Raw genomic sequence first — 69,628 nt, forward strand, 5'->3', positions numbered from 1 at the left:
CCTAAAACAACACCCCCAAAGCCGAAGCACTGCAGAGCTGGGAAGTGGGGTTTGACAGTTTGGAGGGTAAAAGCTCAAGCGAAGTGTTACCACTGCTGACTGATAGCGAGCGACTTCTTGTAATCCCAAGATCAACTTCCTCTGGCTCCGCGTTCACCGCATCTGAGCTGGAGGTGGGGAGAGCCCGCCGGCGGCTTTCTTCACCCTCCGGCACCCAGCACCCAACACCCACTCCACACCAACAGACCCGGAGCAACAGGATCTGCCTGACTACTAAAGTTTAATTTGGCTGACAATATCTGGCTTTTCACAAGGTTGCTTTGATGTTTGTTTCCTTGCCATCCCCAGCACACGTTCCACACCAGCCTGTGGGTGGATGGAAATGCAGAGGACTCCACAGCCGTTCGATCCCTCCCAGACCTGCCAGGAGCAGTCGGCCCTGGAAACACCCCGCAGAGGGATGGGCCCAGCCTTCCCCGTGGTGCTGTTGGCTGGCTGGTCCTGGCTGACGTGGCTCAGCGAGCCTTTGGGCGAGACCTTCGGAGTTAGTCTCAGCTGGAGACAAATGGGCGGTCCTCGCAGTAGCCACGCCACGGTGTGGCCACCGGTACCCGGCACACTCGCAGCATCCTTCATCCCGCCCCACAGTAAAGGGATGTCTCCGTCACGTCAAGTGGTTTGATTTTATTTAAAACCGCATTAAAAAAAATATAAGATTTCTGAATTCCCCTGTACAATATGAACTATTAAGAAAAAACCTGCCGGCTAAAACATATAAAGACTTGACAGCGCAGACAGCCCGGACCAGCCCCCCCCTCCCCAGCCCCAAACAAGACACCTGCGGGGAAAAACAAAACACATGGCAAGGAAACAACAGCAACCAGAACTATGTACAGAGAGAGCTGGAGAGCAGGCAGCCGCTCCGCACCCCCGCCAGACAGAAACACTCCGGGTGGGGATGGACACGGGGTTCAGCAGCTGTGGAAGCAAGGCGTGGGTTGGAAACCCACACGAATTATAAATAAATAAAGAAGTTATCCTACCGGCCAGAACTCTCTCTTTAAAAAACAAATCCATGAAAATAAATTAAAAACAAAAACTGGAAAAAAGAAAAAAAGGTAAAACATTATCTCTATTAACAACTGCACATCAAACTTCGCTCCCATATAACTCTGAACATATTTACAGCTCTGTTGGTTTGCATTGTTTGTGCATTCGTGAGGGCACAGGGAAGCAAAGTGTTATAAATGCAGACGCAGAGCCAAAAATAACTTTTATAAATTTATTGCAATAAGAACAAGTAAAACAAAAAGCTCGGTATGCCAGGGAGCTGGGGGGGGGTTCTGGTCCACACCCACAGACACCAAGGTGGAGCTGTGCCACCCCCCTTATAGTCTACCCTCATGCATATTCACAAAATGGGCGTAATTCTCCCCAAAAAGTTTCCCCCTCCTGGCTGCGCAACCGCAATAGAGTTTTTCGAACCTTCCCCATCCGCACATGCGCAGTAGTATCTCTCGAACTTTCCCAGGTCTCTCTGGTGTTGCTGGGGGCTTCTGACAGGGGTCCCTCCAGTACTTTTCCACTTGCACAACAACAGTCCATAGGAGTCTGTGTTTACAGAAAAAGAACTCTGAACCATTTTAACAACAAAACCACCGTAAATCCCCTTTAACTTATATACATTGCAAAGTACCTGCAGCATACCTGCTCTTCACATTAAAGTCACTATATTTTACAATGAATCACCACCATATTCTTTACACAAAGAAACCCAGAAAATCCACGCGACGTGGAGGCACAGGAGATGAGGGATCGCCTGCTTGTCTCCCAGGTGTCTTCTGACCTGTTTTCTTTTTGAAAGTGGAAAAGGAAGTATATACCCAGGCAAGTCTTGGAAAAGCAGCAGTGTAGGAAAATTCAAGTATTTCCTCCAGCACAGCCCAGATCTCAGCTGAAAGCACTCAAGCATGGTGACAGCGGAGGAGGCAGCCATTTGGCCACAGTACCTGCCCTCCTCCCCAAGTTTTTCCCCCATTGAAGCTTCTCTTGCAATAAGGTCTCCGATCCTCTCGCCATCCTGAATTCAAGTGGTCAGGAAGATGTTTGGGAGCCACCAAAACCAGATGGTTTGCAATAAAGTCTCCTCTCTCCACCAATAACAGAACCAAAACAAACAAACAAAAAATAAGAATTACTGGCAAGCAAGACCAGCAAACGAGACAGGGTCATTCAGATGGAGCCCAGGACAGCTGGGTTGGATGGTGGCCACCAGCACTTGGCAGACCAGGTCTCCAGCCCAGCTTCGGGACAGGATGTGCGTGTTCCCATCTGATGATCCCTGCTCAGTGCTACGGTGGTGAGGAAGCCTGGTTTTCTTTGCTTCTTATGGCCAGGAGATGCCTGGAGCTGTTCTTTGCCAGGGTGCCGGGCCAAACCGAGCAGGTGGGGTCTCTGCCATCTCCGAGAGCAGGTGAATGCCTCGCAGCCAAGAGTGGTTGAAAATGTCCTCCAGAGATGGTCTGTCTGAAGGGTGCGAGGACAAACACCACCTGATCAGATGTTGGCATTCTGGGCAGAGAAACCACAAAACACTGGTCAGAGGAGGCTCCTGTCCACCTTCCACCACTGCCTGCAGTGCCCAGGCCATGCTGGGTGTGCTCAGGGCTACGTCCAAACCTCCCGATCCAGGAGCTGTATTGGAGGAAAGCAGGATGGCAGGACACATGCCACCTCCCCCAGCTAACCATGGGAGATCAACATCCTCACGTGTCTCCTCCCCCAGCTAACCACGGGAGATCAACCTCCTCACGTCCTGCCTCCCCCAGCTAACCACAGGAGATCAACCTCCTCATGTGCCACCTCCTCCAGCTAACCACGGGAGATCAACCTCCTCATGTGCCACCTCCCCCAGCTAACCACAGGAGATCAACCTCCTCATGTGCCACCTCCCCCAGCTAACCACGGGAGATCAACCTCCCCATGTGCCTCCTCCTCCAGCTAACCACATAGTCTTCTACGCCCATCTCCGTGTCTAACAACAGATCGGAAGGTAGTTGTCAGAACAGCAGCTACAAAAGAATGGCTCTGTGAGGTCCCCACACAAGCCACAGCTACCGATTGTGGCCGAATCGCACTGTCCCTTCCCACCCCACTGAATTTCTGGCGCCATTTGCCCTCCCGGTTCCCCGCACACTGGCGGGACGGGCCCCAGGCTAACTCACACCACGTGGGGACAAGCCACAGAGAGCAGAGCGTGGCTCCCGCAGGCTGCGGCCACCGCCAGCCGGGCAGTGCCCGAGGCCCCGTGCCCGCCGCCCCACGCCCCTTCTCTGGTCTGGGCGTTGGTGATCTGCAGGTCGCAGTTGGCTGCCTTCAGGTTCTGGTGGCCCCTGATTTGGCGCTTGAGGTCACAGAGGGAGATGTGGAGGCCGCTGAAGGTGACCATGTCATAGCGCAGCTGGGAGGAGAACTTGTAATGCACACACAGCATGGCTGGGCCTGGCGATGCCTGCTCCTGACAGCGTCTGCCGCGGCAGGTGGTATCTGCCAGCCCCTGGTCCTGGCCCCCGCCCCTGCAACGCCTCCAGCCCGGGGCCCTCAGCGATCGAGCTGGGCTGCGGTGGCAGCGCCCACCCAGCTCCTCCTTGCAACCCCGGGCCAGCAGATGTGTGATGGGGAGAGGCCCCACGGCCCCGGCTCAGCCTCTGCTCCCTCTCTCACAGGCAACGCTCCCAGGCCCCACCGCTCACTGTGGCGACTCGGGTGCTGGTGCCTCAGCACTCCACCGAGGGGCTTCCTGGCCACCAGCAGCACAGACTGCGACTGCCACCACCACTGCCACTGCAGCGTGTCACCGCAGACTGCCACGGCACTGCTGCGCCCACCCCACGTTCATTATGACCCGGCGCATGGTGACAAAAGGTCTATCTCCTGTCACCCCCCAGGGCTGGCCCTGCCCGGTGTTCCTCCTACCACCCCCTGGGCCTGTGGTGTCCCTCCTGACACTGTCCGGGCCTTCACCACACAGCAACATCTCCTGCCAGCCCCTGAGCCATGCTGGCTCTCCCAACAGCCCTGAGCCCATCACCGCCTGAAGTCCTGTCACCCCCCAGGCCTGCCACCGCCTGGCGTCCCTCCTGTCCCTCCCAGGCTGTCACCACCCGGTGTCCCCTCCTGCCAGCAGCCAGCCAGGGCAAGGCAGCCTGGGGGAGAGGCAGCGGGCTTTGCCATGCAACACACCTAATTAAAGACACACCAAGCCAGGTTTCTTTCTATCGATGTTGTTTATTGTTTGAAATCATGTCTTAATATTTTTATTAAATGTAAAAAAAAAGTGACGTATTACTAAAAATAAAGTCAGTATAAACTCAATTGAGTTAGAACTCAACAGCACTATCAAAGTACTAATTAGAGAAAATCCCTGAGTCACAACTAACAAGTAGTGTTGGACTACAACCAAACCACTACATTAATACATAATCAGCGCTTATGAATTCCCAAGTAAGAAATCTAGAGAGAAAGCTGCCCATTTAATGACACATTCCCATCAAGATTCTGGTCTCAGCACAGTAAGCTTATCTGAACACCTCATGTTAGCCCAGCTGAGTTACTTGGAAGTCACTTTTGCAGTCATTGGTGCTTCTACTTAACGGGACTGTTATGGGACAGATCTCTTCTTGTGATTTCTCTTGCTCTCCTCACAAAAAATAAGTTTTACAGCATAACGTTCCTCTGGAAAGGTCAGCGGCTATAGCTAAACACTGAGAAAAGCAAATTGATACCGTACGCTTTTTTCCAAAATAAAGACCATGCAGAGTTCAAAAATGTTTCACAAGAGATAATATGAAGATGAATTAAGAACAAAAACGGATTACTTTTTCCATTCCATTCGAGCAGATTGTCACGATTGGTGACCACCTTCTCTTGGGAAGCTTTAGCTGGTGTTATTATATTGTCTTTCTTAGGAGGAACAGCTGTGGGAGTGTCAGCTCTGTGCAGCTGTGGGAGATTCAATTGTTACTGGTAAATGATTAAGAGGCAAGTCGGCATTGGCCTGTCAGCCCTGCACAGCTGTGGGAGATTTAATACTTAAAAGCCAAATCGATAGTGGTGGGTCAGCTTAGCCAGAGAGCTCTGCTTGGGGAGCTCAGTGAAGGTCTCTGCTCAGAAGAACTCTGCTCGGTGAGCCAGGCAGGAGCTCTACTCTGTGCTGGCTTAGAGAAGCAGCAAGGTTTGGAGGAGAAACAGGTCTTCAAAGAGAGATACCAGTCTGTGCTAGTGTGGTGAAGAAAATGGCAGCACTGAGACTGTCTGTGTGGTATGGAACTGTTTGTGGGGTAAGAGGGTTGATGACTGTTTAGCTGCTGACTTGCTTATTGTGAAGTAATAGCTAAGGTAGCGAGAGCATAAGTATGTACCATTTTAATAATAAAGGATTTTCCTTCTGCACTTCAATGGAGAGTCTGTGCCTCAGTTGCCACAAACAGCCACTTCTATTTTCTGCTTTGTTACTCCAATTTTTGTTTCTGGCTGATCCTTCTCTTTTTTCTCCTTTTCAGGCACCAGTTTGAAAGCAATAAAATCTGTTTCCACAGGCTCACCTCTCACAGGGGTGGTGTCACCTCTGCTGCAGAGCATGAACAGAGAGTCCATTTTAATATCTGCTGCTGTAACTGGCTCTCTTGGTTTGTCTCACACCTAGCAACTCAGGATTGGGAAATCCTTCATTCTCATCCCCTTTTCTTCTCTTGTGGAGTTTTTATGTTTATTTCCTTTACCATCTCCCTGTGGCTTTTCCACCTCCTTCTCTTTGGATTTTGTAGGATCTTTGATGCCATGGCTCTTCTTCCAGAATGTTTTTCAGGGTAGTTTCCAGCTCTATTACAATTTTGGTAGCTCTGCCCACCTGGATAATCCTCCCTACATCCCTGAGCATATGGCAAATCCTCTTGTCTGGTCCCAGATGGACCAAACCTATCTAGAGGGAAGTTCTCTCTGTTTACCAGAGGTCGAGGCTGAGTGCCAGCAGCACAGCCCTTTTCATACCATTCTCTCTAGTTCCTTTCCCATTCTCTCTCTCTCTCATTTTCAAATGCATCACAAAAGCCAAGAGACTTGCCGCAGTAAGCTTTCGTATCCTATGGTGGCACTTCTGTGTATCTTAAGATACTGCCCTTCTCCTTCCCTGTTTAGTGGGCGGCTGGCTGTTAAGTACTGGAGACCCTGACCGTCAATGGTTTAGTGGTGGACTTGGCAGTGTTGGGTTAACAGTTGGACTCAATGATCTTAAAGGTTTTTTTTCCAACCTCAGTGACCCTACCATTCTCTAAAGGAGGTGCTTCTGTCATTGGGATGGCATGTGAATGAGCCATTGGAACTGCTGCTGGTCCTCAAGCTGATGACGTGTCTGCAGGAGCTGGGGGATATCCTGGAGGAGGGAGAGTGTACCTAGCACATGGAGGCTGCCCAGGTGGAAATTGAGGAGGAAACGGTTGTGGAGGTACCCCCGGGGGAAGAGGATGTGCGGGGGGTGGTGGAGGATATAAGTGAGGTGGAGGCACAGGCATAGAGAGTGGTATTGATGCGGGTAGTGTTGGGGCCTGAGTCCTCTGGGTATGTTCACTGTGCGGGCGTCCTCGAGTTTGAGCTTCTAAAGAAACCCCAAAACACAATGTATTTTTACGAGTTACATTTTGCAATGCATATTCGGCATGTAAACAAGTAAAATAAAATACAGTTTGGGCTGCTGTTAGCCACACTTGTCGTACAATTCCAGGCGGTCAGCTCAGACTACTGACCGTCAATGGTATCTTCTGTATGAGGGTGACCTTGACCTTGACTGGTGATAACCTTGACCCAGTATGGCAGTTATCCTCCCTTTGCCTGTTCTTGGGTATGGCAGTGATTGTGAGTAGGAAAGAGAATGGGAATGGCTGAATGATCAAGAGCAGGAGCAGGGGCGGGAAGAACGTGATCTTACTTCGCAGTAGGTATATGAACTTCTAGATGAAGGGAAACTCCCAGATCCTCACCTGAGCATCCCTGGGGACACAGGGGCTGCGCTGCTGGTAGGGGGGACGATGCATGATGTGACCCACTACCCCCTTGCCAACATAGGACTCTTGTTTACAAACTTTGGGTTCTGAAAAAAAAAAGGAGGGCAGCAGGGCCTGGGGAAGGCCCAACTGTTATGTGCAAAAAAAAAAAAAAAAAAAGCAACCCCATGGGTGGGGGAAAACCATGCCTTTCCCCCCTGTGCTGCTGCCCCCCCCCGCCCGCCCCCCCCCCGCCCCGGCTTTAGACAAAAAAAAAAAATATTTAAAAAAAGCCAAGGCAAACAAGGGGAGAGGAGCAGCCCAAGCCCTTCCACACCTGCTGTACTACGTCTGGCTGAGCCGGAATTGGTTTTCCCCTGTAGCAGCCCTCATGGTGCTGTGTTTTATGTTGGGAGCTGGCAGGGTGTTGATAGCACACTGGTGTTGTGGCTACTGCTGAGTGGTGCTTACACAGCACCAAGGCTCTTTCTGACATTTTCCCCCCCCACAGTGGGACGGGGTGGGCAAGATCTTGGGAGGGGACACAACCAGGACAGCTGACCTGAACTGACCAAAGGGATATTCCAGACCATATGACGTCTGCTCAGTATAAAGCTGGGAGAAAGGAGGAAGGGGGTGGGGTCACCCTTGGTCCTCCGAGGCAACCACTACAGGTATGGGAGCCCTGCTTCCTGAGAAGGGCCAACATCGCCTGTTCATGGGAAGTAGAGAATAAATCTGTTTTCTTTTTTTTGCTTCCACACGTGGACCTTTGCTTTGCTTATATTAAAACTGCTTTTGTTTTACCCACAAGGGTTGGTTGTTTCTTTTTCTATGTTATTTTCTTTCCCCTCTTTCCCCTGTTGAGAAAAAAAAAGGGGAAGGGGGGGAAGTGATAGAGCGACTTGGTGGGTACCTGGCATTTAGCCGAGATCAAACCACCACAGTCTTTTTTGGCGCCCAACGTGGGGCAAGACAACGGCAGTTTTATATTAATTGTGCTATAGCAGTTATTAAGCGACAAGCTCTTGTGCTGGTCATGGGTTTGTTTATTGCTCTGCTTATCTTTATTTTGCTAAGCTCGGGAACATGCTGGAAGAAATTGGGAACACCATGAGTGGTTTTATTCTGCAGGCTCCCTAAGTACTTATTAATCCTTATGTTAGCTCTTTGATACTGTTCATTAATGCTATTCACCTCTTGTGGGCTGTGTGGAGCTCGGTAGGTTTTTGGTGTAAGAGAAGGCAGATTTTGGGTGGCAGAATACCAAAATGTGCCCTGAGACAGCCTGTCCCTGGGTGGCAGGGGGAGTGGAAGGATTTGGGCAGATTCCTAGGACGGTTATCACCTCCTGTAGCCTGGGATCTTACCCCTGAACAGGCAAGCAACCCCACAAAACTGACACAACACCTGATAGAAGGGTGCCTTGTCTATCCCAATGAAAATCAGCAACTCCTAGCGCTGTACTGGGGCCTGGCCTATGCTTATCGAGCTGCAGTTCAGTGCTCTCAAAGGACTGTGGTGGAAACGGGAACTCAAACAAAAACACAACAGCAGAGATTGCCCCAGTAGTAAAAAAGAAACATTGGACAAGGAGAACAACAGGTCCATACCCTCGATTAATAAAGGAGGAGAAAGAAGAGGAAGAAGTGGGTCCTTCAGCAAAGGGGTCAGAAGAGGGAATAACAGAACTCAAACAGGAGGCAGAAACTACCTGGTCCCTGACATCATCAGAACTGCGAGATCTGCGGAAAGACTATAGCTGCCAGCCAGGTGAGCGGATTGCTGCCTGGCTGCTTCGATGCTGGGATAATGAGGCTGATGCTCAACAGCTGGAAGGTAAGGAAGCCCAACAGCTGGATTCCCTTGCTAGAGATCGAGGAATTGAAAGGGGAATTGGAAAAGAAACAGGAATTTGCAGTCTGTGGAGATGGCTCCTTTCAAGTGTTAAAGCAAGATATCCTTTCAAGGAAGATCTTACGGACAACTCCCCAGGGAAGTGGACTTCTGCAGATGAAGGTGTCCAGTACCTGAGAGAATTAGCAGTGCTGGAAGTCATCTATGGTGATCCGGATAATGATGAAGCCCCTAAAAATCCAGAGGATGTCCTGTGCACACAGGCCATGTGGAGGAAGGTGATTAAAGGTGCACCATCCTCATATTCTGCGGGCTTGGCTGCGATGTACTATCCAGAAATGGATGTGGGAGAAGGACTAAGATGTGCACCAACTGTGGAGGCAGTCTCTTCCTGGCTTCAGAACTTTGAAGAGAGTCTTGGTACCTCCTCATCTCTATGGGCGAGTGCCTTAGATGTCAGGAGCACCCCAAGAAATCGGTTCTCTTCCACCCCAGTCAGAGGGAAAGGGAAACCTATGCGCATGACACGTGACGAACTTTGGTTCTTCCTGCGTGACCAGGGGGAGGATATGAGGAAGTGGGATGGTCAACCCACCTTCAAATTGGAAGCTCGTGTACATGAATTGCGAGGAAAGATCTCTGCCAAGAAGAAGACATCCAAGAAGGTTGTTAATGTAGCTGGTGTGAAACCGCAAGAAAGTAATCAGCGATCTCCCAGATACAGGAAGACTGAGATCACCTCCCTTGGCCCTGATGAAGGAGTTTCCGGCCTGGCATGGCAAGGGTCAGACAGTGAATACTCTGACCAAGAAGAGGAATAGAGGGCCCCTGCCTCCAGCCAGGAGGAGGAAAGGGATGATCGGGTGTATTGGACAGTGTGGATTCGATGGCCTGGCACATCAAATCCACAGAAGTACCAGACTTTAATCGACACCAGGGCACAGTGTACATTAATGCCATCAGGTTATAGAGGGGCAGAACTTATCTGAATCTCAGGAGTGACAGGCAGATGTCAAGAACGTCAGTACTGGAGGCCGAGGTTAGCTTGACCGGGACAAGTGGGAAAAACATCCCATTGTAACTGGCCCAGAAGCCCCTTGTATCTTGGGCATTGACTACCTCAAGAGGGGGTATTTCAAAGACCCAAAAGGATACCGATGGGCTTTTGGTGTGGCCAGTGTGAACATAGAGAATGTCAAACAGTTGTCTAATCTGCCTGGCCTCTCGGAAGATCCTTTTGTTGTAGGACTGTTGTGAGTTAAAGAACAACAGGTGCCAATTGCTATGAGGACCGTGCACTGACGGCAGTATCGCACGAACCGAGACTCTCTGGCTCCCATCCAAGAACTGATCCATCAGCTGGAGACCCAAGGTGTCATCAGTAAGACACATTCGCCTTTTAATAGCCCAATATGGCCAGTGCGAAAGTCTGACGGAGGGTGGAGGTTGACAGTAGACTATTGTGACCTGAACGAAGTGACGCCACCACTGAGTGCTGCTGTACCAGATATGTTAGAGCTCCAATATGAACTGGAGTCAAACGCAGCCAAGTGGTACACCACAATCGACATTGACAATGCATTCTTTTCAATTCCTTTGGCAGAAGAGTGCAGGCCACAGTTTGCTTTCACGTGGAGGGGTGTCCAATATACCTGGAATCGACTGCCCCAGGAGTGGAAGCACAGCCCCACTATTTGTCATGGACTAATTCAAACTGCAGTGGAAAAGGGTGATGCCCCTGAACATCTACAGTACATCGATGACATAATTGTGTGGGGCAACAAGGCAGAAGTAGTGTTCAAGAAAGGACAAAAAGTAATTGACATTCTTCTGAAAGCTGGGTTTACCATAAAGAAAAGCAAGGTCAAGGGACCAGCACAGGAGATTCAGTTCTTGGGAATAAAATGGCAAGATGGACGCTGTCATGTGCCTATGGATGTTGTCAACAAGATAGCAACTATGTCTCCACCGACCAACAAGAAGGAAACACAAGCTTTCTTAGGACTTGTGGGATTTTGGAGGATGCATATTCCAGGTTACAGTCAGCTGGTGAGCCCTCTCTATCAAGTAACCCAAAAGAAGAACAATTTTGAGTGGGGTCTTGAGCAACAACAAGCCTTCGAGTACATCAAACAGGAGATAGCTCGGGTGGTAGCTCGTGGGCCTGTTCAGACAGGACCAGCTGTGCAAAATGTACTTTACACGTCAACTGGGGAGCATGGCCTCACATGGAGCCTCTGGCAGAAGATACCAGGTGAAACTCGGGGTCGACCATTAGGATTTTGGAGCCGGGGATATCGAGGATCAGAAGCCCATGACACTCCAACTGAAAAGGAGATACTAGCAGCATATGAGGGGATTCGAGCTGCTTCAGAAGTTGTTGGTACAGAAGCACAGCTCCTCTTGGCACCGCGATTGCCTGTATTACATGATGTTCAAAGGAAACATCCCTTCTATGCACCATGCAACCAGTGCTACCTGGAGTAAATGGGTAGCGTTAATGATGCAACGAGCTTGACTGGGAAAACCCAACCATCCAGGGATTCTGGAACAGATCACAGACTGGCCAGAAGGTAGAGATTTTGGAGCACTGCCTGAGGAGGTGGCTCGTGCCCAAGAGGCACCACCATATAATGAGTTACCAGAAGATGAAAGGCGTTATGCTCTGTTTACTGATGGATCCTGTCGTGTGGTAGGAAACCATCGAAAGTAGAAAGCTGCTGTGTGGAGTCCCACAAGACAAGTCACTGAGGCCACTGAAGGAGAGGGCGAGTCAAGTCAGTTTGCAGAAGTAAAAGCGATCCAACTAGCCCTAAAGATTGCTGAATGAGAAAAGTGGCCAGTACTGTATCTCTACACTGACTCCTGGATGGTGGCTAACGCCCTGTGGGGGTGGCTACAGGAGTGGAAGAAGACCAATTGGCAGCGCAGAGGTAAACCCATCTGGGCTGCTGCATTGTGGCAGGACATCGCTGCCTGAGTGGAAAATGTGGCTCTAAATGTACGTCATGTAGATGCTCACATGCCCAAAAGCCGTGCCGCCGAAGAACATCAAAACAATGAGCAGGTAGACAAGGCTGCCAAAATTGAAGTAGCTTGGCTGGACCTGGACTGGGAGCGCAAGGGTGAGCTATTTGTAGCTCGATGGGCCCATGAAACATCTGGGCATCTCGGAAGAGATGCAATGTACAGATGGGCTCGTGATCGAGGGGTGGACCTGACCATGGAGGCCATCTCACAGGTCGCTCATGAATGTGAAACATGTGCTGCAATCAAGTGAGCCACACAAGTAAAGTCTCCCTGGAACAGAGGGCACGGCTGAGTTTTTGATATGGTGAGGCCTGGCAAATTGACTATATTGGACCATTGCCACGAACACGCCAAGGCAAGTGCTACATACTCACCATGGTGGAAGCAACTACAGGTTGGCTTGAAACATACCCTGTAAATCATGCCACTGCCCAAAATACCATCTTAAGTCTTGAAAGGCAAATTTTATGGTGACATGGTACTCCTGAAAGAATCGAATCAGACAATGGGACCCATTTTCAAAATAATATTATAAACTCCTGGGCAAAGAAACATGGCATTGAGTGGGTGTATCACATCCCTTATTACCCACAAGCGTCTGGAAATATTGAAAGATACAATGGACTGTTGAAGACTATGTTGAGAGCATTGGACAATGGGGGATGGAAACACTGGGATATAAATTTAGCAGAAGCCACTTGGCTAATTAACACCAGAGGATCTGTTAACCGTCCTGGTCCTGCCCAAACAAAACCCCTTCATACTGTGGGAGGAGATAAGGTCCCTGTAGTACACACAGGGCAATGGCTGGGGAAGGCAGTATGGATTGCTCCTCCCTTGGGAAAAGGCAAGCCCACTCGTGGGATTGTTTTTGCTCAGGGACCTGGATGTACTTGGTGGGTAATGCGGGAGAATGGGGCTACTCAGTGTGTGCCTCAAGGAGATTTAACCTTGGGGGGAAAATAATCTGTGGGCTGAGTTGTATGTTGCAGGAAGTGATGGAGGAAGTAAGAACGATGCGATGATTACCCAAACCTAGCCAGTACTGGAGTCCAACAGTCAAACATACTGCTCCTGTCCTGAACACAGATGGGAGCCAAGTCACTGAACATCTGGAGGAGTGAAGAAAGTTTACGGAATGAATAAATGAGTGTTATGTGGGACCTGGGCATGACGTAAATGGTATGGAATAAGGGGTGGAGACTGTACTGGGTCTGGCTGAGCCGGAATTGGTTTTCCCCTGTAGCAGCCCTCATGGTGCTGTGTTTTATGTTGGGAGCTGGCAGGGTGTTGATAGCACACTGGTGTTGTGGCTACTGCTGAGTGGTGCTTACACAGCACCAAGGCTCTTTCTGATATTTTCCCCCCCCCACAGTGGGACGGGGTGGGCAAGATCTTGGGAGGGGACACAACCAGGACAGCTGACCCGAACTGACCAAAGGGATATTCCATACCATATGACGTCTGCTCAGTATAAAGCTGGGAGAAAGGAGGAAGGGGGTGGGGTCACCCTTGGTCCTCCAAGGCAACCACTACAGGTATGGGAGCCCTGCTTCCTGAGAAGGCCCGACATCGCCTGTTCATGGGAAGTAGAGAATAAATCTGTTTTCTTTTTTTTGCTTCCGCGCGTGGACCTTTGCTTCACTTTGCTTATATTAAAACTGCTTTTGTTTTACCCACAAGGGTTGGTTGGTTTTTTTTTCTATGTTATTTTCTTTCCACTCTTTGCCCTGTTGAGAAAAAAGGGGAAGGGGGGGAAGTGATAGAGCGACTTGGTGGGTACCTGGCATTTAGCCAAGGTCAAACCACCACACCTGCAAACCAAACTGGCCAGCATATGGGTTTTTCACACCACACACACACCCCCCTGCCTCTGCTACCCCCATGGGTGTTTGTTTTTGTCAGGCTGGCTCCCCCCACCCCAGCCCCAGGCAGAGTGGGTGGCAACAGCTGGGAGCCAGCTCCCATTTCACAACATCTGCCCTGTGTCAAAAAGCAACTTGGCAGCTGCCTGAATAATTAATTCCCCCCCTCCAAAGGGGGAACTGGTGCCTGCTCAGGCTGGGCCGTGCAATGCCAGGAGCATCCCCCCGGGTGTGGGCTCACCGGCAAATTTGGTGTAGACCGTATCCTGGAGGAATGTGCCACAGCCAAAGTCGATGAGCTTGAGCTCACCGGTGACGAGGTCGATGATGATGTTTTCCTCCTTGATGTCACGGTGCAGGACACCGCAGGTGTTGCAGTGCCGCACGGCCTCCAGCACCTGCCAGAACAGCCCCCACACTACCTCCTCTGACAAGGATCCCCTCTTGACGGTGAAATCAAAGAGGTCCTGCGTGAGCTCCAGATGCTCCAGCACGAAGCTGTCTGGCAGCTCGAACCAGTCAAGGAGGTGGATGATGCCGTGGAAGCCGGAGGAGCCCACCACGTTTGCAACATGATCTCCATTGGCGCTTGAGTGCCGCTGGGCTGCAGGGGGACCATGATGCTATCAGAGGGACGGGGCAGGGGTCTGGTAGCCTCCACCTGGAATGCTCCAGTGGCCCCCTGCCTGATCCCACAGGTGCCCGGGCATCCCCCCTGCCAAGGGAATGCTCCAGTGCCCCCCCCCCAGTGCTAGGGAACCGCTGCCAAGGGGATGCTCTGGTGCCCCCATACTCAGCCCCAACAGTTCTGTGCACATCCCCCCCCCAGTCCGGGATGCTCCGCTGCCCCCTTGTTCGGCCCCACTGGTGCCCGGGGATCCCCCTGCCAAGGGGATGCTCCGGTGCCCGCCTGCCCCACCCCCCCAGTACTGGGCAGTCCCTCACCCAGGATGCTTCGTGTCCCCCAGTGACTCCATGCCCACCCCCCCCCGCGGTGTCCTGGATTCCACCATCTCAGGCCTCGCCTTATCCCCCACCCTGTGACACCCCAGTTTCTCCCGGTAGCCCTAGTCACTCACCAGCTCACCCCACGCTGCGATGCGTTCCCAGTGTGATGGTTTAGCCCCTGCCGGGGTCTGAGACCACGCGGCCGCTGCCCCTCCCCCACAAAGGGAGTGAAATACAAAGCCCCAAGACTGAAATAAGGAAAGGTTTAATACAACAATGCAATAGCAACACAACCAACAATAACAATAACAGTAATAGTGATGGCAATTAACAGAGCAAAATAGCTACCAAATACAGCAGTTTGAAGCACGATGTACAAAACCACGAGTGCACCGCGCTCCCGCCAGGAAAAATGTGACCTGCCAGGATGTGACATCCGCATGGTATCTGAATAACCCGGCTAGAGCTCCCCCCCACTGCTGGGGAAACTTAACCCTATCCTGGCTAAACCAGGACACCCAGGCCACGTGTTTGATGGCCACCTGCAAGCCAAGGGTAGCGGCGGGCTAAGCCTCCTCCTCCTCCCCTCCGCCCCGTCGCCATCCCCGCCACTTACCGGGGTGCTATCGGAGAGGTGGATGCCCGAGTACACCGAGCCGTAGCAGCCGCTGCCCAGTAGCTGCCCCTCCTGGTACAGCTCCTCCAGTGGCCCCTTCTCCTTCCCTGTGGGCCAGACCGGGCTGTCACCGCTCCACCCTGGCCGCCCAACCGCCCCCCGCCAAACCAGGCTGAGCCAAACTGGCCCGTCCTGCTCTTACCCAGCGGTGGTTTGACTGTGGCATCTTCATCACTGGCTGAAATATAGATCAGATTTGGCTACTACAGCATCTGATAAAAAAGAAGTACAAGGACATGACTAAAACAACAACAAAACAACAACAGAAAGTTTCATGGTCCAGGAAGCTGTCATAACCGACAATTGGTTTCGGCTGTACGGCTGAAGAACTTGGCATCAGTATTTATGTTGAGCCATGCACAACTGTAAAGGTTTCAGATCTGTATGTATTTCGTACAGTCTTGATTTGATTTCCGGCTGCCCTCACAACCTCGCAAACCTTGCAGAAATGCTCGTCCCAGAACGAGGTGACGTGGACCTCGTACTTCTTCCTCCAGGCAAAATACCTCCTGTAGCTGGGTTTGTTTTTATCGAGGAATTTCAGGTAGGTGGCCAGCAGCCGGGGGCTGGGGAAGTCGTCGACGTGAATGAAGGAGTCGGGGGGGATGAAGCGCTCGTAGTTGGCCCTGCGGGGTCCGAGGACGACGGGCACGGCGCTGGCGGCGAAGGCGTTTCTCCAGAGTTTCTCAGTGATGTAGTCGGTGTGCTGGGAGTTCTCGAAGGCCAGGTAGAACTTGTAGGCCGACACGGTCTCCACCACGCCGCCCTCGGCCAGCGCCAGCCCCCGCGCCCCGTACACGTCGATGGCCAGGTGCTCCTTCAGCTGGCGGTAGTAGCGCACCCGGGCGTGCTCCTCGTTCCAGTTGCTGATGACCCAGGCCACCAGCCGCGTCTTGCGGGGCAGGACGAAGGGCCGGGGCGCCGGCGGGGCGTAGAGGTACCCGTAGGGCACGAAGACGTCCGAGTCCCGCCGGTAGGACATGGTCCAGTTGAAGAGGCCAGCCAGCCCCTGCAGGCCGGGCGAGTGCGAGGGCGACTCGAAGTTCATCCACACCCAGAGCTGCCGCGGGGGCCGCGGCGGGGGCCCCCGGGGCAGCCCCCTGGCGCCGTGCAGCGCCAGGTCGCGGTGGTGGAAGAGCACCGCCTGCGCCTCGGCGTAGCGGCTCCGGTCGGCGCTGAGGCGGCAGCCCGTGATGTTGTAGCGGCGGCGGCAGTCGGCCATGCGCTGCGGGCGGCCGAAGGGCTCCCACCACAGCAGCACGTTCACCTCACTGCTCCGCCGGCCTCCCCCCGCGGCCTGCAGCCCAGGGGGTTGCTGAGGTGGCCACAGGCAGATGCAGGTAATGGCAGCCTTTGCTCCCCAGCCCACACAGTTGCTCATCCCCAACTCAGGGCTCCAGAGGGAATTTGTGTCTCTGCACTCAGGAAGGGCGTCCCTGGCCACAGCCCAGACCCCAGCAGGCACAGGAGGGGTTGTGGGGACGGCTCCCAGGGGGCTTCGTGGCACCCGCACCCTGTGAGCACAGGTAGGAGCGTGGGGCAGAGGACCATGGGCAGAGGGCATCCCTGCCAGGCACACCACACAGGCCGACACAGTCTCCCTGCCCTCTTGCCCAGGAGACAGCAGGACTGCTCCGCTGCTTCCCACGCGCTGCCTTGCTTCTTGTTTCTTCCCGCCCATGCCTGAACTGGAGTCAGAGGTTTTAAACTCCAGCAAAACGGTGTCTTCACACCAGCTGCGCTATGGGTCCCATGCTGTATTCCGTGGCCTTGCAGGGAAGTACCCTGGGGGATTTTATTTTAAAACAGTTGCAATTTAGAGAGTGAAGTTGAGAGTGAATAAATCGCTTATTTAGCAAAAAAAAAAAAGACTGACAACAGCTACGGTAGCTTTGAACTCCTCTCAAATTCAAACAGTTTCAAGCACCTCTAAAAGAATTAACAATTTGGAAAACTAAAACAAAAGAAACTAAAGAGGAGGAAATTTTTTGTCCTTTTATAACTTTCTTGGAACTACGTATGTTTACATTAACATTTTTCAATCTCATATATTTAAAAACAACAGTCATAGAATCATAGAATGGTTTGGGTTGGAAGGGACCTTTAAAGATCATCCAGTTCCAACCCCCCTGCCATGGGCAGGGACACCTTCCACTAGACCAGGTTGCTCAAAGCCCCATCCAACCTGGCCTTGAACACTTCCAGGGTAAAAAAACCTTATGGTTACCAGAAAATTACTTTTTCCAGCTCTGTTTCACAGAGCTGGTATGAAAAAGTGTACATCAGATAGGCTCAAATCTCTTTTCCCCCAAGTCATTTGCTTCAGTGAATTAAGAGATCATTGATTCACGCAGTTCAGGGACTGTTCAGAACTGGAGAGTCTCCAGCTCTGACACTACGTGTTTTCATACCCATCAGCTATAGATCCAAAGTCCTCTCATATAGATCTGCTGAAGGAAGCAGAGTTACATCAGGTGTAAATTCTCACTGACCATTTGGATTGCAGCATAGCTTTTACATAACACATAGGTCAAGGCCCTGTGACTTGTCTCTATATCAGTAAAAAAAGTGATTCAAGCCTGTTTACCACCAAAAATAAAGAAAAGTTGTGGGTGAGGTTGGTGTTAGGTTAGTAACTAGGTTGTAACTTTAGTTGTATATAAAAGCGCTTGCAGACTTCCGTTGTCCACGCTGTAAGCACTCATAAAATGTAAGAAACATCAACAGCTGTGGTTATGGTCAGTATCTTATTGCCTCATCCAAACCACCATAAACCACATCCAAAGCCTCCTGCTCCACTGACTGAGCCAACTCCGCCTCATTCCTCAGCCTTATAGACTGTCATGACAGATGGAACCCTATGTTATGGACCAAATGAACTCAGCAGACATTGTGGAAGGATGGCCCATAGACTAAGGGAATGACATCTGTGAGACCTGGGAAAAAAGAGTGGTGATTCCTTAGGATGTACTTGGAACCTGAGCATAACGTCAATGGTATGGAATAAGGGTTGGAGACTGTCCTGGTTTCGACCAGGATGGAGTTAAATTTCACTGGAGTATTTCATACCATGTGATGCCATGCCCAGGGATTTAGGTGGGTGGGCTCTCTCGGGTGGGCACTTGCTCGGGCTTGGGCTCACGCCATTCGCTCTTCGGGTCGTGTTGTTGCTGGGGGGGGGGCGGTCGCCACACTCGGTAAGCCACTGCTGCATTTTACCCGTTTCTTTTTGGACTCACTATTGTTACTGTTGTTCTCTTGTTATATTTAGTAAATTCTTTATTCAACCTACGAATTCTCTTCTTTTTGTCCCTCCCCTATTTCACCGCGGAGGGGGAAGGTGAACGGCCAGCCACATGGCATCTGGCTGCTGGCTGAGTTCAAACCTCAACAGTTAGATTGCTAAACATGAAAACAGGAAATATCATGCCTACCAACCTGGTCCACCACCTCCTCACTCGATCGTGGGTTGTCACCTCCCTCCCCTGTCACTCCTGCTTACAGTTCTCCTCCCCAGGTTGGCTAGGCAAAAGATCACTACTATCTGTTTCTCATGTTATCACAGCACTTAGGAAACAATCATGGATCCTTCTAGTTATGGTACAAACATAGCTTTTGGTCTACTTTTGGGGTGAATCTCATCCCAGCAGTTCTTAGTACTCAAAGAGGGAATATCCCATAGTCATAAAAGCCAACTCCCCATTTTCAACACCAGATGTGCAAACAATAGTTTACCCACAGGATCCATCCTTTCCTCCAGCCCTACACCGTCCCCAGGAGGATTGAGGAGAAATGACTTGGGCACCTATGTCTTTGACTCACCCTACACCAGTGTAGTCATGCTCGATACTCTCCACGTCTCCCCTGGCAGTATCGCTGCTGTCCACGTGGAAGAGCAGCAGGGAGTCAAAGTCTGAGGCCCAGATGAGACTCAGCACGCTCTCCACATCATCCCAGATCTCAGCCCCCCAACAAACCTCCTCAGCCAGCATGTTGGGGCAGCAAATGAGAGCTTCCATCTCCCGCAGCAAGGCGTCTCCAACTACTATCACTCTTCACTTCCTCCTGCATGGTCCAGGCTCAGCCAGCTCAGATGCTTTACAGGAGAGTGCTTCCAGGCCCTCGGCTGCTGCCTGAAGCACTGAAGCTGCACTGAAGCTATTCTGTAGCTGCAAATGTCACTCCTGTCTCTGGTACCTCCTCCAACTATCCATGAGCTTTCAAAGCTATCTTTTGTTCTGGTTTTATGCAGTACATAGAATGATCCACATTTGTTTCCTAAGTGGTGTGATAATACCAAACAAACTAATGATCATTTTGTACTACCTCACTGTAATAATGGTGAAGAGTGAGAGTTTAGTGACAGGTTATTTCAGGTTCCATGCTGCCTCTGTGGTTGTTCAACACTATGATAACTCTTACATATAGAGAGGCTTGTTTATGTTAAACTTTTATTAAATCAGGCTAGATACTAAGTCACAAACTCTTGTCTTATGAACTGCTCAGTTTAATGAATGGACAGCCTAAGGCATTTTAAGGCATCTCTTCAATTACATTACAATCTTCTGCTGGAACTTAGAATCACTTTGCAACAGAGAAGCCTATGAAAATATTGAGTTTTACAGTAGCACATTTTTGTCAGCAAGAACATTTTGTTATCTTTGGACTGTGGCATCTTCATCACTGGCTGAAATATGGATCAGATTTGGCTACTCAACATCTGATAAAAGAGAAGTACAAGGACATGACTAAAACAACAACAAAGGAAATAGCTCCCTATCCAAGCAGAGCTTTCTTCAAAATCTGAAATACCAATCTACATTTCTAAAGGCAGCTAGTCATTTTGATGTTTGACACATCACAACAGGCTCAGATCTTCACAGCACTGAAATTCAGCAATCTGTAAAAAAACGAGATCCGCTGTAAGAATGGATGAGACACCACATAGTGAACCCCCCAAGCCTCTAGTCACTTTTAGAGAAAGGCAGTAAATGGGAGAAGCAAAAATAAAATGCTTTAACTTCAGTAAATTCAGCAACATGGGTGTATATATTTTTTCTTTTTGTCTTTTCTACTTATATGTCCCACATATTAATTTCTTTCAGTTTGTATCCCTGTGTGGCTGAACTGTGTTCTACTCTCTCCCGTTCCCTTCAGGAATTCCCAACCTTTTGTTCTGTCTCCTCTTTTATTCCTCTTGTCTGTGCTTCTTCATTTTCCTTTCGGTGGTGCTTTTCCTTCTGGCACTAAACACAATAAGCTCAACTTCTCTCTTGAAACCCCTCTTCTTTTTTGTTCATTTCCATAGCCTATACCTAGTCCACCTCAATTAGTATATTACCACCTCACTTCTTTAGATCCTTACACAGAAGAGGGTGTGTGAATGGAAATGGTTTGGTGAGTATAGGAGCTGAAGCCAGATTGCTTCCAGTTTTTCTCCTGTCTTGTATCTTTTCTGTCACCCCTTCTGTCATGATACCTGCTGCTAAACAGGCAGTACAGCTAGTGAGAAGAGCATCACTTGTCTCTAGCAGCAGTCCCTGGCAATGAAGGTACATCTAAATTCCCAAAGAAAGAGGAACAGGGCCCACAGATTTCAGCACCTAAATAAATTTTAATAAACTGCTTTGTTTTTAAGCTGTTCTTCCCTCATGGATCTTAATGAGAAATGGATGACATCAGGATCTTTGAAAACTGCATGCTTTCACTAGAAGACACAGGTACATGAGTTTTAAAATTATGCCAACACCTCCAAACTCTGAGGCATTCTTTGGTTGTAATTTCTACAGTGTGGCTAAAATTTTTTTTGGTTTAAATACATACCAGAAGTGACTGCAGTTAATACCTAGCATAGATTAGGCCTGCTCTATAAACAATATGTTCCTACAAGTACTCTCTCTAGAGCAAAAGCAGCGTGGCAGAAGGCTATACTGGTTAAAAATTTCTTTTACTAGCAACAATGTAATTCATGCTGCTGTTGTAACTAACATGCCACTATCTCCAGAGCTCACAAGATAGGAAGAAAGAGGTGCTAGTCATGCAGCTAGCTGTATTTTTTAGACTGCTAGCCCCAGAGAACATGGGAAGAAGCTTCATGTAATGGTAAAATATGCTGAGTTCATGTATTCTGCAAGCTCATGGCACTAACAATATTCCTCTTACAAAATGAATGAACTCTGTTTCCTTAGGGTTGGAAGCTTTCACCTTCCGCTACAAAGTTAATACATTTCACTGAAAAAGAGAAGGTAGGCACATCGAGAAGACTATGCTAAAATCCACCAGCTCATAAGGAACTGGTCTGTTCCACAAAAGCCACACTCCACTGACTGTAAAGAAAGAAACATCTGCCCCAGAGCAGCAGCTGAACATTGCAGGCAGATGTTAAAATGCCTGAAATGATACCTAGATCAACCTCTTTTCAGGAGGTGTGTTGGAAGGAGGGCTTTTCCAAACATCTGAACTGGTTAAGGTTGGGTGTTGGATGTTAAGAAAGGCAAGTACCAACACTCACCACTCATCAGTAGGAAACAAGTGATTATTCCACATGTTTACAAAAGGCTTCAGAATATGAAATAAGGTGACTCAACATAGCAGTCCTAAGCAGGTTTCTTCTGCAAAGATTTCAAGTCTGTTGCTGCTTACTAAAGGAGGAGGTGGGTTAGCTCTGCAAAAAGATGCCCAGTGGTCATTACTATAGGACTATATAGGTAATATGATGAAAAAAATTACACTGAACAAAACAGATCTGAAGTCCTGTGAGATGTCTATGAATTATAATATTTTAAAATGAGGTGTTATAGGGAAAGTTTCTTATTATTGACTCTTACTTTTCATTCCTGCATGCCTTGAGTAGAATTGAGGTTGTAAAAGTAAATTGTTTCTGTTCTGTGACACTGGTGTCGGGCTTCCAATGGAGAAATTCTTTTTCACACTCCAAATTCCTTCCAGAGCCACTGTTAATAATTTTTCAAAATAATACTGTTATAACTGATTACTTCAACTTGTTCTAAAATTAATGTACATTTTAAGATGGTCCCTTTGGTCTATATAGTAATTAGAAGTAGTTAAGCAGAACATTGTAATCTTCCTCCGTAGTTAATTAAAAGAGATTGACATCTTCAGAGAGCAGTTCATATTGCTAAAGGTATACTACGCTCTCTACTGTCTGTAGAACAGTGTAGGACTGCTAGGCTCCTAACTAAAGCAGGATGCAGCTGATTGATAATGTATAAGAAACAGCAGTAATACCATCGATGCATCCAGCATGATTTATTGGTCATACTGGAATATCAAATGCCCTCATAAAAAGATAGCAGAACAAAAACCCACCACCCCTCTCCCAAAATAAAGCAGCCAAAAAGCCAAAACAAAACCACCACCACCAAAACAAAACAAAAAAGATAATTTATTTTGTGGAAAGGTTACAATTTACTAACCATCTAATTTATTTAAAACAATAAACTTACTAATCATCTGAACTGTGGAAATCAGTAACCATCCAACCTGACAATTGTTTCTCAGAGCCCAGACCACTTAGGAAGCATCTCTAATTCTCCAGATGTTTACAGATGAAAAAGAAACTAGGTACTTGCTGAATAAACTGTACACCAGTATCCATTTGACCTTCTTATACATAGCATTGTAATGCTATGCATATAACATATTATGCTACACATACTATTTATACATTGAGCTTGTTATACATCCTTATTATATATTCCTGTGACAAATATTTTTGTAGTGTTTCTATATTATCTTTAGTATTTTAAGCCTTTGTAACATGCATTTCATTGGGGGACTCCCCAGAAATCATGAGAACATACACGGTAGAATCCATTCATACAATCAAACTGAAATATTCTAGACAATTTTGATCCACTGGCAGATGGATGCAGTGAAATATAGTTGTGTTCAGCTCTTAGTAACATTAGACACATGAACAGCTTGAGCAGACCAATGTTAACATCTGCAATTCAGCTACTTGTCCAGAACCAGTCAATGGGAAAAGAACAGACACTTTTAGAGCATGACACATGCAACGGTAGGTATCTAGGACAAGGTAGAAGAACTGTGTTTTCAAATTGCCTTTTCCCCTCCATTTACATGACCCTACAGAAGTCATTCATTTGCAGGTGTGTGCTGTAACTGCCTAAGGAGCCTAACCAGAGTAACAGAGCTGCAGGTTCAAATGGTCTTTACATCTGGCGGGATACTGATTACCTCACCTAACATGTACCTTTTTGTCTGTGAATCCAACTGCTTTAAATTCATTATGAGTGAGTTTAGACATGGGTCTCAATCCTACATAAGAGAAACCAGACTTTTTTCAAATTTTTCCAAATTTGGAAACAAAGACAAAAACGCCCTTATTACATTTGTAGAGGATGTAATAATTAGGAGATATAATGGTGAGCTTCTTTCAACAAAATACAGCTTAATATAACCAAGGAATAGCTTTACTCAGCAGAAGAAAATGTAGGGCTACAGAATATGTATTGTGGAGCAAAAGCATCATGGATTTAGGAGTAACAGTCGACAAACAGTTCAAGGTCCTAGTGCTAATGTTAGCTCTAAAATAAGTAGATGATTTTCTGTCTCTTTTGAGGCTACTGGTGATACAAATACCGAAATACCATGATCGCATTTGATATTCACATTTTAAAAGAGGAGGCAAAACATTTGGTGAGAGTACATAAAGAGACAAAACCAACTATATGTGTATATACCTTCTCTGGAAGGAAATCCCGGACACTGAAGAACACACTATTATATATCCAAGAAAAGCAAGGAGCTGAATCATGCATATCCAAATTATTAATCAGGCTTTTTTTTTTTAATACACCAACCACTAGAACAAACTACTGAAGGAAGCTGTGGAATAACCAGCTTTACTCAGTGGTCTCTACAGAGAGGTACATAATAAACTACAATGGCTTGGCTGATAAAGGCAATAAGACCTTGTAGTCAACCAGGTAAGATGACCTATCCTTAAACATTACAAACTTCAGAAAATTAATTTTCTACAATTAGAGTAACAGATCTTATGGCTGCAGGAGACAACCAGCATAATGTAAATTTTGTCTTATATGGGTCACATGGCTTCAGGCTCATTCCTGCACCAAGTCTAGCAAATAAGCTTGGACCAGCGCTAACAGTTTAAGTGCAAAATTATTTAACATGTATATTAAAAATGGTGAATCTTAAGTGATCTTTGTTAAATTGTTTCATCATTAATTTATCTTTTGTTAAAAAATGTTAATTTTTTCTACTCTGATCTTATCTCATTTTTACCTCCAGTTCTCAGAACTTTTAGTAGTTTAGCTAGACTGAACACCTTGTTCCCTCTTAAACTTCCATATTTGCCTACTGTAACCAGGTCTCTCCATAACCTTTAAGCTGCCTAATCAGACTGTTTTTCTAATTGCTTTCACTGTTTTCTGGTCTTTTACTTGCCTTTAACATTCTTACCTCAACTCTTTCTTTTCAACACCAACGTCAGTTTTGAACAGCAGAAGGGAACAAAGTATTCTAATAACTACAGCACTTCTTTCAAAGAAAAAGGTAACAAAACCTCCCTACTGCTTGGCATTCGTTTCTGTTTTATTAAACTGATAGATCATATGGAATTATACATGTTCTCTATGGTCCTGTAATTTCAGACACACACAAAAAAAGGTAATAAAGACTATAGGCAATTATTCTGTTTCTAAATGTTCTCCAGCCTATTATATAAATGTTCTGGGCTGTTTTTTTAAAATAATAATAATTTTGCCACAGTTCCTCAAAGTAATTTATATTTCATTTGCTCTGACAAACACTTGCCATTTGCTGATAATGAGGATTACCTGCAGCTGGATGTTTAACTTGGCATGCTTCTTTCCGAAAATAAAGCTCTTCTTCAAGTATTTCTTTAACTCTCCTAGATGGCTCAACACAAACAAATTTCTCCCCTGTGAGTAAAATATATTACAAAAGAACCAATTATTTTAAATCCCCTGAATGCTAATGTGCTCTGCCAAATATAACGTAGAATCATAGAATGGTTTGGGTTGGAAGGGACCTTAAAGATCATCTAGTTCCAACCCCCCTGCCATAGGCAGGGACACCTTCCACTAGACCAGGTTGCTCAAAGCCCCGTCCAACCTGGCCTTGAACACTTCAGGGAGGGGGCAGCCACAGCTTCTCTGGGCAACCTGTTCCAGTGTCTCACCACACTCATAGTGAATAATTTCTCCCTTATATCAAATCTAAATCTACCTTCTTTCAGTTTAAAGCCATTGCCCCTCATCCTATCACTCCACGCCCTTGTAAAAAGTCCTCCTCCATCTTTCTTGTAGGCTCCCTTTATGTCATTTCATGCTGCTCTGCTTCTGTCTTTCACACACTTTAAGACAAATCATTTACAAATATACGATATTGTTCAGCCAGGGCCTGCTCCCCAACATGGAGTGATTCCTCACGACAGGACTGTGCACAAATCTAAGAAGGGAGTGCTGGTGGGCTCAGGGTGGTGAGGCGGCTCTCCCATGCAGGAGCCAAGGCCAGCCCTGGGCACTGGAGAAGACATGGCCAGTGCCTCCCCACGGCCAACAACCCAAGGCAGGGTCGCACAGGGAGGAGGTCTCCAAGGAGATGTCCTTGCTGAAGGAGATCTCTAAGGAGTTGAAGAGGGATCAGGGCACCTCATGGCGGCAGGGGAGTCCCTGCCTGACAAAGTGCTACCTGCACCCCTACCGGGTTGGGGGCACGGTGCCGGGGGAGGCAAGGGGCCGCCAAGCAAGGTGGCCGCGGGGGATCAGTGGGGAGCTGCGGGGGGGAAAGGCTCAGCTCCCCCGAGAGGACACGCCTGGGGGTCGGGGCGGGGCAGAGGGAATGGAGGCCGCAACAAGTTGGGGGCGGTGAGGCGGGCCCCGCCGGGGGACCGCCGCGCTCACAGGGCTGTCCGCCTCCCGCCGTCTCGCCGCGGACATCGCTGCCCGCCTGGTCGGCCGCCACCGCCGGCTGCTCCCTGCTTGCTGCCCTCATGGCCGCCGCCGCGCCCGGGCGGGTAGGAGCCGGGCGGGCCGGTTGCCACAGGAGCGGGGGCGGGCGGAGGCCGCCCGGCCCGCCCTCCGCCATGATGGGGCTGCGCCTCGGCCGGGGCGCGAGTGCCTGAGGGAGGGAGCTCACCTCCTCCCGCAGCCTCGTGCCGAGGGAGGCAGGTCGGGTCGGCCATTTCCAGTCACAGCGCGGGTGGTTTACCCCTTCCACAGGCCAGGGATAACAACGGGGCAACCTCCAAGGCAGGATGTGGCCTGTCACCATCCCTCATGCCTGCTTGGGGCTCAGGGTGGGTGACAGCTCTCGGTATGTAGGGGTTCTGCTCTAGGGGTGAACGGCTCCGCGTTTGTGTCTGTCAGTGTTACCACACTCGGCAGCAGGCACACACGTCACTAACGTTTTGTACCCCTGTGGGGTGTCACCACTGGCCTGCCTTATGAGAGGATGCCTTGTCCTCACCTGGGGCAATGGCGGACTGATGGAAAAAAAAGAAGAGTCCAGTTTAACTGGATGGATGATGTAGATCTACTAATACTCAAAAGAACTAGCTTGGTTTTAAAAATGCTTTTAATAAAATGAAGCATCTGGAGACACTGTTCATAGACTGAAGTAGACGTGACTCTCCTTGTTTTGCCACTGTTAAAAGTTTTAAGAGGAGCAGCTGGCAATTACAGTAGTCAACAGATAATGCTGCCAGAGGGCACGCAGGGAAGCTGTCCTGCTCGCCTTTGCCCCGTGGTAGGTTCCTTGAAATCAAGACTTTGCATACAGTAGTGAGAATTTATAAGATACCAACCAAGTCTAGTTACACAAATGCATGATATAATCCATTTCTGTATTTTTACTTGATGCATTTCAAGGTGTATTCATCTTCCACAGACGTCCTGGAACCAAACTTTCAAAATAATAAGCATTAAAAATCATCTTGTACCATTCATAGCTCAGAGGCAGCTCTCTCTAACAGAAATGCTGATCCTGGCTTCTAGAAGGGTGGGTGACGAAGATGCCCTCCGCAGTCCCTTGATCAGAGCACCAAACGTGGGCCAGCATACTCCAGCCCTGCTGCTGCTACAGATGTGCTTCAGCTCCATTACTGGTGTCCGGAAGGAGCTTGGGATCACTCAGTAAGGCATCTGCACGGCTCAACAAAGTGTTTTGTTACAGCTCTCATACTGAGTGACAGTACTGCAGGTCTTACATTCAGTTTTCAGTTCAATTTGATTAACACAGAGAAGCAAGTTTCTCCACTCCTGAATTACAGGTGACAAAGCTGAAGCTCAAGATCATGCAGCATGCCATTACCATGGGAAAATCTTTCATGTACTAATTCCCATGCAATAGAGATCATCTGCTGGGTTGACAGCATTGCTGCAGTTCTGTCTTCTAATATTCTAAACCACCATTGATCAAAAAAGATCCAACTGCTCAGAGTAATTGTTTTGATGTGTACTGTACTGGTACTTGAAAACCGTCACTCATTAAATACTTGCATTTAGTAGTGATTTTTGTCTGAAACTTACACTTGAACCAAGGTGGGGGAACAAAAAAAAAAAAAAAAAAAGATGAGAAGTACACATTACTGGAACTCTCAGATAGCTAAATAATCCAGATGTTGATTCTCCAAAAGAAGTTGAAAGATTGAGAGAAGCAGACTGATATGGCTGATGTGAACAGTAACACAGGTAAATTAAACTCTGAAATCAACTCTAAGTCAGTTTTTCACTTGCTAGCAGAAGGCTGAACTGACAAACAGAAGCTGCAATGATGTCTTGTGAAGATTTATAGCATTAACATTTTTCTGCTAAGTTAAACCAAATGGTAGTCAGTGCTAAAACCTGCTAAGAGCCCCTCAGATGAAGGGTCCCAAGTCTTCATTGAAAATCAGTGAGATTATAGGTGGCATGAATGCAGAGAAGCTGCACTCAAGTGCGTGCTAAAGGCCTCAAAAAATCTTCAACCCACCCACCCCCATGACCTTGAGTTTGGTTAAATGACAGCAGCCAAATCTCTCAGAACTTTTGGAAGTCCAAGTCAGATGTGAATGGCTAGGATTTGTAATACAAGCTCTCACATACTAAAAAGGCGCTAAATAAGAAAATAAATGAATGGTCTGGAAATTAAGGCATTTTAAGGAAAAATACCAGTAAAGTTTTTAAACTATGCTTAAATCCTAATATTTGAGTTGGAATGAGGAATTTCCTCCAGGGATTCAGAAGTGGAAGAGAAACACTGTTGAGTGTTTCCTGCACTAAATTACCTGTAGCTACATCAGACACAACAGCATGTTGGCTGTTTATCCTCATACAGTTGAGATTTACTTGTTCTAACTAACACCATACCCATGACATTAAAGTTTTATTTCTCAACTTAATTTACAAGGGAAAAGTAACAGGATCTTCATACAAAGTAATTTCCTTGAAAAGTACCAGGAAAAAAATAAACCGAAACTACTTATCCTTTTAAGAACAGGCAGTTGCATTGATAATTGAGCTTTCAATTAAAAACATTACAACAAAATACTTAGGGTTAAATATTTTATTTTATAATAAGCCTTACACCGGGATCACTAAACATTTTGTGTATCACCCAAATAAGTTACATTCATTCTGAGCTTTCATGCAGTTTTAAAAAAGTTAAATTTCTCCAAAAATAGTTTTCAAGTGAGCTGTAATAAACTCTGCATAACCAAGCCAGAATTCTTTCACATCAATATTCCAGTTTTCCCTCCTGCTTTGACAGTACAGACCAACTAAAAAAGCCCCACTAAATCTGCTCTAATCACATGGCGACTTGCTAAAATTACTGAGACTTCCTGAATACTCTGCGTAACAGTAGTAACGCTTCAAAAGTGTAAGCGAGACCACTGAGGTGAGTTGCAAGAAGTGACATTTTGCCTGAGGAGAATACTAAAAGAATCTTAAACAAAAACTTTGTTGCAAAGGGACAGACCACCACTGAGGAGCATGCAGGACACAAACAGGAGGCAACAAACCTCACATTCACAAGCTTAACCGCAACTTTTAAGGGGACACAGCATTTATGCAGTCTTCTACTATTTCAAAAAGGTAGTGATATATATCAGTCCTCCGAGCAATGTCAAGGGCCGTTTCATCCAAGTTGTTTTTCAGGTCTGGTTTCACATAGCGATTCATCAGCAAGAGTTCAAGGGTTTCTCTACTGTTTTTGTTTCCTGCTGCAATATGCAATGGTGTCAGCAAACCATTTGTCTGCGCATTGATGTCTGCACCCTGCTGAAGTAAGAACGCGGCCACCTTTGTATTGTTCCACTTGCAGGCGCTGTGCAGAGGCGTCCAGCCGTCCACCGTCTGCGCGTGAACGTCGGCCCCTTGGGCAACCAATTCATGTGCAATGTCCAAGTGCCCGCTGTAGGCAGCTCGATGGAGAGGAGTGTACTGATCTTCATCACGAGCGTTAACTGGAGCCAGCTTTTCGGAAAGGAGCCTCTTCACTGTACTCAGCTATTTAAAGAAAACAGGTAATTTAATATGAAACTCCGCAGACAAGATGTATGGCTTTTACTGTTCTGTAGTTTTATTCTGAATTTCTGTCAGTCTCAAAAGGGCTTAACTGCAACAAGAAATTTTAAAACGAAACCAGTTATTGTTACTGGGGCGGGGGGTTTTGGTGGGGTTTTTGATTGGTTTGGGTGGGGTTTTTTGTTTTGTTTTTAAAGAGATACAACATGAACATGAGTTGCAATGCCTTAGGAGTACCTTTACCTTACACCTTCTCCCCAGTCACTGTGAAGACGTAAGTACCTCCACAGAACTGTAGATGGAGCTGGTGTGTGTAAGAAAGGCAACTAATGAAAATAAACGTATGCAAGGGTGTAATAAACTACATAACAGGAATCTTGGTCATCTCTCCCTCACTTCCAAGAATAAAAAGCTTTTTCTCCATAAAAAAATAGGAAAACAGTCACCCATTATCTGCATATGGAGCTTTTGAGAAAATAAAATTTCAGATTCACCCTCCCCACCCACTCCACAAGTCTTACTTGTCATGAAGAAAGAGCCTGGCATGCTTTCGGTTTGTAGAAGTTTCAGAAGAGTGCTGTTACTTTAACTTTGAACAGTCAAAGCTTTTGTTCTGAAAGCTAATGGATCCAGAGATATTTTAGTGTGTGTGGGCTACAAAGGGAAATGTTTTTACATGCAGTGGCTTGCAAAACTGGATCAAAATAGTTCAGAGAGAAAAAGAAAAGTGTAAGCAAATTTTTGTTTGTGGGTGAAACTGTAGATATCTGCTCAAAGTAACATTCTTGTCAATGATATAGGTGAACAGAATAAATGCCTTACCCGATTGTTTTCTGCTGCCCAGAGTAGCAATTTCTCTGGATTTTTTTCCATTTTTTTTTCTTGCATTTCATACCATTCCTCACTTCTTTCTTGTTCATCATCGTCATCATCAGACTGTCCTGACCAACAGCTCTGAGTTCCTACAGGAATCAAATGCCTGTGCGTCTCCAGCAGTTCAAGTTGGTTAAAATTCTCCGTAAAGTCTTCGAACTGCTCGCTGTCATCATCTTCTTCATCAATCTGTTTGTCTTTATTCATTTTCAGTTAGCATCTGTAAGTAGCAGATATACAACGATATTTATAATAACTTTCACAGTTTTCCTGCACTAAAAAAAACATCTGATGGATGATGTGGACATCAGCAACACCACAAACAGCAAAACTCAAGAGCAAGCTCGATGTTCCTTCACTAAATCAGGCTTTCCCGGCTCTGCCAGAATCCCCGGTTAATACCGACGCAATAAAACCACTGTGCTACCCCCATCTAGAAACGGCACCACCTGCAGACACGCAGTGCGAGACTGAGCGGGTGTTCTGTAGAGCGTACTCGAAACACGCGTTTTATAAACAATTGGAGAAACGCCTAGACCTCCAAGCAGTGTTCCTGCCCCGCCCCACGGAGCCAGCCCCGCCCCGCGCTCCTCGCTGCCCTCCCTTTCCCCTCACGCCCCGAGCGAAGGCCGGGCGGGCCCAGCCAACCCAGGCCCGGCAGGGCAGCACCGGCCTCGGTCGCCTCCGCGGGGGCCACGCCACCCCGGGAAGGCCTCATCGCCCAGCAGGAGCCCGCCGCTTCCCCGCCCCGCCTGCAGGCTGCCGGGCTCCTACCCGCGCTCGCCACTCGCCCCACAAGCGAACGCACCTGCTGCCCCCACCGACGGAGCGCTCCGGGGGCGGGGAGGGGCGGGGCCACCCGCCGGGGCGGGGCGGGGCCACCCGCCGAAGGGCGCCCGCCCGCCCAACCATGGGCTCCTTCCGGCCCGCGCCCGCAGCGGATGGGACGTTGCCGGGACCGGCCCCCGGCTGACCAATCGCCGCGGCCCCGCGACACAAGGGGCGGAGCGAGCGCGCGCTCTCGGAGCGGGGCGGCTCTCGCGAGAGCGGTGCGTGGGCCGCGGCGGCGGAGCCCCGCCCTTCTGGGCGCCATGGAAACGGCGCGCGGCGGTGAGGGCCGCGCCGCGGTGAGGGCCCCCGGCCGAGGGTCGCGGCCTCCCCCGTCCCCTTCGTTCTGAGCAGGGCAGCCCCCGCCACGCTCCGTCTGCTGGTTGCTCCCCCGCACTCCTGAGGTGGGACGGGCCGGTTACCGCCGCCACCGTGCGCCGATGCGGAACGCGATGGCGGTTGTGCTCGTCCCGGGGGTCCGGTGCCGCCGTGCCCACCCGCCGTGCCTCCTGCCCAGTCGCGTTTTGCGGCCGTTCCCGTGAAGTTGCCCGTCCCTTGCGTGCTTCCGGGTGGCTGTGCGGGGGAGGGAGGTGCCAGGAGCAGCGCTCCGTTCCCGGGCGGCCGGTGTGAGAGGGCTGGCGGGACAGCCTTGCGTCTTGTGCGGTAGTAAGCGGTTAAACCAAGCACGAATCTTCCCGAATCTTGAGGTTCTTTTGCAAGCAATAATTACCAGTGAAAGTCTAGGTAATTGATAATTCAGCTCACTATGCCCTTCATTCTAATTCGTTTCTATTTTTGTCTCTTAGGTTTTACATAGCATCAGTGAAGATAAAAACTGACTTCCTGACCTGACTTACTAAGCTGTGTCCAGAGCCTTTTTGTGAGGAGTCTTGGCACAAAGATGAGTACCATCAACTCACAGTAAGCTCCTGTCGTCTGCAGCTCTATCCAGTTCTGTCATATCAGATAGCAAGTCTTTTGTATGTTTGGAATGAGTTAAGAACTCAGATCATCATTTCTGTTTTCCCTCAGGTCCTTATGATCATCATACTTGCTTTCATGTATATGTAGATGACCAGTGCAAAGAGAAAAATCAAATGTTTGTTCACCAAATGTCTTTAACGGCAGAAAACATACAAAGGATTCATTAGTTTTTCATTAAATACTTCAGAGAAATGGTTGCAGCCCTTTTATTGGGGTACGCTGATTGGGATAACCAAATCTTCAAGCTGGTTGGTTTGGTGAAGTGATATTTGCAGTAAAAGTAGTGAGATGTTTTGAGAATACTGTAGGAGTGATACTTTGATAGAGTTTTATAACAAATCTCCTGTGTATTTACTGACTGGACAGAACAGCTTACCTTAATAAAGTCTGTGTTGAAATTCTTAAGTATATTGCTCTCTAACACAGATTTTCCTGTCTCATTCAGGGATGATGAAGATGCCTTTAAAATACTTATTGCTAGTGATATTCATCTTGGCTATTTGGAGAAAGATCCAGTGCGTGGAAATGATACATTTGTAACTTTTAATGAAATTCTGGACCATGCTCAAAAAAATGAAGTAAGTACTGCTTTTTGGAAACTGAAAGGGTGAGACTGTGAAAAACACATTCCAACCTGCCAGAAGCTATAAAGCTTAGTCCTGGTGCAGTCTTCAGTAATATCAAAGTAAATGACTAAACTAAACTATTGCAACCAGTTATGTTTCTGTTTTAGTAAAAGGAATGCTTATTCTTTTGTGAGAGCTATGACCCTGCTTGCATTAACGGCATTTTCAAATTGCCTGCACCAGTTCTAGTGGTATTTAGAGAGGGTTTGTCACTACAAGAGGGCAAATTAATTGGAGAGAGTGTGAGTAATGATACAAAGTCTTCAGACAACTCAAAAAGTAGAAAGAAAAGTTAGAAGCTTCTAAAGTGTTGTTAAAGTGTTGAGTCGCTGAGGCGAGCAGTTCTGGTGCTGACATGGTTGGCAGTGGAGCACTCCAGCGTGGTGCACAGCAGGTTTCCTGAGCCAACCCACCCGTCAGAAAGCCATGGCCTCTCTGAGCTCTGCACCCACCACGACTTACGCAGCTGCCCAGCCAGAGCTGCGGTGGGAACACGCTGCCACCCTGGTGCCAGGCTGCGGGGTGGCTCTGCTCTGACGCCAGTCCTGGACGGTGGCAGCCAGCAGAGCTGTGGGACGTTCATCCAGGGAGAGGAGCTCCTCCGCTCAGTGAGAGACTCGGGAGGGGATGAGTAGGCTGAGGAGTATCAGGGAGTGCGAGAGAGAGAGAGAGACAGACAGACAGACAGACTGCTGGAACAGCACCCTGCCTTCCCAGGACAGGCCCAACAGGCGACAGGACACATGATGCAGAGGATTCCCCATCCTCTCTCCACCTGGCTGAGCACAGGGACTTAAGGGACAGGGGGCAATGGTGATGAGTTCCTGCCCGGCGCAGTAGGCACGTCTCCTCCGTGACTGCCCCACCTCCCCACGTGCCCTTGCATCATAGGTATGAGGCTCTGCAGGTGGGACCGAACAGTAACAAGGACAAGGTTAAGTCACCCTATGGCTTGCAGCAAAACCACTTCCATAAAGAAATAAAAGGCGGGTCATTGATCTAGGAGACTCCCTTCTGGAAGGAGGCCCGATGTGCCCCCTAGAGCCACTTCTTAGGGCAGTCTGCTGTCTCCCTGGGGCCGAGGTTAAAGATATGAAGAGAAAGCTTCCTACCCTGATACAGTATTATTAGATTATTATCCATTATTGATTTTTCAGGTGGGCAGCGATGAAGCTGCAACAAGAAATCTAGTGCAATCAAGAGACTCCAGGGCCGTGGGATGACTGGTTAAGGGATCAGGAGCACAAGCAGTGTTCCCTATCCTTCCAGTTGCAGGGAATGATGAGGAAAGAAATGGGAAGAGCCAGCAAATCAATACCTGGCTCCGAGCCTGGTGTCACTGGCAGAATTTTGGTTTTCTTGATAATGGGTCAGTTTACATGACACCAGGCCTGCTGGCAACAGATGGGGTGCACCTGTCTCAAAGGGGGAAAAGGATCTTTTCACAGGAGTTAGCAGGGCTCATGGCAAGAGCTTTAAACTAGATTTGAAGGGGAAAAGAGATAAACCAGGCTCACTAGAGATGAGCCTGGGGAGAGTACGCTGATGTTTGAGGGACAGTGTGCTAGCGAGGTCCTTCAGTCTGCTGTCTTGGTGGAGGCAGGGGATGGAGATCCATTGATGTGTTAGAAACCACGGAAGCGCCCGAGAATGGTCAGGACCTTAACGGTCCTTTCCAACCTAAATGAGTCTATGGTTCTATTTGATGATTATGTTTTTAAGGATTTAATGTTTCTTAGTCAAATTATTTGTAATTTTTTTACTAATGCTTTTTCAAAAGCTAAATATATGCAAGAGCCTGCAACTAGTACCTTCTCAAAGTACTGTGGCAATAGCTACTGATTTTTCCCCACTTGGTGCCACAGCAATGAAAAGATAATGTATCTTCATGCCTGTCAAAGAAAATGTTCAGGAGTCAGTCTGGAGACCATTCTTAAAACACTTCACTGGTATATTTTTTTCAATAGTGTCAGTTGTTTTCTCCTATAGCTCTTCATAAATGGGTCTTTTGGGGTTTGGTTTTAATGAATAATTTCATTAATGTTTATTTCATGAGGAAATTAAATACCGTATCTGCAACTACCAACTCATTTTACCTAGAAGTGCAGACAGAGGAGATATGTGGAACTCCTTAGAAGAAATAATTTAAGCAATTTGCTTAGAAGTCTTTCAAGGTAATACAAAATGTTGTATTAAAGTAATAGAGCTTTTTGTTACATACAGGTGGACTTTATTTTATTAGGTGGGGACTTGTTTCATGACAACAAACCTTCCAGAAAAACAGTACATTCTTGTTTGGAGTCACTAAGAAAATACTGCATGGGTGATCGTCCTGTTCAGTTTGAAATTTTGAGTGATCAGGCAGTTAATTTTCATTATAGCAAGTAAGTATGTTCCTATAAATTATGGTGTGAGGATTGATTTGCACACTGGGTGAACATGTGATTTTTTTTTTTTTTATGATTTATATTCTCCATGACTGGAACCTTGAAGTTTTAGCCCTGTTTGTGTGGGACAGTTTACAGGATGACTTCACCTGTCATCTTTTATAATCTTAAGTCTATAAAGGAATGCACACAATTTTTTGAGAACTTTCTGAATGTGTTGTGACACTTGATACATTTGTGTAATGTGCAGTTTCTATCCTGCAAGTACAATGCCAGTAAACCAGTTTACATGAATTGCTGTGGTAAAATCAGCAGTTCTTTGTGTGAAGCACAGCCCAGTCCACTGCTCTTGCATGTACCACACGACATGTTGTACAATTCTTTTCATAGGCTTGCCCTAAAAAAATAGGATCATTTTGCTGCCCTGTTCCCAGTGGGAAGTGCCATTCCAGTTCATGAGTAAGACTCTTCTTACATTGTGCAGCTTAAGCTTATTCATAGCCACTTAGTACTCATTTGCACTGCTGTCGTGATGTATTTGTGATGATGTTAATTTGAGGAGAAGACTGGGAATTATCCACAAATTTGCAGGTATAGTTTAACTTTTTTTTTCTTCTTCTTATTCAGGTTTCCGTGGGTGAATTATCAGGACAGAAATCTCAACATTGCTATTCCAATTTTTAGTATTCATGGCAATCATGATGATCCCACAGGGGTAATTGTCATAATTGTACTCTACTGTTATATTACAAAAATAATATTATAGAAGTAGAGACTTGTATAGAAATACAGTTCTTGGAGAACAGGCTAGTTTTAGTCAGTTGCTCCACTCTTCACTTAAGTTATTTTGTGTATCTTTAGGAATTCAGTTAAGTAGTGACAACAAGTGTGACATGAAAAAAAGAGAATGGAAAGAAGTTAAGGGATCCATATGAACTATGTTTAAATTCTTAATTTATGTAGATTTCTGTCATTGATAACAGAATCACTTTTCATGCCAAGAAATGGCAGCCTTTCAGAAGGTTTCTAAAACGAATTTATCTTTAGAGACCGAAAGCTTTTTTCTTAAAGAAGGGGGAATTTTGATACTTTGACTTCCGCACGTGCGATTGATATGCATCTTACATTTTCAAGGAAGATAACCTTATAATGATGAAATACTAGTTTAAAAAAAATCAACAACTAAAAGCAGGAAAAGAACATTTAGAAAGCAGGAAAGCATGTATGTTGAATTAAAAATTTTGCATTTTATATCAAACAGCAGTGTATCATGGAGATGAGTGTTTTAACAACAGAAGTTTAACTTTGGACCTACTATGAAGCAGTAGTTAGCTTAACCAGATAATTTTCTGTAATAGTTTAGAGACTTTGGCTGTTTGTTTGGTTTGGTTTTATTTTTCTGAATGATTTAATGTTTAATTTCATGTTGTTCAAATGAAGCAAGACTTGTAAGGAAAAGGGATTTGATTCTATACCCACGAGTACTCAAAAAAACCCTAATATATGTGGTGGGGTTTTTCAACTGCAGAAGTTACTTAAGGAAAGATATTCACCCTTCTTTTTGGGACTGTTTCACTTACACTTTAAAGACTAAATGTTCTGTTCAGAGTTTTGATACTTGTTTTTCAATATTTTCTACAGGCAGATGCACTGTGTGCATTGGATATTTTAAGCTGTGCAGGATTGTTGAATCACTTTGGACGTTCAACTTCTGTGGAGAAAATAGATATTAGTCCCATTTTATTGCGTAAGGGTAGAACAAAAATTGCTCTGTATGGTTTGGGTAAGTGTGCTAGACTGATCACGTATTACTGAAGCTCAAGAGGTCTAAATTAAGTTGAAACAAACATAGTGCTGCAACAAACATGAAGGTCTGAGGAATGCTAAATTAAAACTTATCAATTCTGTAACAGTGTCAGGTCTCTTCTCATGCCACGTTGTCACTGGCTGACAGGTTTTTTTCTTTGCTTTTTTTTTAATTTTAAAAGAAATCCTTCAATAACTTTATTTCTGTACTTTTATTGGTCTTAAATGAATCCTGCTTAAGTTAGCCATAGATAGTGCCTGTGTATCAAGTCAGGGCAATCAGACTCTTGAATTCTCACTGTTGTGTATTAAGCTTACTTCCTCCTGTTCAGGTAAAACTTAAACATGGTATGTTCAGGTGCCATTTTTTTTATATTTAAAAACATAAACTGAGCAGAAACCTAATGTCTGACACGTCTGTGAAATGGTTCATAAGTGGCATCTGTCACAGGTAACCTCAGTTTCTTTAAAGAAACTTAAGAAGAGTTTCATATTTTAAAGGTGTTCTATGGTGGGTTTTCAACTTCAGTTTGTCCCTTTCTATTTTCTCTTCCACCTTCCCCTTTAACCTCACTTCTTAATTAGAATGGTTATGTTCGACTGCTTTCCATCTAGAGAAGTTAACTATTAAGATCTTACTTTTTCCTCCTTATTATATGTCCACTCATGAGTGCTTAAACACTTATTTCCAAGCAACTTTTTTAGCTATAAGTTAAGTCCTAGTTGGCCATGATTTCATGTGTTTAATGAGATACTTTAAAAGCTTGTTAGATGTTCTAAGGGTTAGTGGTGAGGGTTCTAATACCACAATGTAAAAGCTTTCAGAAAGCATCTGAATTTTTATTACCCAAAATCATTACTGGGAAATGCAACAACTTTCTAAAGTACAGGTGTTGCTGTATGAAAATCTTTGTGAGATGTTTCTTTGAGCTTGTGCCAGGATTATGTACCCTCTTGACTTTCTCTAATTTAGAGAGTACTTGTTCTTATACAAAGTATGTAAACTCCATATGTGATTTTATTGAAATGCATCATGAACCCTATGTATGGATGGTTTGGGTTCGTGTGATTTAACCCCAGCCAGCAACTCAGCACCACACAGCTGCTCGCTCACTCCCCCGCAGTGGGATGGGGAGAGAATCAGAAAACGTGAGAAAACTCATGGGTTGCGATAAAGATAGTTTACTAGATAAAGCAAAAGCTGCACATGCAAGCAAAGCAAAACAAGGAATTCATTCACCACTTCCCATTGGCAGGCAGGTGTTCAGCCATCTCCAGGAAAGCAGGGCTCCATCGCACATTAAAAATTACTTGAGAAGACAAACACCATCGCTCCAAACACCCTTCCCTTCCAACTTCTTCCCCCACCTTTATGTGCTGGGCATGACAGAATATGGTGTGGGATATCCCTGTTGTCAGTTGGGGTCAGCTGTCCCAGCTATGTCCCCTCCCAACTTCTTGTGCCCCCCCAGCCTACTTGCTGGTGGGGTGGTGTGAGGAGCAGAAAAGGCCTTGACTCTGAGCAGTAGACACTTCTCAGCAGTAACTAAAACATCCCTGAATTATCAACACTGTTTTCAGCACAAATTCAAAACATAGCCTCAGACTAGCTACTGTGAAGAAAATTAACTCTATTCCAGCCAAAACCAGCACAAAACATCAAGGAAATAATCAGTGACAAACAGTTCAGACATACTGCAGACTGTTCCTTGCTTTGTGGGAAAGCACAGACTTTGCAGAACTTATGGTTTATTTCTTGTTTTGTAGGGAATTTCAAAGTATGCTTAAGAACTTCATCTCTACTCAGTATCTGTTTCTAGACTCCATCTTACAACAAAATATACTTCTTACTCTTGTCAACAAGAAAAAAAACATGTAACATTTTTAATTCTACCCATAGTTGTTTGGCACAGAAAACTAGCAAGAGGTTTCAAATCAGGTGCAGTTGATAAAAGTGCTTTTAGCAGTTGTTTAAAGGTAGATTTCATGTTAAAGTGTCTTATTTTCAGAAGTGTATCTAGTAAAATAGCCAATTTATACTTTGATCTGTTCAAATTTATAATCATGCCTCAGACTTCTTAGGTCATGAAAATGAAGATCTGATCTTGCCACAAAGTTGTGTTCTTCATGCTCTTTTTAATAGAGTTGCTAATAAAATTGCTATAAAGTAAAGAGTTGTTTTACCACACAAAAATGATTTAATGTTTTGTTTTGTCCACTCCAGGAGCTATTCCAGATGAGAGGTTGTATCGTATGTTTGTCAATAAACAAGTAACCATGCTGAGACCAAAGGAAGATGAAGATAGTTGGTTTAACTTGTTTGTGATTCATCAAAATAGGTAATAGTATTGAATGAATTATGGTGACTTTTTAACTTACTGTATTACTTCATTAAACTGCCTTGAAAAGAACAGGTGAGAAAGCCAGATATGCTAGTTGGTGCTTCCTGTGAGTAGCTGGTTTCTTAAGATTTTCCCAAATGAAAGCATTGTTTTACAGTTCTTCTTGCAGAAGAATCATAAATAAAAGAATTGAAATAAATGAGTTAGGAATGTTGGGAAATCTCTTCCCAAACTCTTATGGCTAGGGGTAGTGAAGGGTTTGTAGTGTAATATGCATATAATTGTCTTGTCTGCTTGTTAAAGCTGAAAAAGCATTAAGCTTCATATATTTTTCTGTCCTTGAACCATAATTTGACAAGTACCATATCTTCCCTTGCAGTGCTATACTTTATAGTTTCTCCTGAGTAGGATAGGTAGCATGTGTTCTCCGCCTACACGCTTCTGCCAGCAGTGGTAGTAGGAACAGGCAGAATTCTTGTCCAAATACTTTTTTATAATTTTTCCTGAACAAGCGTGCAGTCCTCATGTGTGAGTAACGGTGAGGCAGAGGTAAACAAATACAGCTTAGATAACCCTGTGTACTGATCTCTGTCTGGTAGGCTGAAGAAGCTCACTCCTCCTCCATCTCCCCTGCCTTCTGGAAAGGGTTGGGGGATGGTGTGTCCCATGTCTGTTTAATTCAATGGGGTTTACCCCACCATTTAAAAAAAAAAAAAAAAAAAAGCCATGAGGTGCTATAAAAGCATTAATCTGGAAAAAAATCCTGAAGTCTTGCAAGTCAAGTAAGAAGAAAAGGGAGATCCAAATAAAAGGAGGGGAGCAGAAAAGAATGGGCTGTGTAAGTTGCCTTTTTGTTTGACCAAATGTTTTAAACAATTGTGTAAGGAATAAATGTGAAGAGTACCTGATATGAAATGTATGTCAGATACTTTTTTTTTTTCTGGAGTTTCTGTATCACTTTAAATCACACTGATGTTTTCTCCTCCTTCACTCCCCCCTTGCCCACCCGTGACTGTACACATTCAAATTATTTTTCTCTTTTCTTGAACAGGAGCAAACATGGAGCTACCAACTACATTCCAGAGCAGTTTTTAGATGACTTTATTCATCTTGTTGTGTGGGGTCATGAACATGAGTGCAAAATAGCCCCGTCCCAAAACGAACAGCAATGTTTCTTTGTTTCTCAGCCAGGAAGTTCAGTGGTGACATCTCTGTCCCCTGGAGAAGCTGTGAAGAAGTGTGTGATCTTTTCTTTTTGTTCTTGTTTATACTGTGTCTTACGTCTCTTGTGTGTTGTGTTGAGAAAGGAAAAACACTTCTATTAAGTATGAAAGGACTCGTTATAGTGTGACATAACAAATGAAGTAGATGGAATCAGTGCTTTTGCTTTACTCGGGATTAAACCTAACATTTGAAGCAAATGGGACTTACCTATGAGGAGTTACACCTTGATAAATTGGAATACAAGGAACTGTGTACATGTGCTTGTGTATAGAACAAGCACAATCTAAATATAATAGAACTGAAGTTTGGCAGGGCCAATCCTGAAGTACAGATCCAAGAACTTCTTATAGCTTTTAAACTTTTGTCCCTGAAAATTAAACATGAATTTAAAACAAATCTTTACACCATAGTACTAAGTTTATCTTCTAGTAAGTTACCTTTCTCCTTCTAGACACATTGGTTTGCTGCATGTTAAAGGGAAAACAATGAAAATGCAGAAGATTGCTCTAGAGACAGTGCGAACTTTCTATATGGAGGATGTTGTTCTAGCTGATCATCGAGATCTTTTTAATCCTGACAATCCTAAAGTAACTCAGGCAATACAAGCATTCTGCATGGAAAAGGTAACTTGTAATGCTAACAGTATATGGATAACACTGTATGGGCTGGGAATGGGATCTGTAACTGGTTTTGAGACTGGAAGATGAGAAATCTTGTGTCTTGCCCCATAATACTTGAGACTGACTTAGGCAGTGTTTCCACAGGAAGTCAATTCCATGACATTCACTGCAGTCTTTGCTTCGAGATTCCTTGACTGGGATGACCTATTAAACTAGACTGGAACTGCTTTATGGGGGTCCATATCATCTTTGTACAAAAACTACCGCCTGCAAGTGGGGCAGTGTTGGATTTGCACTTTGGAATCAGCATAACTACGTGTACCCAAACCCAAAGCTAGATTGTGCAGCGTGAGGTCACAGAAGTAGCTAAGCAGGTTTATTAATTGCTCTTGGTTCTTAGGTCTGTATAAGTCTATTTCTGCTTTTCCCTGGAACTAGAAATTTAACAAAGGATAATGGCTATAAAGTAAAATAGTATAAGTGATCAGTGATGTAGATACTGCTGGACTAAGATGTATCTAAAAGATAAGCCTTTCATTGCGACTTTTTTCTCATTCGTTCTTATGGCTTTTGGCTGGATATTGGTACATATGTGTGTTCAGGAATGAGAGCATATCCTGTAATTATTTTTATAGCTCCCCCTTGCAGCTGGATGTATTTTAAGTTATACTTGAAGGGTTCAGGCATCTGTAAGAGAAGAAAGTGAAACTGCATTTCTAATTCTGCTTCACAGGTTGAATCGATGCTGGACAATGCAGAAAGAGAACGCTTGGGAAATCCACGCCAGCCAGAGAAGCCTCTCATAAGATTACGAGTAAGGAATTGTTCGGTTTGGATTGCTTTGTTTTGAAAGGTCACTGTGAAAAGTTTCAAAGCAAAGTCATACTTTTTGTATAAACACATAATATATAAGATTTCTTACTGTGTACAGGCAAATATAAATTGCCTTCATACTATGACTCTGTTTACCTGCTGTATAACTAGTATTCTGTGGTAAAGGATGAGATTGGTCATAAGTGCTCAGACCATCACTGCTGGTCTGAGTAAGGGCATCAAAAGTGGCTATTTACAAAGAGGTTTTTCTTAAGTCATGTTATCCTGTGTTTGTTCTTAACCGATTTATGGAAACGTTCCTGAAGACTAGTAAATGAAACAAGTTAGGAAGAAATTATTAATCTGGGCTGTTGTTAGCTATTCTGTTAATATTATTATTAGCTATTATTATCCATTAACTATGCTGCATAGTATGGTAAAGCATTCATTTTAGGTTACTGATTTTTTACTTTAAGTTTTCCTTTGCAGGGTAACAAACTCATCTTGATATGTGTGGCTTCTCTATTTCTGTTTATTTAATATTTAAATTTTTCCTTTCCTCTCTTAGGTTGATTATGCAGGTGGCTTTGAACCATTCAGTGTCCATCGTTTTAGCCAGAAGTACATGGATAGGGTGGCTAACCCAAAAGACATCATATATTTTTTCAGGCATCGTGAACAAAAAGAGAAAAATGGTAATTATAAAGTTGGCTTGCCTTGGTTTTCATTCTTCTTCCTTTAGTTTCTTACCCAGCACTTACAAAGGCTTGGTGTCTGCCATCTGATGTGTTATAGGAAGAGTAAAGATGCATAGTCTCCTCTAAGTGTATATATCACACAAGTATTTCTGTTCTATTTCTGGGTTTGTCTAAAATTCTGATATTCAGCACAGCATCTTCTGGCCGTTATTAATAAATAATTCCTTTTTTTTTTGCCTCAAACCTTACTGAGTTGCTTTAGTAATACCATAGTATAGCCCCATACCAGACTGAGTTACCCCATGGTTCAATGATAACTACCATGAAAGGCATTAAATATCTCACTCCTGAGACTTCTCAGAATGAGGTGCTTGGTTTTGGGCACTCTGCAGAAAAAGTGATGGGTGTTGTGCCTTTGTTTTTTAATTTTATTGCTGTAGTAATTCATTTGTTTATACCAAAAATAGTAATGGAGGGGATGGGCTTGAGAGATTTTTGTATATTTTTTTTTTAAAAAAAAAAAAAAAGGTCTGAATGTACGACAGCATTTTGTTTGCCCTAATTAATCATGTGTATGAGTGCTCTGGGCTAGTCTGTTCCAGGTATGTCTCTATTCAAGCGTTTGTGCAAAACAAATAATAGCTGTTACTATTGTAGCATTTCTCATTGTGCCTAGAATTTTTAATAAATGGTTAATAGATGTTGCCCAAATACTGGATTTGTAATAGTAACTAATGAAGATACAGCTTGCGCAAGAACATACTGTGCTAAAGAACTGTTAATATTTCACATTAGTGCATTGTAAGTACTCCAATTCCATTGACAGTTTTTACTTACAGTGTCAGTTTTATAAAGTTCAAAACATAATGTTTCATGAATAAAAACTGCTTTTAGAGAGGGTTTTTTTTTTTTAATTATGCTGTATTGATCTTGTTTTATTGTTCCTTGTTGTTTTTTTAATAGTTGTGTAAGCTCATTGACATTTTTGGAATACAAGATAGCTACCACATCTGTCAACATGTTTCATCAATGCATTTTAATTTTCCTACTTAACATGCATCTTGTCTTCAGGAAGGGAATGTAAAAAGAATACCGTGGTTCTTGGCATTGCTTTATTAGATATCCTTTAATACAAGGGAGGTGGCTAATAAAGCAGTCAACATTTTCAGCTCATAGTGTACACACTGCTGTGGTTCAGTACTGGTGATGTTAGGACTTCATGAGTACAGAAGTTGTTATTGTTTCTTTTGTCATAGCTGCTTATATAACAAGGGTAGCAAAACAATGTTTTGTGCTTGCATGTGGCAGATGTCTGGAAGCAGTCTGTAGTCACTTTACATTACTTTGCGTGGTATGTGGTAACCTCAGCTGATTATCCCTTTCATTTTTCTGTCATTCCTACCTTGCTGCCTGAGAATGGGGGGCAGCCTTAATGAGCTATGAACATTTGCCACTGAAAATTAGTCAGCATGCTTTGGAGGAAAATTTCTTCTCTAGAAACAGAGTTACTTATAAAAAACCATTGTGCTTTGATGGGTCCTTTTTTTTTTTTTTTTTTTTTTCCCATTTGTCATCTTCTAGAGTTCAATTATAATAACCTTCACAGGTCATAGTGTTCAATTTATAATTCCAGGCATTTGGTAGTTAGAAGAACACTTTGTATCTGCTAGAGGTGAAGCTGTCTTGTACAAGATTACATCCATTATGTTTACCTGTGTTTCCAGATGATAGACTCTACAGTTAGATCAAAAAACATTTACATATAAAAAGGGACCACAATTCTTAAGAGGTCTATATTAACCTTTTTCCCAATTACTTTCAATGGAATGATAATAATTAAAAGCTGCAGATGTGGGTGACGGTGCCACTTTGGTTTTTTCTTCTAGACAATGATCTTAATTTTGGAAAGCTGGTTAGCAGACCTGCTTCTGAGGGGATGACACTGAGGGTGGAAGACCTTGTAAAGCAGTATTTTCAGACAGCGGAGAAGGTATCTTTCTACCTCTTATGATTTTTTTTTTTTAATGGAATATAATCTTTTTATCTATTTTTGCTTTCTTAATGGAAGTAGTGTGCCCTGAAAAGACTCTGACATTCACCAAGAAGTGAATTTATTTCCTACAGAACTGTATGTGAATTCCTGTGTGAGGTATATGTCTTAAGTTAACAAGTAACTGTTGTATATAGGTTATATAGGTTATGTGAACACATGCTGGTTTGAGAACATTATGATAACTCTTCATGTGAACTTGCAGTGTCTGCCCTGTACCAAATGATGTGTCATGTTCTTAAAGGAGGAAAATATGAGGCAGCATGCTCTGAGGGAGAAGCTACCTTAATTTACTATAGGGTCAATGTGAGACTGTACCATTTACTATTACCAGCTAACTTGGAGTAGTAGCTTGTTACTTTGCAGTATATTCATGTCCTCAGACATAGTGCAATTCCACATTATATTTAAAGTAGAGCAGGGAGAAGAAAGAGAGCCCCCCAGTAGTTTGCTTTCTCTCCACCCTTTCATTAAACTTGATTTATTTCCCTTTCCCAACACTGGAGCGGTAGTCTCAGAGGTAAAAAATAATAATCAGTGAGTCAGATGTGCAAATGCTTGATCTAGATGATCAAGCCTAACATTCAGAAGCTACTTCAGAACGTGCTTTGTAGAAAGTCATTAGAGTGAGGATTCCTGAGGTAAAGATTATAAAAATTATATCATCTTGCCTAACCTTAGACACATGTTAGGTGTCAGTATTGGGATGGTATCAATCATGCCCTGGAAGGGCTATTTGCCTTCTGAATATGATAAGGAACCCAGGGTAACTAGTTCAGAAGTAGGTACTTCTTCAAATGTATGCTACCACTAAATGGGGAAGGGTAGCAGTGTCAAAGACAGGGCATTGTATTATTCTGTGAAAAATTTGCTTTTAATCTCTTTTCTTCCCTTATTCTGCAAAGTTGTCCCTGTTACACCATCTTCCCAACTTGTTTGTGTGTTCTTGTATAAACAGCTCAGTTACTGGTCCCAGCATTTGAGGCCGCCTTCAGCAGCTCTACATCTGTAAAGACCCGAAAGAATCCACTGCTGTTCTGGGAAGGCTTGCAGTGGGGGGATAATACATTTTAAGTTAACACTGGTAATGAAAGCAGAAGGAGGTGTTGGGAGCAGGAAAGCGTGTTGTGCCCGAAAATGATGATGGGAATCATAAACATTGTGTTAAGCTAGCTTGTCCTTCAGGATTTGCTAGACACCTGATCTTGTCTGATAAGGGAAACAAAAGAGTCCTTGGACCCTGAGGTGGCACAGGGCTGTAGTTGAATGTTCAAAACATGTTAGACCAAAAATGTCTAACAAGTACCAGACTGTTCAGTTCCTGTGTCGCTGGTAAACTGACACCTGGGAATTAAAACCACTGCTGTTTGTCTCTCTAGCAAGCTTTTAATTTTTTTTCCTTTGGAAGAAAGTTTAATTGCCAAAAGTCAACATGAATGTTCTGCATCATTGCAATCAGTCACTCTTTTGAGATGCTTATTTTTTTGTAAACTTCTTATTTTATAATAGCTGTAAAATTTATTCCTCTGCACAGCATTTTTTCAGGGAAGGTTTTATGCTTCCAATGCAACCCTCAAAACAGTTCCTAAAGGACATCTGGAAGGATCAAAAATCATTAATAAGCACATATAATGCTTAAACCTGTGCTGTAGTTTACAGACAAAAGAGGCTGCTATTTCAACATTACTCTTCATATGAGGATTTCATTCTCAGACTGTCGCTTGTTACTGTATTGGAAAGGAGAGTAGAGAAGAGAATGGCTGCAAAACACCGCCAGTAGCATCTACTACTTCTGTTAATTAGTGTCTGTAGTAATATCTTAATGTAGTATGTCTTGATGAACATGTGAGAACTATTATTAGGACTTACAAAATTGCATTTCAATAGAGTAGACTTCTGCTTAATAGCTCTTAATGCTTCATAATAATAATGATTTACCCTGCTCTGTAACTGCCATTTTTTAATGTTAGAATTTTACAGTAAAAGTAATTAATTTAGCATCTGTAATAATTCAGGGCTTGTTTTTAATAGCGTTCTTATGTTTCTGCAAGTTGATCTTTAGTTTAAAAAAGGGAGAGGAACTAGGAAAGAATACAGTTTACCTTCTCTCAGCAATACATTTCAGACAAATTATTCTAGGTATGACTAGCACTGTAATTTCTTTACTGTTTATGAAACCTTTTTCTCTGACGAGTCTGGACATTACTCTGTTAAGTAGGTGTAACATGTTAGTAGCAAGAAGGTTGTAACTATATTATGACAAGTAACATGTATGTTTATTGCTATGCTTTTCTCTGAAATCTTCAATGCACATTACTGGTTTTGGAACTAAATATTTATCTGAAACAGCAGAAATATTACTCGCTTTCTTTGATGGCAGATACTTCTTAACAAAATGTTTTCCCTAATTATAAAGAAAGTACAGCTTTCACTTCTAACCGAAAGAGGAATGGGAGAAGCAGTGCAGGAGTTTGTGGACAAAGAGGAGAAAGATGCCATAGAAGAGTTGGTGAAATTTCAACTAGAAAAAACACAGAGGTTTCTTAAGGAGCGTCGCACTGATGCAGAGGAAGAAAAAATAGACGAGGAGGTAATAGCCTGTTAATTTCTTGGGAGAGATCAAGAAAGGTAGTAGAAAAACCAGTGCTCGAACCTGGTTTCATAGGTTTACCTCTGTGTGGAGCATGTGCAACACTTGCCTCTAGTCACTTTCTGGAATTAATAGATATGGTGATGAAGTTTCAGATACACAGTTGAAAAGCTTGTGTTGAAAATGGGGTTTAGGTATGCTTATGCTGATTCTCACTTTATTTACACACGCATGCATAGAAAAACCCGTCACTCTAATATATGTAGAAATATATATATATTTGTCTACTGTGAGAAAGATGGTAAACATAATCTCTTCTTAGATTTTTTTCATACTGTCTTAGGGAAGAATACAAGAACAGAGCAAGCATAATAGAACCTTATCCTTCAGGTGCTCCACTACCTTCTAACTGCTTGCAACTCAGGGTCTCCCAGAGACAAACCTGGTTTATGTGTATCTAGTAACCCTTAATAGACTTCTCTGTCAACTTGTTGAGCTTCCATATGAGCCCATGTATTCAGTTGTAATATTCAAGCATGGTATGACAAGTTGTTCTGCATCTTAACTGCACTGTGTAAAGAATAATTTGGTGGGGAGAGGAAGGTTGCACCTACCTGTTTTCTTGCTGATTGCTTTCATTCATGAGGAGTTGAAAGAGACTAAAAAATTGGTGCCTGTAGGCTTTCTGTGCCACTTTGGGTGTATTTTTTGTTTGTATTTTGGACTAATATCTTCTTTCCCTCTCACCCATCATACCTTTTTTTTCCATACTTGACAAGTTGAGCTTTCTTAGTTGTACAGGTATTACAATGTCTGTCTCTTCTCAATATCATTGTTTTCTGTCTTGCTTCTTCATCTCTACCCCTTTTCCGATTATTCATATTTCACTATTCCTTATTGTCAAATTACATAATTACATAATACTCTCCTCTTGAACATAGTATGTCCTACTTTTCATCATGTCCCAAGCTTTTTTTTCCCCCAGTGATGTAGCTCCATTTATTAATAGAATGTGAGATTCTCAAACTGTAGGACAGCATGAAAAGGCTCTAAACAAACTTCAGTTATTCTTGCACTCTTCTTCACCTTTCACATGAACTTCACTTAAAAATTCAGTGAACAAGACCTCTCACGTACTGTGTTTTGATTACTGTATGAAATGACCTGTTATTTTGATGGGAACTTTTTTTTTATTCAGGTGCGAAAATTCAGGGAGAGTAGAAAAAAGAATACTGAAGAAGAGGATGAAGAAGTTCGTGAGGTAACTCCTTTGAATATTGAACATAGGCTGAAGAATGGAGTGGTGACTTCTGCATATGAATGAAGTCACTTAGCAATACTTCAACATTGTCCTTGCCAAAAAGTGCCTGTCTGCCTAGGGAAGATTCGTGTAAGTCTTTTTTTTAAATCTTCCTTGGTGTAATACATGCCTAAGCTACTGCTTGATTTGGCTTTTGAGATCTCTTTTCTTGTGCAAATTTGTGAATCTGAGTTTTCAGTTGTTCTTGCTTTGGACTGAGGTTAGACCAGGTCAGTGACCTTCAGAGTTCTGTCAGCTTAAACTATTTATGATCCCCTCACCAGTGGACATGTGGATGGGCTGTACTGAGTGATATTACTGGAACTGGTATTACTGGTAAACCTTTAGGTACTATTGTCCTCATCAGCAGTCTTAGATCTCAGAGTCTTATATCTCCCAGAGATTCATATCTAGATTGTATACGTCTTTCCAAAGGGAATTGCCAACCATTGACAGCACTGGTGCTCCTTTCTCTTTGCAAGCTATGTGGGACTGGAATGAAATTTTGAGAAAAAGGAAACCTGGGGTGAGATTCAGTTCTAATCTGAGATACCTTCATGTGAACTAGTTGTCTTAAGCACCTGCTGTCATCAGTAAAGATCAAGTCAATGGAGCCCAGAGGGTGCTTCCTCTGAGCAGATGGACATAGCTGACATAGGATGACCGGAACAGTTCACCGAACTCCGCTGACAATGTATCATATTAACTATCTCCATTCTGTTATCAGGGCTTAGCTCACTACTTCTATAGTCAGTCTCACCTCTGTGCCCAGTAAGAGCATGGAGCTGATCCTTCTGGAAACTATGCTAGGGCACATGGAAAATAAGGAGGTGATTGGTGACAGCCAACATGGTGTCACTAAGGGCAAATCGTGCCTGACAAATTTGGTGGCCTTCTGCGATGGGGTTACAGCATTGGTGGAGAAGGGAAGAGCAACTGACATCATTTACCTGGACTTGTGCAAAGCATTTGACAGTGTCCTGCATGACATCCTTGTCTCTAAATTGGAGAGACATGGGTTTGATGGATGGACCACTCTGTGGATAAGGAATTGACTGGATGGTCACACTCAGAGTTGTGGTCAATGGCTCGATGTCCAAGTGGAGAGCAGTGATGGGTGGTGTTCCTCAGGGTTCAGTATTGGGACCAGTGCTGTTTAACATCTTTGTTGGTGACATGAACAGTGGGACTGAGTGCACCCTCAGCAAGTTTGGTCACAACACCAAGGTTGACATGCTGGAGGGCAGCGATGTGCCATCCAGAGGGACCTGGACAGGCTGGAGAGGTGGGCCCATGTGAAACTCATGAAGTTCAGCAAGGCCAAGTGCAAGGTCCTGCACAGGGGTTGAGGCAATCCCAAGCACAGACACAGGCTGGGTGATGAGTGGCTTGAGAGCAGCCCTGTGGAGAAGGGCTTGGGGGTATTAGTGGATGGAAAACTGACTATGAACCAGCAATGTGCACTCACAGCCCAGAAAGCCAACTGTGTCCTGGGCTGCATCAAGAGAAGCGTGGCCAGCAGGTGGAGGGGGGAGGATTCTCCCCCTCTACTCTGCTCTCGTGATACCCCACCTGCAATGCTGTGTCCAGCTCTGGGGCTCCCAGCATAAGAAAGACATGAACCTGCTTGAGCAGGTCCAGAGGAGGCCATGAAGATGATTGAGGGCGCAAAGCACCTCCCCTGTGAAGACAGGCTGAGAGAGTTGGGGGTGTTCAGCTGGAGAAGAGAAGGCTCCAGGGAGACCTTATAGCGGCCTCGCAGTACTTAAAGGAGGCTACAGGAAAGATGGGGAGAGACTCTTTATCAGGGAGTGTAGGGATAGGACAATGGGTAATGGTTTTAAACTGAAAGAGAGTAGATTTAGATTAGATATAAGGAAGAAATTCTTTACTGTGAGGGTGGTGAGGCACTGGAACAGGTTGCCCAGAGAAGTTGTGGCTGCCCCCTCCCTGGAAGTGTTCAAGGCCAGGCTGGACGGGGCTTTAAGCAACCTGGTCTAGTGGAAGGTGTCCCTGCCCATGGCAGAAGGATTGGAACTGGATGATCTTTAAAGGTCCCTTCCAACCCAAACCATTCTATGATTCTATGATATGTACACATTTAAGTAGACTGAATATTGTCCCTGCTTTTTGACAAACTTCCTTGCCTTCCATAACGCTGTGGATTTGGGTCTCCTGAGCCTTGGTGGTTTAGAACTATACATCACAACTAGGATTTAACAATGGTGCATTTCATCATTTAAGATTCTTTTTCCTGTAGCACTTATTGTTCCATTTCAGGCAATGACCAGAGCTAGAGCCCTCAGATCTGAGGATGCAGTTCTTATCGCAGCCTCCAGTGATGAAGAACTCATGGATACGGGGATGAAAGGCACTGGTGATTCAGATGATGGCCTTCCTGCAACATCGAGCCGAGGAAGGGGTTCGGCAAGAGGTAGGGGAAGAGGCGCAAGAGGACAAAATTCAACCGCAAGAGGTTCATCTCGAAGGGGAAGAGGTAAGAAAAACTTCACATTCTTTGTACTACAATTGCTGACTTTTTCTTTGAAAGGCGACTCTCTTGTGATGTTTCCATCAAGTGGAAATCTGTTGCTTAAAGACTTCTACTGGAAAAAAAGTTCTTCACAAATATTTTTGGTGTCATATTATATACAGTTGACTGCCTTACAAGGCTTAAGTTGTGACTTTTTCACAGGGTGATTAAAAGAAAAATATTTTACTTCCCAGCTATGGAAACATAGTAGACTTTTAAAAGGTGCATTATTGAGAAGGTCTGCAATGAAGTGCATGGATAAACCTTTGTTAGTGCTAAAGATAATTTGGTCAGTATAGAGGGGAGGTACAGATTTTCTGTATCCTAATGCAAGAGACTTCATTGTTTCTAGTGGCTGAGAAAATGGGGAGTATTTCCTAAGCAAAATGAATTAAATACCTCCTTGGGTATGTCTGATTGTGCACTTTACAGTGATAGCAGTACTTCCATTATATATAAATATGTATATAAGTAAAATAAGAAAAGACGGGGTCTTACAGTAATATACTCCTTTGAGTTGTTTCATTAATATGCCCAAAAGGTCTAAGAGCAGGATGAGTTAAAACAAAGGCAGTCATCTTAGGACTGCTTTGGTTAGTGTCTTTAAACTAGTTCTATGAGCGTGTGCTCCAACACTGTTGTGATCCCATCAGAGCAGGGGCATGTGTGTTAAGAGGATGTGTCTCTGGAGCTTTCAACACTTGACCCAGAGAAGTTCTTCTGCATGTAAGGAGGGCTTTCATTCAAGGAAGAAAGTGAAGGAGTAAGGAGGAATATGGGTTTTTTAAGTGACTTCCCACTCAGTAATGATAGACTAAAGGGGGGGGGGGGGGGGGAAACCCCAACAAAAACCAACCACTGAACAGATTTGCATGTTGTTTATTATCCCTACAGGAAGCACTAGCCAAGAGTCAGCTACCAGCAGCAGAACCTACAAGCCTGTATCTGTGCCTGCCAAGAATATGTCTATCATGGATGGTAGGCCTTCCATCTGCCTGTTACTCTAATCTGCTCTCTCAAAATGCAATGAAGGTGTTTGTTTAGTTATGAAGTGCCTTAGTTGCCTTTATTTCTATCAGTCCAATTCAGCTGTGAGAGATTCTTTTGGTTCTAATGAAATAGAATAACAGTGAGAGAAAGAAAAATGGAGAGGAAAAAAAAAAATGGTATCCTGCTGTCATGGGGTGAAATGCAATGTTAAGTTAATGGTTGGACTAGATGATCTTCAAGGTCTTTTCCAACCTAGATGATTCTGTGATTCTGTGTCAGGAACTTCTGATTAGAACTGGAAATAGGGAACATCTTACTGTATGCAGTTCCTTAAGGAATAAGCATAGAAAGAATGTGACTTAATAGCATCTATTTTATGCAGAATATTCCTCAGTGGATAAAAAGTTTAAACTTGACTGATGTTTACAAATTAGTAAGCTTTAATGCAAATCCATTTAGTCTTACATTGTAGCAAGTTTTAGAAATGCCAGTTTTTACTAGGGAGGAGAAACTTATCTGTGATTTAAGCTGCATATGTGAGAGTAGCCCTTCCTTGCTACAGAGGACAGGCTCTGAGGAAACAGTGTAGGTAATCTGAATATTAAAGAAAAAAGTACTGCTCACAAATCTATACACGAATCCTACACAAAATACCCACAGGTAGGGCAAGTTTTAAATTAATCAGCAAATTACCTTAATGTTAAATTGGTCAGAAAATGACTTAAAATACTGCAGAGAAGTCAATTTTAGCAGATGTGTTGATGTCTAAGCTGTTAGACATACAGGAATATCAATTACAGTAATATTTTTCTCTTCCTCTTAACCAAAGTTACTGAAGGTTTTTCAGCCAGACTGGGAAGCACCTGATGCTGCACAGAGGGTTGTCAGACTCTAGCAAAGGCTTAATTTATGTCTTTTGGGGGGTTTTGCTTGTTTGTTTTACAGGGTATTTTTTGGAGGAAATGCATGCTCAGCAGGTCTTAAATGAATGATATAACATTGTTTGTATTTTATTGTGTGGGCACTTTAAAAATACTACATTTGTTTTATTCTAGCCTTTAGGTCTTTGAAACCAGACCCTTCCTTGAATTCATCTAAATCTTACTCTGAGGTAAGAAGCATCTTGCATGAGTGAAGTTGCACTGCCTTTTGCTGTCTTCTGATCTGAAAAATAAATACAAGGTCAGATCGTTAGCCTAAACCAGCAGATACTCCCAAGCTATCAGTTCCAGCAGTAAGTTTCTGCATAATTTGTAGACCTTTTGTACCCTTTTTCGGTATGGTATTTGTCTGAGAAAAACAAAGACCAATGTTTTATTTGTGACCATAGTCTAAGATACAGAGTGTATATACATGAGTGTTTTGGGGGGTTTCTGCAAGATCAAAGATCTGAAGAGCAAGACTTGTGCTGTATTTGCACATTGTACAGTTCTCTCCTAAAAGCTCTGTCAAGTGTGTATTATAACTAAGTATATAGCTGGAAAAACCCCAAAGGTTCCATGCTATAGTACTGTAGTATTATGCACTATATCTCTGTAAGAATAAATTCTGTGAAAAAGCTTTATAAATGATATCATTTTTTCAGGATATTATAGATGACTCTGATCTAGAAGACATTTCTATTGTTCCTTCTTTCAAAGTAAATCAAAGGTTGGTATGTTTACTTTATGAATGCTACCATGACTGCCTTATTTCTGATTGGCAATCAGCCCAGGGATCTGATCCACCACCTGAAAAAAGAGATTTTTTTTTTTTTTTTTTTTTTTTAAGGACGTTATAACACTACTTAGAAAACTTTTATATGATTTCTTACCTATTGATGTGGATGATCTTTCTATAACAATAAATTGGTCCACTGATTGAGTTAAGCTAGGTCAGAGTTTAGAATTAATATGTTAGTTTGAGAATTTGAATCATTCTACTTATTGTTATTTCTGTTCATTCTTAATGAATAGTATTGGTGGTTCAAATCTAAGTTGAAGGGAAAGTTATTGGAATGTCTGGTAATTGAGAACACGCTGATGCCTTTTTTTTCTCTTTGTATGTTTCAAGGTTGTCAACTACATCTTCACTTAGTAAAAGACGTTCAGAAAGCCAAACATCTAGAGGAGTGGATTTTGAGTCAGATGAGGTATGGTATCTAGTGGTCTTTTTTTCTTTTATTTTGTGTAAGTTTCTATAGCTTACTGTTTTACGGCTATTTGAAGAAAGTATTTCAGAGTAAAATTGAATTTTTTTTTTCCACTAACAGGGCTAGAGTATTGCAACCAGCTTTAATTAGAGTATATTCACAATCATCAAAAATAAGGCTAGAAAGGACCTCAGGAAAATACCCAGTCCTTTTTCCTTTCAATTCTTAATCGGTTAATTGTCATTTCTGAAATGTCTGGAATAGGTTATTTTGCCTGGGGAAGAAAGTAATCGTAATCTCTTCTAGTGCTTGGCTATGTCTTTTCATTTGTTTATGTATTTTATTCTTGTAAAAAGGAAGAATTTTATTTTTTTGCATTTTAAAATGGCTATTTTCCAGGACACTTCATTTTTTTTATCATTGCAAGTTATGTGAATACACTTTAAAAAGAATTAAAACACTGTCTTCAAGTTTAGGATTTCTGTTCTTGCAGTATGTATTTGAACTGCTAAGAAATGGTTTCTTCCATAATTAAATAAGTAGAACTTGATTCACCATTTTGCACTGGAATACACATTATTTTGCAAGCTCTGTGCAGTTTGTTTTCAGAGACTAGCAGACTGTCATGTGTGGTCAGGATCTTAGCTGTAACAATGTCAGGTGTTGGCCACTTCAGAGAAAAAGTTACATTCTTGTGCCTTCCCTCCACTATGCTATCTCTTCTTCTTCTTGTACCTGAAATACAAAACTGCATGTTTGCTTGAACATGCAAAAAGAAACAGTATTTTTGATTCATGCAAACCTTGGTAAATTATGATGTGTGATATGTATATGGACATAACTTCATTGAGGTATGTGCTGCTCATAATGATAACATTTTCCTGGGTGACACCTGAAATGCAGATTGTTCTCTTTTCAGAGTAGCTGTTCTGATCATACTGATGTAAACTCAGTTTGTTCTCTGCACATTTGTGGTCTGGACTTTTAAATCAATGGATAATCTCTTATAACAAAACCAGAAAAAGTCAGAAAACATGGAACAATGTGACCAGGCTTTCTGACTTAATTTAAATGTCTCTTTACTTTTTATGACTCAGAATACATGCTTGTTCTAGTAATGTGTATCTGTTTACAAATTGCAGGATGAATTTGATCCATTCAAAAGCACTGCAACATCAAGAAGAACTAAGTGATTTCTGGCTTGCTATACAAGAGAGACCATGACAGTTAGTGAAGAAAAGGGAAAACAGTTTGCAAGGCATTCTCTATGACATATCTCTGTAAATGATGGCTTGCCTTCAGTTTCTACTTCTGTGATATGTTTTTGGTTTGGTTTTTTTTTTAAGTGGCACCAAACTTGGTGCATTAGACTAGAGCATCTGATATTCTGAAGTACTGCCTAAAACTGCAAGTTCTTTCTAAAAGCCTGTTTTCTTTCTGGGATGATAATGTAAATAACAGTTATATCTTTTATAGAAAACTCCATCTCTTGGGCTTGAATTTTGCAGAGGAGTAAATTTATAGTAGTATACAAGTATGGATATGGACATGGACTCGGTCAGCATAATGAAACTTGTACTTATTTGCAATTTTCTACAGATACTGTTGAAAACTCTGAAGAGTAAGAGTTTGACCAAAAAATACAGTTTTCACTATTGAAGCTGGAAAATGTTCTAATATTTTTCAACTCTTCTAGGAGAACTAAACCCACTATTGCACTGTTACTAAATGTCATAGTATATGGGAATGAATTCTGCTCTGTAATTCAAGAAGTGCCAAAGACTTCAGATTGAATTGCGTTGTCAGCTTTTACCCTGTAAATTTACCTGTAAGGGCTCGAGCCTTACAGCTTCACAAGGAATGCTGCTTGAAGAATAAAGCAATTGAGCCAGTAACAGGCAGGACATTGCCTCTTACCTTTTTCTTAGTTGATATTTGTGGTGGCTTGACCCTGGCTGGGTGCCAGGTGCCCACCAAAGCTGCTCTGTCAGTCCCTTCCTCAGCTGGACAGGGGAGAGAAAATATGATGAAAGGCTCAAGGGTGAAGATAAGGACAGGGAGAGATCACTCACCAATTACCGTCATGCGCAACACAGACTTGACTTGGGGAAAAATTATTTTAACTTACTACCAATCAAATCAGAGTAGGGTAATGAGAAATAAAAACTAAATCCTAAAACAACATTCCCCCACCCCTCCCTTCTTTCCCGGCTTAACTTCACTCCCAATATTCTCAACATGCTCCCACTCAGCAGTGCAGCAGGACAGGGAATGGGAGTTGTGGTCAGTTCATCACACATCCTCAGGAGGAGGACTCCTCACACTCTTCCCCTGCTCCAGCATAGGCTTCCTCCCACGGGAGACAGTCCTCCACAAATTCCTCCAACATCAGTCCTTCCCATGGGCTGCAGCTCTTCACAAACTGCTCCAGTGTGGGTCCCCCCCAGGCTCACAAATCCTGCCAGGAGCCTGCTCCAGCGTGGGCTTCCCATGGCCTCACAGCCTCCTTCAGGCATCCACCTGCTCCAGTGTGGAGTCCTCCCCGGGCTGCAGGTGGGTCTCTGCTCCCCCATGGACCTCCATGGGTGCAGGGCACAGCTGCCTCACCATGGGCTGCACCACAGGCTGCAGGGGAATCTCTGCTCTGTCTCCTGGAGCACCTCCTCCCCCTCCTTCTTCACTGACCTGGGTGGCTACAGAGTTGTTTCACATATTCTCACTTTTCTGGCTGTTGTTGCACAGCAGGTTTTTTTCCCCCCCTTCTTAAATACGTTATCCCAGAGGTGCTACCACCGTTGCTGATGGGCTCAGCCTTGGCCAGTGGTGGGTCCATCTTGCAGCCGGCTGGCATTGGCTCTGTCAGACATGGCAGAAGCTTCTAGCACCTTTTCACAGAAGCCACCCCTCTAGCCTCCACCACTACCACAACCTAATACAACATTTTTCAGGTATCTGTTTCCTCAGCCCACTGCTTCAATAACCCTCCTAAAATGTCATTGCTATTTTCCAAATATTCTCCAAATGAGTCTTTTAAAATACAGTATTGTATTCACAGTGAGGGAACCACTCCTCCTGTTGAGGGAGTCAAGACCTAGACATACTCCTCCTCCTCTCTCCTTCCACCTCTGTACACCCTACTCCCCAAAAAGTGCTGTTCTAAAGCTGTGGCCATTACAGCTAATCAAGGAAAAGGCCAGAAGAATTAATCAGCTAACACCCCAGCATGTCAGAGAAGCGCTAAATATGTTGAGTAGCTGCAGCCATGCCTTGGTATTTTTACTTTCTCCTTCAGAGAGGTGGGATCGGGCAGTTGTGTTTCTCTGGCTCTCACTGAACATGTCTGTTGTTACTTTGCCTGCATGTATGCTGTAGCAGGGAACCTCAATGAGCCTTGAGCTTCCTGAAGACTTCCATAAAAATGGTCAAGACTTGCAAATTTCTTGTGTAGAGTTTAGTAGCAACTTATAAAGCAGCGCGACCGCTTAAGGTATCAGCAAATAATTTGGTAGTCTGGCTCTTCCATTAAGTGCTGTCAAAGCTATAATATTACCTATGCAATTAAAAAGCTGCTGTAAATACCCTTCAAGATGAGGGTTTAGATATTTTTTTTTTTAAATAAACTATTTCTGTTAAGTAAATCATGAGTCGGTTTTATGGACTACATTGAGTCTGAGGGATTGATGTTTTTGAAACGCTTTGCTGCTTTATGTCGCTATCCGCATGTTTCGGGTCTGGCTGGGCTGGAGGTAGCTTTCCCCATAGCAGCCCGTGCAGGGCCGTGCGCTGCATTTGGAGCTAGAATGGTGTTGATGCCACACCAGTGCTTTGGTGACCGCGGAGCAGTGCTCCACAGCATCAAGGCTGTCTCTCCAACGCCCCACAAAGGCCAGCAGGCTGCGGGTGCCGAGAGGTTGGGAGGGGACACAGCCAGGACGCAGCTGGCCACAGAGAGATTCCATACCACATGGTGGTGTGCTCTGCAATAAAAGCTGAAGGAAAGGAGGAGGGAAAGACTATATTTGTTATTAAGGTATTTGTCTTCCCAAGCAACCGCTGCACATACTGAGGTGGCTGGATGTCACCTGCTGATGGGACATAAAGAATAAATCTTTTCATGCTTTGCTGTCATGCACAACCTTTGCTTCTTTCCATTAAACTGCCTTTATCTCAATCCATGAGTTTTTAATCTAATTTTCTCCCCATCCTGCTAAGGATGGAGAGTGAGTGGCTTGGTGGGCACCTAGCAACGCCCCAGGGTCAATCTGTCACACTAAATTAAACCTGGTTTCTGATAAAGACTTAAATTGCCTAGTTTATTGTTTCACTAAGGTCTTAAGGGGACTCTATCTTTTACTGTTGCAGGCACATCCTAGGCAAAGATTTTAGTGAAGTGTATATAGGATTAATAGGAATCATATCAAAGGTTCTTTCTACTTTTTTAACATTTTTTTTCCAGTCAACTGTCAAATTCACAGCCGCTTTGTTTATAGTGTTAAACTGCAGCAGTTCTCAAATTGTTTTGTATAGAAGATAAAGATGGCATCATTCACTTCAGGGGAGAATTATAGCCTGGTGTAGAAAGACTGTACTATAAACAGATATCTCTCCAAATCATTATTGTGATTTGTTATACACAGGGGTAAGGTGCTCAGAAAATTAACATAATTTCTCAAAGACCACACTGGATAGTTTCTGCAAAGTCACTTCTCACTCATGTAACTTCCAATCCACCTGCCCCAGGAAAGCTCAAAAATTTAGCAAAGCCATGGTAGTGAAAGGAAGATTGTTCCCAGGGAAATGGCAGGGAGATGAACCCTCTGCTGTGTATTTAAAAAGAAAAAAATGCATTATTCCTTTTTTTGAATGCTTCCAAATTGAATTTTTTAGTGTGTGTGTCTGGGTGATTTTTTTTATATTCCTCTTATAACCCTTTTTTTCACCAGGTCTGTTTTCTAATTTATCATAATTTTGTTAAGAGTGCTATTGCACAGTTGTTTTTGATGATGACTTTTCTTGGTTACCTGAATCCATGAGCTATATAGCTTTATTTCAAACATTTTCTAAATACTTTTCACTTTATAAATTACATAATTTCACAAATACCTTTTACAAAAAACAGATACAGCGTACCAAACCCTGACATTCCTGTGCAGCTGCTTCCTTTGCTGTCAGTGGGTGCCGGGGATGATGGTGCAAGGGTGAAGTCAGCAGGAGCAGGTACCAAGCTGACAAATCTTCAACAACCCATTCTTTAGTAACAGCCACACATTGGTGAACTGTTTAGACAGTTCATACTGGGGTATGTTTAAATACAGACTAAACCAGAAGGTTGATGTGAGTCAGAGAAGGGCACACAGGTGACATGGGAGAAATGTGACCCAGGGAGCTTCTACTGGGCTTCTCCTGTGACCCTCTGTGGGTATTTCGGGTGGGCCTTTCTGGTGTGTGGTGGGACCATCTCCTCTGGAGCACAAGATGCTGAGTCCAGCTGGGAGGAGGGTGGGCTTGGGCTGCGTGGGAGTTGATTCCCACCCTCTCCCCAGCAGCCTGGCTGCAGAGGTGAGAAGGCCTCCTGCTCTCCTGGAAGCACCTGATTATCAAAGGCAATGGCGGCTCTGGCTACACATGCAAGGCTACCCTGCTAGAAATGAAGAATTAGATCAAGGGGAGTGTGGTGGTGCAATTCTTACCCCCCCACACCCTCTTTGTTGGGCTGCTTGGTGCTAGGTGCGATTCCACCCACATCCCCCGAGCTATACACCAGTCTGTGGAGATAAGGACTGACAATGTTAACGAGCCTGGCTCCTGCCCCTCCCGATTGCTCGGAAATGGTTAAAATAGCCCATCAACTCCTAAGGGCCTGGCACACCTGTGCCTGGGATGTGGTCAAATGGGAACAATAACAGAGTCGCACATTAATCAAATTCTTTTGTAACTGCTGGAAGGCACCAGAAGGCATTTGACAAAAGTCAATTATCTTGGACCCTATAAACGGCGACCACCAGGGAGACCCTTTGAGCTCTCCTGGATCGCAGTGGGCCTGTGACCAGCATCTCCCCTGAGCTGGGACGCCTCTCAGGTACCAAACCCTTAAGGTGTCGTCTGCTCCAGACGGAAGGCCAGGGCAAAGTCCCCTGCTCGAGTCTCAATTATCGCCCGTTGAGGAATGCCAAGGCATTGTGAGTATTTGCTCTAAACTCGAGAGGGAAATTTTCTTCGAGCTAGCTTCTCTTTATTCTGTGTGTGTGTGTGTGGGTACGTACCCTTGTTTCTGTGTGTGTATGTCCGTTCTGTGTTCATTCTACTGAATCCAAACACCTTTGTTTCTGTATGTTTGTCCATTTTGTTATGTGCATGCATGTGTATATATATAGGTACCGTTAAGTAAGTTAGTGTGAATCTTGTCATTTTAGAATCTGAATAAGTCGCTTTTCTTTCTTTTAGTATCTCTGAATTATTTTATAATAATAAATTGCTGTTAGTTATTAATAAACCTAGATTTCTTACTAAATATTACCGTGTCAATACTTTCATCTGCGACAGGGAGTATATAGACAAAAGTAATCATTTCTGCTGAAATATGGATTATAGTACAGGGGAGCAGGATCTGATAGATGTGGAAGAAGAAGAGCTGGAGTTTGAGTGCCAGAACACAGAATACCCTTATGCACTGGCCAGCAGCACTGAAAATGAAGGGGACCTGGGAGCTGCTGGAGCAGCCCAGCGAGAAGGGGGACATATGCCACCAACAGCTCTGTTCTCATCCCAAACCCACACCAGAACACTGCCCTGTCCCGCTTTCTGCCCTTTCCCTGGGCCTTTATGTTACATTGTGAGACTGTACCTTCCTGGCAGCATCAGATTGGGGGCATCCCTGCTGGCCAAGCACTTCTGAGGTGGACACAGATTTCTTTCTTCTCCCTGAACGGTCACAGGTGACTGCCACCTTAGCAGCTCCAGCAGGTTTGCTGGAAAGCTTCCTCTGAGACAGTCAAGCTGCTGAAAGAGCTGAAGTTGGACAATTTTGTGGAAGAAATAGATGCTGACAGCAGTTTGCAGAGGAGTGCTGTGGGCTGGCCATGCTGCCTGTCCTGCTGTGTTCAACTCCTGAGCAGTGGTGAGGAGAAAGCAGCCCGAGTGGTTCACTGGGGGAGTCACAAGCATCTTCTGGAAGTGTTATTTTCATCACTGAGTGACCAGCTTATAATACAAGCTTTTCAGATAATGGTCTTTTAATTGATGGTTAAATAAGGCCTTCTATGTACAAAACCTGCTCTGGCTGGGGTTAGTTAGCACCACCCAAGCAGATCCAGCAGAGGGGCAGCACCTTACATGTGCACTTGTGGAGGGATGCATCTCTCTGGGCTGTGTAGGATTTGTGGCTCTTGGTCTCCTGATACTGATTTTACATTTCTTACTGTGGTTTTGGGGGGAAGGCACAGGGAACATAAATGCTGCCACCTTGTCAGTGCTTGGATCCAGCGTATGGCTGCCTGTTGCTTTGGATACTGCTCTCACTGGGCTGTGACATCCCTTCCCATCCTCTGTCCCATACAATCACCTCTTTGTAACCACCTCTATATTTCTACAAGCCCTAGAAAGCACAGTTTCACATCAAACTTTTTATTCCCTTGGCCAAGAGGAAATCCCTGCCAAGGGAAACTTAAGTATTTGTCTCTCTGAGGGGAAAAAAGGTCTTTGGAAAAATACTCTAAGTACAGTAAGCTGGCTTGTTATTCACAGTTCATCTGTTACTTCCCTATTCTATGCTAATTAGTAAGTGTCATGCTGTGAAATAAGGTAAAACTTGACTGCCAGACCTTTAAAACTGAACCTAAATTTGAACTGTGTCCTGGAAGAGAGCAGAGCTGCCACACACACTGCTGGTTTATAAACAGCACAGAATTTGCATGAGCTGGGCTGCTGGTAGAGAAAAAGGATGCTGATGACTGGAGAGATTGATTTGCCTTTCTCACAGATGTGCTTGTCTTGGACTAACGCCCAGGGGAGCGTGACTGGGTGGAAAAGCAGCACGTCAGAGCAGAAATAATGTCATGCAGCCCAATGGCTGCAGAAGAGCCTGGCTCAGAGCTCACCTGGAGGTATAAAGCCGGCTGAAGGAGCAGAAGTAGCGGTGAGCTGAGCAGGAGGGAGGCACGCTGCGGGAAGCAGGAGCATCCACCCGCTCCTGCTGCTTGCACGCTGTGTTTGCAGCCCCGAGCGCGCCTGGGCTGAGCGAGGGGAGGACAGCTCTCCTGGCACACAGCGTGAGCTCTCCTCTCTCACAAATGAGCTATTTCCAAATTAGAGGATCAGAGTGGCATTTCAGAGATGTTTTCCTGTTTTGTCTGGCTCTTCCTCCCCAACTTGGTTAACGCCTTTGTGACCCCAGGAAAGTTGCCCCTCAATGGGAGCCTGGAGAAGACTTTTGTAATCCCAAACATCTCGGGTTTCTTTTCCTGGGATAACGACAGCCTGGCTGACTGGCAGAGCTTTGTGGGCAGGAGCCGGTACGGAGCGGAGTCACAGAGCATCACGGTGAAAGCCCTGCTCGTCGCGGCATATTCCTTCATCATTGTCTTCTCCCTCTTCGGCAATGTCCTGGTCTGTCACGTTGTCATCAAGACCAAGCGCATGCAGTCCGCCACCAGCTTGTTCATTGTGAACCTGGCTGTAGCTGATATCATGATCACGGTCCTCAACACACCTTTTACACTGGTAAGACTGGGGCAGGGATACCATAAAGGCATTGCAGTTACTTCAGTGGCCTTTTCTTCTTTACGTCGCTATAGGCAGTGGATGGATGTTCTGCAGATACCTGTCCAGTCCAAATTATAGTGATTGGAGTTATCTTCGGGACTCCACGTCTTTTCCTTCTCAAATTCCTGTTATCTAGTTGAAGATCTGAAACTATCCATTTACTAAAAGTGTCCCTGATAGTACTTGAACAATAATAACCTTGCAGTGATTACTTAGTACTTTGTAGTATCTGGTCTTTTTTTTTCCTTCCCTTCTCTGAAGTATTTCCAAGGTAATACTATGAACTTCTCAAAAGAAAGATTAATGCTCACAATCATTTTACAAGCTCTGTTGTAAAGCTGTAGTTTGCTTTGAAGTAAGATAAGGTGTATAGGTCAGCTCTATCCTGTGAAGAAGGTTTAATGGAAAAACAAATGTATTGACTCAATAGTTAGACTGCAGAAGGACACACTGTGAATAAAACAGAACATACTTCTTTCATACTGTGCTGCTGTATTGTCATGAAGGATATTGTTTAGCCACTGAGCAGCACTAACCTACCTCTTCAGGGTTCAGAAGCCAGAAGATTATACAACTATACAAAGAACCTGCTTTTTTAAAAATAACTTTTACATAACGCAAGGAATTATGTGCCAGAGGTATCTCAGGTATCTATAAGCATGGGGAGGTGGGGGGGTGTGTGCAAAAAAAAAATGGTGTTCTTGTTTTAGGCTCGTTTTGTGAACAGTACCTGGATATTCGGGAAGGGGATGTGCCACGTCAGTAGGTTTGCGCAGTACTGCTCCCTCCACGTCTCTGCCTTGACTCTCACAGCCATCGCCGTGGACAGGCACCAGGTGAGAGCTCTCTGAAGCAGACAGACGGAAAGCTTGGGAGGGCATAATTAAAATGAGTAAGGATGATTCCTTGTCCTTTTCTTCTCAGCTCCCTGGTTAATGTAAGATGCATGAGGAGCTGAAAGGGTAGGGAAGCAGTTCTTGCTGTCAGATGGAAAGAATAGTTTCAAGTCTGCAACAAGGTGGGTGATGGGAGATGTCCAGTGCCTTGCAATCACTTCAAGCTGGGGAATGGGAGCTCTTCTGTGGTAGATAATCCAGTAGCTCTCAAACGAGGAGAAAGTCCAAGATCCTGATAGGAATTCACACGGCAGCTCTCCTCTGGGGTGGTTTGTCCAGCACCATGGACATAGGGACATCCCAGTTAGCTTCCACAGCTGTCTCACCTTACTCTGGGATGTCTCACTCACTTGTTACCACCAATACCGGAGACCTGACTGTAGCACACTGGTGTTCGTCACAAGCAGAGCTGTGGCTTGCTGTTGATAATGGGGTCAAAACTGGGGACAGTAGGGCATTATTGGTCTGGAGTCCCCCAACAACCATACAAAACAGTTGACAGTTGACATTTTCTGCTAGAAAGCTTCTCATTTCCAGAAAATGCACTGGCTGTCAAAGCATCCCCAGGGGAGGTCCAGTTAACTCACAAACTTCTGGTTCTTTGGGTCACCGACACTGAAGAGTCTGAGACTATTGTCTCTTTTTTTTTTTTTTTTTGGTTATTAATGAAATTGAACCTGGAAATGAACATGTGTGCAAGACCCCCTGGTACCAGTTTTTCACACCTAGATGCAAATACTGGAATGTGAGGATAGGACTGGGATCTGACTTTACCCATTTCCATGGAGGAAAAATTCAGGCTTTCATATACAGCTTACAGGCAGTGGGAGCTGGGTGAAGACTGTACTGCTTGTATGCTGAATTTCCATGTTAAGTAGTAGATCTGAGGCTGGAAGATAATATGAAAAAATGATATCATTATTTCCTGAAATGTCATAAGCCTGAATATTGGTTTATTTTGCACAGGTTATAATGCACCCTCTGAAACCTCGCATATCTACTGCAAAAGGTGTTATCTACATTTCTGTAATTTGGATCATGGCAACTTGTTTTTCCCTACCACATGCTATCTACCAAAAACTCTTTACCTTTGAATACAGGTAAGGATGTGTTTTGCTTTCCTCCACAGTCTCCTTGGAGGCCAAACTCTCAGTGGCCATACTTTGGCATCTTCTACTGAAAGCCCTGAGATTATATTGAGGTCAGCCAAATATGGATCTAGTCTGTAATTTTCATCAGATTCCTTTTGCAATGGCTGATATCCTGTCCTTGTTTCTATTTTTAATTATTTTATCTCTATTCTCTCACACTAATCACATGAAATAGGCTAAATTAGAGGATCTGACCTGGACCCTCTATGTCTATACACTGGCATTTTGCATGATGTACCAATCTAACCTGTTTGGGCAGACCAGAAATGGGGAAAAAACTTAAAACCAAACAGATTTTAATCTACTCTTTAGCCCTGGGAAAGTGAAAAAATCTGCCTCAGCTTCTTGTTCCATAAAATGCTGTCATGAGCCTTGATATTTGGAAAGTGCTTTAATGAGGGAAATGTCCTTAATATGTGCAGACTGTGTTTCTGTTTGCCAAAGGACAGAGAATAAAAACCTGCTTCTGTGCAGCTGGAAATTTTGTAATTGATGAAATTCATAAAATTATTATAAGGTCATGAATGCCCACGAGAAATTATTACCACATTGCTCACAGGCTGCTCCATGGCTCAAATCCTTGGTCAGCAGAGCTCCGCTTAACTGTGATTTATGTGCATAAATGAAGGTTCTGCCTCCAGGCTGTATGGCAGGAGCCCTCTCCCACCTACCTCTTTGTGTCTGATGTACTTCTCCTGTGGTGCCCGGCCATGTGCGCTCTCACTCTCTGTTGGGTATCTCCCCTTGCAGTGAAGAGGTTACCCGATGCCTGTGTCTGCCAGATTTTCCCGAGCCTGCTGACCTCTTTTGGAAGTACCTTGACTTAACAACCTTCATTTTGCTCTACGTCCTGCCCCTTCTGATCATCTCTGCTGCCTATATGACAGTAGCCAAGAAACTCTGGCTGCGCAATGTCATCGGGGACGTCACCACTGAGCAGTACTTTGCCCTCCGCAAAAAGAATAGGAAGACCATAAAGATGCTGATGCTTGTTGTCATCCTCTTCGCAGTCTGCTGGTTCCCCTTGAATTGCTACGTCGTCCTTCTCTCCAGCCAGACCATCCACACCAACAATGCCCTGTACTTTGCTTTTCACTGGTTTGCAATGAGCAGCACTTGCTACAACCCCTTCATCTACTGCTGGCTCAATGACAACTTCCGATCAGAACTGAAGGCTTTGCTCAACATGTGCAGAAAACCTCCTGGGCCTGCAGAACAGAGGCTTCCCTCCACGGTCCCATCCTACCGACTGGCTTGGCCAGAAAACAGCAACCTCAAGAGGTTTCAGGCCTCCCATGTCCTTCCATCAGCCTCCAACATCCAGTCAGGAAAGACAGACATCTCTGCAGTTGAGCCAATAGTAGCTGTGAGCTAAATGGTGGCCCTGGAAAATCTATAAGGACCGCACATAGATTTGGCTAGAGCTAAAATGGTGGGAAGATGTGGAGCCCTGGCCTACCTAGGGACTGTGTAACCACATGTGATAAAACCAAGAGGGAGATTCTGCAGGAGGTGGTATGAAAGAGCTTCATCTTTGGTGCAGGCTGATGATAATGGCCTGGAGCCCCTAAAGGGGAGAAGGCAAACTCTTGCCAGGAAGGATTTCTTTGTCTTTGTCAAGTTGACTTTGGATCTGCTTGCAGGACAGGATTCTCTGCATGTATGTCGCTGTTACCTGCATGACTAAGCCTTTTTACTGCTGGGGCTGTGTGTGTGGTTTACTGGTACTTAAACACTAAAGCAACAGTCTAATCACATCAGACCTCCCTCCCCTTTTCTAAGTCTCTTCGTAGCAACATGAAAATGGTCAAGATGTGTCCTTTAGGTTGCTGGCTTAGATCCAGTGCAACTGGGTAGGAAGGCATCCCTTCTGAACTGGGGTTTGAAAGTCAAGATCTGTTCAGAATGAATGAACAGATATATGTCACAAATCCTTTTTTTTGTGTGTAAATACCCTCAGAGGAGTAGAAGGGAAGATGGACATTGATAAATAGAGGAATCTCTTACATCACAGACACTTTTTCTAAGGTAGAGTTGAAGAAAAATGGATGCCTGTTCTTTGCATAAGTAGATGGCAAACACCAACCTGTTAGCTCAGCATCTGCTGCCAGTGCTGAATCACACATTACTTTATCTTAGGAAAGAAAAATTCTGAATATTCAGAAAGCTTTTCTTCAAATAGAGAACTAAACCCCTAAAAGCTACTTTGGAGAATGTTGGACATACCATCCACAGTTGGAGAATGGGTAATTAAACACTACTGAGTTTGGACTAGGACCTTTTGATCAGAGAATCTTTGCATTATTGTCGAGTGGCAGCTAAAGGATCCCACAGTTTGAATTTTTAATTTGCTTTTGAATGTTACTCTCTTATTCTGTAAAGCACCTGGGTATTTCTCAGATCAGACATTTGGGACATTTCATTTCAACTAAGATGTTAGCTCTCTGGAATCAGTTCCTAAATTAACTGCTTTGAGAGAAGAGATGATATCTCTGACAGCAAGTAATAAAAGTGGAACATTTCTCTGCAAGATATCCTCTAGTGATTGCACAATTCTGATGCATTTAAAGACGAGTGAGGTATGTTCTTCTTGGGGTGGCTAAGAAAATTCGTATGGCTGCAGCTGTCTGGAGTAGTTTGCAGTACTTAATGTTCTTAGCAGAATAAAATCTGATTTTGAATAATGAAAAATATGGGCATTCCAAAAACTGTACCTTGTATGGCACAGGAAAGCAAACCTCTTCCTGTGCTGTGGAAATTATCTTGAATGTCACACTAGGGTGCCCCATTCCACATTCAATTTGCAGCAGCCAGCAGTGAAGTGAGAAAAATCTTTTTATAAATTACTATAAATGGGAAAAAAAAAAAAAAACAAGAAACTGTCTTTCCCAATGTCCTGTAATAAACTTACATTTCTGAAATAATTTCAAGCTTTGTGCAGGTCTTTCTCACCTGAGTATTAAAGAGACTGAAATGCCTACCACTCCTTGCAGCTAGCCTGTCCTTTCACAAGGTGTTCGCAGTCCCACACTTGGAATCCAGTGCTATTTTACTACCTTTTATCAAGGCCCCATGACTCAGAGTACTTTGTATCACTGATATGGAGAATCAAACCTTTCCTCCTGCCTGCTTTGATCCCTTAAGCCATGTTCCATTTTCTCCCTTAACTTTTCCACCACATCAGCCCTGAAGTGGTCAGGCAGTTGGACTAGATGATCATTGCAGGTCCCTTCCAACTGAAATGATTCTATTCTATTCTATTCATTATATTCCATTCTACTGGAGATCCCAAATGTGCAGAGCCTGTGAACCATGGTCCCCAGTCCAGTGACAGCAGATCCCAACCCTTTACCAGCAAATAAACCTTTTGGAATGCTGAATACCTAAAAATCTAATACTATGCATTTAAAAGAGGAAAGTGGTGATGGGGTATTTTTAGAACCACAGTAACCTTGGACCTGCACTGAACTGCTGTAAATCAGACCTGTTCCCTGATTTCAGTTGCGCAAGATCTGACCTGTATGTTCAGTACAAGAAGATTTAAATTAACATGCCAAAGCATGTGAGAGAAGCAGGGACCTCAGCTCATTTCTGCTCTACAAGAGAGAGAGAGGTCTGGTAGCACTGGAAAACCCTCTTCACGAGAGTTTGGGAAGCTAGTCCATCCCTTCCAAAGTCCTTTCAGTGGACATTATGCTTCCATTTTTCCCTTTGCCTCTTCCTTCCTTGCAATTATGCAGCTCCAATTTAATTTCTGAGTCCCTCATAACCCCTTGCAGTCATCCTTATGACTTTTTAACTATTTAAACATTTCTCCCAGATACTAAAATATTTCCCCAGGGGAGAAAAATGTGTGTGTGCACATGTGGGCAAGAGATAAAGCAACAAATTAGATGCTGCATTTGGTTCCCTTGGTCAAAAGAAAAATGGTCTGTGTTTATGTGCAGCTTCTAGCAGCAAGTGTTCACTCACTGGTAGCAAAGAGGATGGAGAGGAGCGGTGAGGAGGAAGAGGGAGCGTGTGATGGCAGCAGGAGGAAGAAGAGACTAAGAGACAGGACACAAGGGAAGGGGATG

General features: G+C 44.3%; 5 protein-coding genes across 11 annotated transcripts; 2 read left to right on the forward strand and 3 right to left on the reverse strand.

Annotated features, from left to right (window-relative positions):
• Positions 1–15,756: 15,756 nt before the first annotated feature.
• LOC141940025 (alpha-(1,3)-fucosyltransferase 4-like) lies at positions 15,757–17,094 on the reverse strand. The gene has a single exon (XM_074860796.1). The coding sequence runs from the start codon at positions 17,092–17,094 to the stop codon at positions 15,757–15,759; it is 1,338 nt and encodes a 445-aa protein (XP_074716897.1).
• Positions 17,095–22,226: 5,132 nt separating this feature from the next.
• C2H11orf97 (chromosome 2 C11orf97 homolog) lies at positions 22,227–26,531 on the reverse strand. Its single transcript, XM_074860797.1, has 3 exons — positions 26,348–26,531; positions 25,259–25,363; positions 22,227–22,366 (listed from the first exon to the last, which is right to left on the reverse strand). Exons 1-3 carry the CDS (start codon positions 26,529–26,531, stop codon positions 22,227–22,229), a joined length of 429 nt encoding a protein of 142 aa, XP_074716898.1.
• Positions 26,532–28,973: 2,442 nt separating this feature from the next.
• On the reverse strand, positions 28,974–31,741 carry ANKRD49 (ankyrin repeat domain 49). Of its 3 annotated transcripts, none has more exons than XM_074860258.1 (3): positions 31,632–31,741; positions 30,773–31,043; positions 28,974–29,932 (listed from the first exon to the last, which is right to left on the reverse strand). In XM_074860258.1, exons 2-3 carry the CDS (start codon positions 31,028–31,030, stop codon positions 29,474–29,476), a joined length of 717 nt encoding a protein of 238 aa, XP_074716359.1. In that variant the 5' UTR covers positions 31,031–31,043; positions 31,632–31,741; the 3' UTR covers positions 28,974–29,473. The 3 variants fall into 3 exon arrangements, with proteins under 3 accessions (XP_074716359.1, XP_074716361.1, XP_074716360.1); XM_074860260.1 differs by lacking the exon at positions 31,632–31,741 and adding an exon at positions 31,598–31,618; XM_074860259.1 differs by lacking the exon at positions 31,632–31,741 and adding an exon at positions 31,273–31,386.
• A 138-nt stretch (positions 31,742–31,879) lies between these two features.
• On the forward strand, positions 31,880–58,383 carry MRE11 (MRE11 homolog, double strand break repair nuclease). Of its 5 annotated transcripts, none has more exons than XM_074860253.1 (20): positions 31,880–31,933; positions 32,458–32,572; positions 33,081–33,213; positions 35,485–35,645; positions 36,276–36,363; positions 37,290–37,431; positions 39,679–39,793; positions 40,848–41,033; positions 41,472–41,643; positions 42,374–42,454; positions 43,022–43,148; positions 45,038–45,141; positions 47,618–47,791; positions 48,990–49,052; positions 51,372–51,588; positions 52,519–52,602; positions 53,670–53,725; positions 54,200–54,264; positions 54,667–54,745; positions 55,888–58,383. In XM_074860253.1, exons 2-20 carry the CDS (start codon positions 32,553–32,555, stop codon positions 55,936–55,938), a joined length of 2,118 nt encoding a protein of 705 aa, XP_074716354.1. In that variant the 5' UTR covers positions 31,880–31,933; positions 32,458–32,552; the 3' UTR covers positions 55,939–58,383. The 5 variants fall into 5 exon arrangements, with proteins under 5 accessions (XP_074716354.1, XP_074716353.1, XP_074716355.1 ...); XM_074860252.1 differs by having other exon boundaries at positions 31,883–32,055; XM_074860254.1 differs by having other exon boundaries at positions 31,885–31,950.
• Positions 58,384–62,904: 4,521 nt separating this feature from the next.
• On the forward strand, positions 62,905–68,405 carry GPR83 (G protein-coupled receptor 83). Its single transcript, XM_074861048.1, has 4 exons — positions 62,905–63,463; positions 64,216–64,341; positions 65,368–65,501; positions 66,303–68,405. The coding sequence occupies exons 1-4, from the start codon at positions 63,077–63,079 to the stop codon at positions 66,925–66,927; spliced, it is 1,272 nt and encodes a 423-aa protein (XP_074717149.1). The 5' UTR covers positions 62,905–63,076; the 3' UTR covers positions 66,928–68,405.
• Positions 68,406–69,628: the final 1,223 nt, after the last annotated feature.

The sequence above is a fragment of the Strix uralensis genome, chromosome 2, assembly GCF_047716275.1.
Source record: "Strix uralensis isolate ZFMK-TIS-50842 chromosome 2, bStrUra1, whole genome shotgun sequence".
NCBI classification, from domain to species: Eukaryota; Metazoa; Chordata; class Aves; order Strigiformes; family Strigidae; genus Strix; species Strix uralensis.

Excerpts from the sequence above, each read along its gene's own strand:
- C2H11orf97 (XM_074860797.1), bottom strand. The coding sequence starts at position 26,531 with ATGGCGGAGGGCGGGCCGGGCGGCCTCCGCCCGCCCCCGCTCCTGTGG. Across the intron at positions 25,364-26,347 it reads GGCGGGAGGCGGACAGCCCT|GGGAGAAATTTGTTTGTGTT; the intron begins GTGAGCGCGGCG and ends TTTTACTCACAG. Across the intron at positions 22,367-25,258 it reads AGTTAAACATCCAGCTGCAG|TGGCTCTGGAAGGAATTTGG; the intron begins GTAATCCTCATT and ends AATTATTAACAG.
- LOC141940025 (XM_074860796.1), bottom strand. The coding sequence starts at position 17,094 with ATGGGCGGGAAGAAACAAGAAGCAAGGCAGCGCGTGGGAAGCAGCGGA.
- ANKRD49 (XM_074860258.1), bottom strand. The coding sequence starts at position 31,030 with ATGAATAAAGACAAACAGATTGATGAAGAAGATGATGACAGCGAGCAG. Across the intron at positions 29,933-30,772 it reads GGGCAGCAGAAAACAATCGG|CTGAGTACAGTGAAGAGGCT; the intron begins GTAAGGCATTTA and ends TTCTTTAAATAG.
- MRE11 (XM_074860253.1), top strand. The coding sequence starts at position 32,553 with ATGAGTACCATCAACTCACA. Across the intron at positions 39,794-40,847 it reads TTTGTGATTCATCAAAATAG|GAGCAAACATGGAGCTACCA; the intron begins GTAATAGTATTG and ends TTTCTTGAACAG. Across the intron at positions 54,746-55,887 it reads TGGATTTTGAGTCAGATGAG|GATGAATTTGATCCATTCAA; the intron begins GTATGGTATCTA and ends TACAAATTGCAG.
- GPR83 (XM_074861048.1), top strand. The coding sequence starts at position 63,077 with ATGTTTTCCTGTTTTGTCTGGCTCTTCCTCCCCAACTTGGTTAACGCC. Across the intron at positions 64,342-65,367 it reads TCGCCGTGGACAGGCACCAG|GTTATAATGCACCCTCTGAA; the intron begins GTGAGAGCTCTC and ends TATTTTGCACAG. Across the intron at positions 65,502-66,302 it reads CTCTTTACCTTTGAATACAG|TGAAGAGGTTACCCGATGCC; the intron begins GTAAGGATGTGT and ends CTCCCCTTGCAG.